Genomic DNA, 70262 nt, shown 5'->3' with positions numbered 1-70262 from the left:
TCGGGGCTGGAATCAAACAAAAAAGGTCGAGATGTCCCTGTCCGCTTCTGAGCGGGGTCGGGCAAGGCCATTGGGGCTCATCTCGGTTTTTCTCCCCTGGCTCTGTTTGACGCAAGGCGGCCTCGAGCCCTTTGTGGGCCGGCCTTTGAACCTCGGTCAGTTGCCGCTCATATTGAATGAGGCGGTTACCGCTTCGTGACACGACACAAAGCGTTGGAATGCCGCGATTTGCATATGCAACGTTTGGATGTATGGATTCAATGTATAACTTAATTGAAACAAAAGCGTGGGGTCAGTAACATTACCCTGGTGGTGTGAGCGACGGAAAGCTCTTACCAAATATGTCAGTGCGGGGTTCGGGTCTGACGTTTGCGACGAGGTCGGTGTAACCTGCATAAGCATTGCCATTTTTCGTTTCTGTCTCCCAGCGGCGATCTGAGCCGTCCGATTGATTTAGGCGACCTGACAGCTTCTCCTCGAAGGAGATTTTGCAAGAGGCCCCCAAACCCTTCTTGGGAAGGCGGGAGCTAAAGCTTGTGGTGCGGGGAACTATGAATTCGATTATGCTGGTGAACAAAAACACCGTAGCTGTCGGGGCATAGGGTCTGGCGGTTCGTCAAGTTGTATTCAAAGTTTTATACCCACACGCCGTGCTTCTGATTTTAGACGTAAGGAGGGGTCGGGTGAAGAGGATGTCTAAACAGGTAGACACCCTCGGTAGCCCCCGAGTGGTGTCCATGCCCCTGCCGTTGCTGGGTCGGAAAGTCGGTAATGAAATTAATGCGCAAAGTAAGAAAACAGAGGTGCTTATCTTTCTACGTCTGTTCGTTCGTCGTTTCGCCTAGGTCATCCGATCGACCCAGGAGGCCCGTTGGGCCCCCCTGGATGGGAGTTCCATCGTCGGGCATTCCATGGTCCTACCTAGGGAAGCGGAGAGTCGCCTGCATGTGGGTGTGCCCTGGTTCTCGCGCCCGGCGTGCGTTAGTGGTGGGCCACTCCCAGGCAACGTCCTATTTGACCAAGTGACATCTCATCGACCAGAACGCGTCCCGTCGATTCCGGCGCGTCCCCTCTGGTTCCCGTTGGCATTGATTTCCCATCTGCATTGAATAAAGGAAGGAAGAGAGTTTTCTGCCCCAACCTTTCGCCTTTCCTTAGCCGCTGCGCCTCTTCCTTAAATAGGGAGGGGGAGGGAAGTTCGCATCCCATTCTCTTGCCTATTCTTGGGCCGCTACCTCTTCTCCTTTCTTTCCACCGAATGCGTTTGTGCGTCGCGGCGGGTCCTAAGTGAGAGAGGGTAATGCTAGGGAGAGAAAAACTCATAGATTTGCTCATGAATCCGGAGCACGATGTCAAGCTGGAGGTCATCTAACATAGATGAGATGGTGCAGGCCGCCTTTGCTGAGAAGGGGCCACTGCTGCCAAAGGAGGAGGGGCACTGGAGGGTGCCAAGTGTCGTCGGCTTTGCCATCGTTCGTTGCGGCCTTCCCTTGGTGGGAGACGCCCTCCACCCAGACACCGTTGTCAGGGTTGTGGCTGATGACGATGGCGTAGTCCCTGGACGCCCTGGGGAGAGCACCATAGTCGTCCATGTGGTGCTCGACATTGCATATGACGGTTCCCTCGAGGATCCCGCGGAGCGGTAGGGCATCACCGATGGAGAGCGTGGCGCGGCGACCGTAGCAGTGCTCGTAGTAGGGCTGGTCAGAAACTGTAATCAAATAAGTTTGTGGGGGAGCCCCTGAGTGAACAGTCTTCTGTATTTATGAATACATTACTCCTTTTGTGATGGGATCACTTTTTAAGCAGTGAATTTGTGCAAAAATGAACAAATTTTCATCTTTTGTTTCAACAAACAGTTTTTCAGCTTCCTCTTTTTTTGTAGAAGAGGTTTCAGTGCCTTTCGACCCTTCCCATGGTTTAGGTCGCAAAAACTAGGAGTGCGGGTGAATCAATTCTTATCACGCTGGTGAGCAAGGAGGTCATAGCCGCTGGGGCGTGGGTTTCCCGTAGTCCTACCAGTTGTACTCAGAATTTGTTCTCGAAATCTTAGCCCTTAGGACTTGTTATGAGAAGAATGGAAAACTTAGAGAATGTTTGCAAAGGTAACACAGGGAGTGTTTGTAAGATAAACGTACTTATATCACTTATATCAGCCCCTGAGTGAGGTCCGACCCCTCGCAATTTGCAGGGGTCGGATGTCACTAAAGATCGAGGATTTCTGAAGACAAAAACTGATAAGGGAAAGTATGTGTTTATTAAGGGAAAAAACGACGTAGCTGCTCAATGTTCCAGGCATTGGTGAAGACCTCATCGTCAATGGTTTTCAACTTGTAGGCGCCTGGGCGGAAGTACTTCTGCGATGACGTATGGCCCCTCCCAGGGTGGGGAGAGCTTGTGGCGGTCCTTGTTGCTCTGCATGAGGTAGAGAACTAGGTCCCCTATGTTGAAGGCTCGGTCCCACACCCGTCGGCTATGGTACCGACGCAGCGCCTGCTGGTATTTGGCCAAACGGAGGAGGGCGATGTCGCGGACTTCGTCTAGTTGGTCCATGGCATCTTTGTGGGATGCCTCGGCTCCCTATTCATCGTATGCTCTGATTCTTGGCGCTCCATAGTCGAGGTCCGTCGAGAGGATGGCCTCGGAACCGTAGACCATGAAGAAAGGTGTGTAGCTGGTGGCCTGGCTGGGAGTTGTCCTCAGGCTCTAGAGCACCGCAGGGAGCTTAGCGACCTAGCTTGTGCCGAACCTGTTCAACCGATTGAAGATCCTAGGCTTAAGGCCCTGTAGGAGCATGCTGTTTGTGTGCTCGACCTGTCTGTTCGTTCGGGGGTGCGCGATGGTAGCCCAATCGACTCAGATGTGTTGTTCATCGCAGAATCAAATGAATTTCTTGCCGGTGAACTACGTGTCGTTATCTATGATGATGGAGTTTGGTACTCCAAAGCAATGGATGTTGTCGAGGAAGAACAACACAGCTTGCTCAGACTTGATCGCGGAGATCGGCCGAGCTTCGATCCATTTTGTGAACTTGTCCACGGTGACAAGCAAGTGGGTGTAGCCCTCGGGCGCCTTTTTGAGAGGCCCAACCAGGTCAAGCCCCCAGACCATGAAGGGCCATGTGATGGGGATCATCTAGAGTGCCTGGGCTAGGAGGTGTGTCTGCCGAGCGTAGTACTGACACCCTTCGCAGGTGCGTATGATTTGCTCGGCGTCGGCTACTGAAGTGGGCCAGTAGAAGCCCTGTCGGAATGCATTCCCAACCAAGGTTCTTGGCGCGGCATGGTGGCCGCAGACCCCACCATGGATGCCGCTCAGCAGAAGTTTTCCCTGTTCGATGGGGATACAGAGCTGCAAGATCCCAGTGTGGTTCCGCTTGTAGAGTTCACCCTCCACAAGAACGAAGGATTTGGCACGATGTGCGAGCCGTCGACCTCCGTCTTGTCCATCGGCAGCATGTGGGGGAGGACGTAGTCGAGGTAGAGTGTTCTCCAGTCGTCCAGAGGGTCGGGTTCTGTCGCTGGATCCTCTTCAAGCTCCATGACACTAGGGCCGAGCGGAGCCGTTGGTTGGTCAGCCCCCGAGGCTGGATCAGATGGGCCATCGTTGGCCCGCTCTGACCCTTCGTAGCGCACCAAGGGTTTGTGTTGGTCGCTGGCGAAGACGCCCGTTGGCACCGGTTCTTGTCCGGATGCCGCCTTCGCAAGTGCGTCGGCCGCCTCGTTGAGGCGCCTTAGGATGTGATTGAGTTCGAGGCCATCGAACTTGTCTTCTAGTTGTTGGACTTCTTGGCAATATGCAGCCATCTTGGCGTCGTGGCAGCTTGACTCGTTCATGACTTGGTTAACGATCAGCTGAGAGTCACCCCGAATGTCGAGGCATCAGATGCCCAACTCGATGGTAATGCATAGGCCATTGACGAGTGCTTCATATTCGACCACATTATTTGATGAGGGGAAATGGAGCCAAACCATGTACCTCATGCGGACCCCGAGGGGTGATACAAAGACCAGCCCTGCGCTGGCACCCTTTTTCATCAAGGATCCATAGAAGTACATCGTCCAGTACTCTTGATCGACGACCGCTAGTGGTGTCTAGACCTTGGTCCATTCGGCGATGAAGTCAGCCAATACCTAGGATTTGATCGCCGTTCAGGAGGCATATGTGATGCCTTGATCCATCCGCTTGAGTGCCCACTTTGCAGTTCTTCCCATGGCGTCCTGGCTCTGGACAACCTCGCTGAGGGGGAATGACGTCACAACCGTCACGGGATGTGACTCGAAGTAGTGGCGCAACTTCCTCTTGGTGATGAGGACGGTGTAAAGGAGCTTTTGGATTTGGGAGTAGTGGGTTTTGGAGTCAGATAGTACCTCGCTGATGAAGTACACAGGGCGCTGGACCTTGAGGGCGTGCCCCTCTTCCTCCTGCTCTACCACCAGGGCGGCGCTGACCACTTGCGTGGTGGCCGCTATGTATAGTAGGAGGGATTCTCTATCGCTCAGAGGAACTAGGATTGGGGGCCTTGCTAGAAGTAGTTTGACCATGTCAAGCGCCTCCTAGGCCTCAGATGTCCACTCGAAGCGGTCGGCTTTCTTCAGGAGCCGATAAAGAGGGAGTCCTCATTCGTCGAGGCGTGAGATGAATCGGTTGAGGGCGGCGAGGCACCCTATGATTCACTGAACCCCCTTTATGTTCTGAATCGGGCTCATCCTTATGATGGCTGAGATTTTCTCTGGGTTGTCTTCGATGCCACGCTCGGAGATGATGAAGCCGAGCAACATACCCCTCGGGACCCCAAAAATACATTTCTCGAGATTGAGTTTGATACCATTCGCCCAGAGTTTCGCAAAGGTTTGGTCAAGATTGGCAATGAGGTGGTCAGCCCATTTGGACTTAACTATGATGTCATCGAAGCACCCAACGGTCCACCCGATGAGGTCCCCGAAGCATCTGAGCATAGATCGTTGGTACGTTGCCCCAGCATTCTTTAGATCGAACGACATCGAAATGTAGCAGAACGATCCGAAGGGGGTGATGAAAGACGTCGCGAGTTGGTCGTCTTTTTCATCGCGATTTGATGGTAGTCGGAGTACGCATCAAGGAAGCAGAGGGTTTCGCACCCTAAGGTAGAGTCGACTATTTGGTCTATGCGTGGCAAAGGAAACGGATCCTTTGGGCACGCCTTGTTGAGGCCCATATAGTCAACACATCCTCCATTTCCCGCTCTTCTTTCATACAAGGATGGGATTGGCTAACCACTCTAGGTGGTGTACTTCCCTAATGAATCTGGTGGCCGACAGTTTTGCTATCTCCTCACCGATGGCCCTACGCTTTTCCTCGTCGAAGCAGCGCAGGCGTTGCTTCACCGGCTTGGAGCGTGGATGCATTTTCAAGGTATGCTCGGCGATCTCCCTCGGAATGCCTGGCATATCCGAGGGTTTCCACGTAAAGATGTCTTTGTTGTCGCGGAGGAAGTCGACGAGCGCGCTTTCCTATTCAGAGGAGAGCGTTGTACCAATGCGTACTATTTTACCCTCAGAGCTGCTGGGATCTATGAGGACCTCCTTGGAGCCCTCTGCCGATTCGAACGACCCGGTCGACTTCTTTGCATCGGGTGCTCCTTCGGCGACCTCCTCCTTGAGGGCGGTGAGTTCCCCGGATGCGACAATTGCCATGGCGTGGCCACAGCACTCGACCTCGCACTTGTAGGCACGCTAGAAGGAGGTGCCAACGGTGATGACCCCGTGGGGGCCTGGCATCTTTAGCTTGAGGTACGTGTAGTTGGGGATGACCATGAACTTCGCGTAGCATTGATATCCCAGGATGGCGTGGAAAGTTTCAAGGAACCCAACCACCTCGAAGGTGAGGGTCTCAGTCCTGTAATTGAACTGATCCCCAAAGGTAATGGGCAGATCGATCTGTTCGAGTGGCATGGCCTGCTTCCCGGGCATGACGCCGTGGAAAGGCGCTCGGATTGGGCAGAGGTGCATTCGGTCGACACCCATCACGTTGAGCGTCTTTGCGTACATGATGTTGAGGCCACTGCCTCCGTCCATCAAGACTTTGGTGAGGCACTTTGGGCCGACGATCGGGTCGACCACAAGCGGATACCTTCTCGGGTGCGGGACGGTGTCCGGATGGTTGGTCCGATCGAAGGTTATGGCGAACTCCGACCACTGGAGAAAGGGAGGTGTGGCCGGTTGGGCCATGTAGACTTGGCGGCGTGCGACCTTCTGACGATGTTTGGAGTCATAGGCCATTGATCCCCTGAAGATCATGAGGCAGCCGTCTGACGTTGGAAAGCCATCGTCCTTCTCCTCGGCGTCGTCCGTAGCGAGGGCAGGTTCCTTCCCCTGCTCCCTTTGTTGGAGCCTCCGGACAAGAACTTCCGCATGAGGCTACAGTCCTTGAGCGGATGCTTTACGGAAAAGGTGTGGTTCGGGCACGGCCCCTCGAGCATTTTTTTTGAAGTGGCTCGGAGCGCCCTCCGCAGGCTTCCGACCACCCTTGCGGTCAGCAGCAGCCATGAGCGGGTCCTCGTGCCATTGCTTCTTATTTTTTCTTTTAGCGGAACGATTGAAGGTGCCTTTGCCGGCATCCTCGTCCTGCCTTGCCTTGCCCTCGAGGTGATCAAAGATCGCTTCGACCGCCTCCTCTCCTGAGGCGTGGCTGGTGGTGATGTCCAGGAGCTCCTTGGTGGTCCGTGGGCTCTTGCATCCCAGCTTATGAACCAAGGACTCGCAGGTCATCCTGGATAGGAAGGCTCCTATCACGTCGGTGTCGACGACGTTAGGGAGCTCGTTGCACTGTCGGGAGAAGCGCCGGATGTAACCACGGAGGGTCTCACCGGCCTTCTGGTTGCAGTTCTTGAGGTCCCATGGGTTCCCAGGGCATTTGTATGTGCCCTAAAAGTTTCCCACAAAGATCTTCAGATCCACCCAACTCTGGATTGTGTTGGACGGCAGGTGTTCCAACCATGCCCGAGCCGAATCGGCCAAGAACAGTGGAAGGTTGCGGATAATGAAGTCGTCATTATCCGCACCACCGGCTTGATAGGCAAGCCGATAGTCTTCAAGCCAAAGCCCGAGGTTTGTCTCCCCAGAGTACTTAGGGATATTAGTAGGTGATCGATACCTTGGCAGGAACGCAGCGTTGAGGATGTACCGGCTGAAGGCCTGAGGCCCTGAGAGGCCGGGGCTCGGGCTCCGGTCCTTGCCGCTGTTGTAGCGTCTGCCATGTCAAGGATGATAGCCACAACGGGCTCCTTCCCTTGGGTCGCTGTAGGTGCGTCTACGGGCGTCGAGGGTGCTGCAGGCATCACGGTTGTGGCCGAGACGTTGATGTACTGGGATTTCAGCGCGCTGCCTGCCACCTTGTGGTGCTTGGTGGACCGATGCATCCCTGGCGGGGCGCACCGAGGGCGTACGCTGGCTGGCGTCGGGCTCGTGTCGCCAAGACAACAAGCTCTCCGCCTGCTGTGCTGCCGCACGCTCAAGTAGCGTGCGAATTTCACGGTGGACCCGACGATCCTCGAGCGTCGCGGCCTCTGGAATGCCATGAAGGAGGGCCATTGCAGCGGTGATGTTCTGGCTTGCCCGAACAAAGTGAGGAAGGGTTTCACCGTTGGCGATGATCCTTCGGTTTACATCGCGGGCCACGGTGTGTGCATGCCCACCATTTCCGTGGTGCCTGATCTCCTCATCGACCTCCACGTACTCCCGAACAAGCTATTGTCTGGCTTTGTCTATTTCCCGCTTTTAGGCTCTCAGCTGCTCCACCCCTATGTGAGGTGGGGCCGCTATCCCCCTCTCAGTTGTGCCACCGAGGTTGCCTACCGGGGTAGTCTCCTCCACGGAGACGCTTTCGACGTGTTCCTCAGAGGTTTCCGCCATGAAACATTCCCGGGAGGCATGATGGCTCCCCCTATCGGAGTCAGAGCCAGAGTCCGACCCCGGCCCCTCTGCGAGGAGGCCATGGAGGGATTCCGTAATGCTTTTGATCATCCCTATGAACTCGTTGTTCATGGGGGACGGGATCGTGCGCTGTGCCACAAGGTGGCTAATGGTCGTCGCGGCGTTGCGGAGACCGAACGGAAGCACCATTGGGGCGCTCCGTGCAGAGTGTTTCGGAGAGAGGGTGAGGCTGCGCAGGTCCTCCCTAGATGGCTGTGGTCCAAGGGAGACGCCGGGCTGGCGCTCAAGTCTCCCATAGTTGAAGTTGACGGAGGGGAGAGACTGGACGGCGGCGTGGGCTAGCGCCAACTCTCCTCCTAGCATGACGATGAAGTCTAGGTCACCGAAATGCACGTGCGCGCCCGGGACCTAGCTGATTGCGTGGTTAGCCATCCGAGGCCTGATTTGGAACGCACAAAGGGCCCTTACTGGCGCGCCAATTGTCGGTGTTTCAAACAAACACTGGCTAGTAAATTTATAATTGTTGCACGTTAGGTCCAGATGGTGCACTAAAGGACACAAGGTTTATACTAGTTCGGGCTGAATGTCCCTACGTCCAGTCTGCTGCTGCTCGTGTTATTAGTACCGAAAAAGGTTCGTAGTAGGGGGTACAAACAGTCGAGAGAGGGAAATGTCCCAAGTCTCTGATGGAATGGTCGAAAGGACTCTAAGAGCTCGGTCGCTGCTTGGCTGTATGAGTGATGTGTTGTGTGTGTTTAACTGATCCGTCAAGCGTCGGTCCCTTTAGTGGGGAGCCCTACCCTCCCTTTTATAGACCAAGGGGGAGCAGGGGTTACAGATGGGAGAAAGAGGAAAATGCTGAAGGTATAGAAGGTCCTTTGAGGGAGTCGGGTCTTCCTTTTTCCCTATGCCTGCCCTGCTTAACACGGCAGCCCGTGTCAGAGGTGGCGTGTTCGTTGATCCTCGCAGGTCATGCCCTGGCCTCATTTAGTAAGTGGGTGTGTCCCATCCTACGCCAACGAACGGCGCGGCGTGCCGGAGAGCCGAGTTGGGACCCCTCGGGGAGTAATAGGTGAAGTGACCATACGTCCATCACTGTAGATGATGTGATTTCTGTCTTGGACCGTAGTGGCTGTCGTATGCCTGTGTTAGTATCCGCGCCCGAGGACTGAAGGCGGCGCCTACTACACTGTGGGACAAAAGTCGGCGCCTACAACACTATTCGGGCACTGTTACGTCGGAAAGGGCTTAAAGAGCCCATCCCATCGTATCCTAACGGTACCTTCCTGCAGGCGTGCAGGGCATGGTCCTCGGCACTGCGTTTGACTTGAATATCCTGTCGTACCATGTGCTTGTCATCATGAAGGAGTAGGGTGCGATCGTCGGGCGAGGCGGAGCCCGCCCTCGGACGTCGGGCGAGGCGGAGCCCACCCTCGGACGTCGGGCGAGGCGGAGCCAGCCCTCAGGGGTCGGGCGAGGCGGAGCCCGCCCTCGGACGTCGGGCGAGGCGGAGGCCAGCCCTCGGGGGTCGGGCGAGGCGGAGCCCGCCCCCGGACATCGGGCGAGGCGGAGCCAGCCCTTAGCTGTCGGGCGAGGCGGAACCAATCTTTCGTCGTTCGGGCAAGAAGCGTAGTAGTGTTCTTGTCTGACTGAAAGCGTCAGCGTTCGATGGTCATTAGTCCCACCTCATTGAGTAGCCCGGTATTAGGTCCCCGACAACTAGTTTGCTTTTTGTCCTGAATAACAACAGCAGGAGATGAACAAAAGTACTAATCGAAATTCTGAATAGGATAATGAAAGGAGATGCTTTCCTTGCAAATGACAGTACGGATGGCTGACTGGGGGTTGAACATGGAACCTCTTGAATTATTGTGTAAAGTGTGATTTGGGAGAATATATGTATATCAGAATAGGTTTTGTGAATGACTAAAGATCATGCACGTATGTGGAGAATCGATTCTCAAAAGGCTATATATATTTAACCCCAATAATACCATCAATCTGTTGTTATGTCCACCAGCCCCTAGCATATAACTAAACATCTAGCCAACTTTAGTACTATAGTTTAGGGGCCAGCTTAGCATCTAGAATGGACAAGCAACACAAATCGTCGATTATATTAGTCAAAGGGCAAAAAAATTACTGACGAAAAAAGAAGCTTCACCTGTCTTCCCTTTTTTTGTCTTTAAGTAATAACCTTACTATCAAACTGTTAATTTGATCATCAATTCACCAAATCTTGTCGATAGTTTTCAATAAGTTACTCATACTTAGCTACTTTGGCTTCATTAGTGAACAATTTATTTTATTCCGTTCTTCCACACTACAGGGCAAAGGTTGGGAAAGATTCCATAATCAAAGCAGATTGCATGACTCAACAAATTCGAAAAATGATAGTTTAACAATGTAATTTTACTATCCAGAAATTTAACTGGATGATTTTGTGTTGTCTTTTAGTGAGCCTGTGACAAAAGGATACCACAGAAGCTAAAAGGCAAGTTTATAGGACGACGATTAGACCTGCTATGTTGTATGGTGCAGAATGTTGGCCTACGAAAAGACGACATGTTCAATAGATAAGTGTCATGGAAATGCGTATGTTGCGTTGGATTTGCAGTCATACAAGAAGGGATCGAGTTTGGAATGATGATATATATGATAGATTAGGGGTAGCACTAATTGAAAAAAACTTATCCAACACCGGTTGAGATGGTTTGGATATATCCAACAGAGACCTCCAGAGACACCGGTGTGTAGTGGAATCCTAAGCCAGGATAGTAACGTGAAGAGAAACAGAGGAAGACCGAAGTTGACTTGGGTAGAGGCAATAAAAGGAGACTTGAAAGGATGGAATATATCCAAAGACTTAGCCTTAGATAGGAGTGCTTGAAAAATAGCTATTCACGTGCCTGAACTTTGATTGCTTCTACTGGGTTTCAACTCTGGCCTACCGCCCAACTTGTTTGGGACTTAAAGACTTTGTTGTTGTTGTTGTTTCAGTGAGCCCCATTGTGTATAAAGCAAACCATCTTCAATTCATAATAAGAGAAATACTAAAGGTTACTGTAACTAAAATTGCTAAAAAAAATTATGGGAGCATGTTGTCTTGTTCAAAAGTTCTATTCTTTAGATAAATGAATATAGATTCATCACGATCTTATTTGTGTTTTGTTAGCCTATTTTCTTGATTTACTTCGTCTTTTGTTCTTATAATTCCTTAGATGATGTAGCACTCTGGTCACAACTGGGAACATCAGAAATTCTCTTAGCCACACGAAGTGTGCATCATTGCTAGATATGCACCTCCACCAGTATATATTTGGCGGAAGAATCAAATTATAAAGAATATGTTCCTCGATCCTCGCACCTATGCCGCATGCAAATTATTAAAGATATTGTCCACGGATAGCTTAAATGATAGTTACTCCGCCAAAATCTGAAGAAAGGAGGGCAAGAATATATAGACAGAGAGAACAAAAAACATTTCTCTTGGATCAGATCATTTCATCAATGTAAATCGTTACTCTCATGTGTAGGAATATCCAGGAAGTCAACTTCTGTTTGTGCTTATTTCAAGTGTTGAAGCAACTTTCATATTTGTATGAAAGATGATAAATTTGACAATATTGTTTTCGTTTAACTGGTTTGGTTGCAGACCATTCTGCAATGTGTTTTAGGCACCATTGCATGCAAAAATCTTTTCGCTGCCGTTGCATGTTCATGTGGTGTTGCCCTGCCTGCTCAATCACAAATTCACAACTGCGCTCAGTTGTAGGCGTAGCCCTGCCTCTAGATTTAAATCTAAGTTATGTTATAATAATGGGCTATACGTGCCAATACAAAAATTGTTTGACATCATCTAGTTATATGAACTACTTAACTGCTTTATGTTTTGTCTAACGCTAAAGAGTGCCTAGCTGAACTGGTTAGGTGGTCTCGGTGGCACTCCTTAGGTCCTGAGTTCGACTCCCCGTGAGAACGAATTTCAGGCTAGGGTTAAAAAAATCCCCTCGTCTGTCCTACGACCAAAGCACAGGTCAAAGGCCTAGCCCAATTCTCACAGGGCAACGGTGCCCCAGTGTCAGAGTGGGGCAGGGATTCAGGGGTTTTCTTGGCCTGTATGAGAAGGTTTTCTCTCTTACAGCAATGCCCGGGGTGGCTTACCCCCTAGGTCAAGAGTTTTTTTTTTGTTTTGTCTAACCACCTACAAAATGTTCACACCACAAATAGTTCCTGACTATATCTCATATGCTGTGGTCAATTACTCCCTCTGTTTCAGAATACTTGGGAACTTTTACTGTACCAACTGAGTTTTTGACCGAGTATATGTTCAATTAATTAAAGAGAGAACAATAGTGATAATAGATTTGTGATCATACCATGTATCAACTTGATCTTGATGTATTGCTATTGAAATTCTGAATCTTCCTCTATCGGGAAAAAAAGATTTGTGATAAAAGGTGTTTTAAAGATATTACTCCCTCTGATCATTAAAAGAAAGACTTATGACAGCTAAATTGCACTACATGCAGTCTATGTAGGCTGTCGTAAACATCTTCTTTTAATGACTGGAGGGAGTATATGCTTTAATTTGCGTATGCATATATCAAAATTTAACTTTAAACAAAAAAGTCAAAGTGGCCAAGTATATGGAAACAGAGTACTATTTGATTTATTTTGTGTAGTTTATATAGCTGTTAATATGTTTTCAGAAGTAAATATCAATATTCCATGGTGTAGATACAAGATGTAACACTGTGAAATCCTGCTTTCTTTAGCATCACTTTCCTCTTGCATATTTTCCTTTCTCGTTTCTGCTTTCATCTCATACTCTTGTTCGATTTGGATAGCTCAGTTAGAAAGGGTAAGATCAAAGCATCTCCGTGCCTCCACAGCAAACCCCGATTCGCAATTATTGAGGTCCCTCCACTATAAAAGGACAGCCAGCCACAAGGAATGAACACAGCCAGCCAGCAAGCAGACAACAAGGACAACACAGCAACTGAAACCCTAGTACCAAGAACAAACAACTACAAGAGACTTTGCAACTTCACAGAGTATGCATCACTTCTTGTTCCTCGTTCTTATGCCCATGCATTAGACTGTCACTGCGACATCTCTATTGATTGTCCATTCTCCTTCAAAATAAAGTATGTCCTTTATGGCTATTAAATCTACAGCTAGTTTGTCTAAAAAAGTCTACTTTCAATTTAAATAAGTTATGTGCAAGTGTGATTTGCTCCTTGTGATGCATGATATATGCAATTTAATTGATTGCTTTACTAATTTCCATCAGATATAGGAATAATTAGTTTTCCCTTGGATGGGCTTTTACTACCTTTTCAGTTGGTACACTAACTTGGAAACATAATCATATCGATTTAAGTGTATGTCCAAATGATTGATTAGGGTGCCCTTTTGCCCAAGCTTAAGCCTATTTTAAGGCAGCTTTTGCTTAATCTCTTTCTCCATGTATGTTGTCTCCCCTTAAAATATTCTCTCTTTTTTAGTTGTTGATTGCATGTCGTACAAGCATCTAACAAAGGCCAAAAAAATCAAAGGGCCTCGAATTCTTGGTCTTCTAGCTAGACCATCGTTGCATAGGTGACTTGTATATTCCTGTGTATAATGATAATATTGCAATACAGCAAGGTTGTTTCTGTAATGTCTGCTCATATATCATACAGATATATGAAGACACGTGTAGTTGCCTTAAGGTTAGGTATACATTTGTTTTGTTATGTTCTGAACTACACAACTTATTGACACATGCATGGTGTGCAGGGCTAGCTGTTGACTGCGAATGAACATTCAGAGGAAGCCTGGAGACTGGAGCTGCAAGAACTGCCAGCACCTCAACTTCAGCCGCCGTGATTACTGTCAGCGTTGCCGTGACCCACACCCTGACTTGCAGTTCGGTGACGGCTATAGCACGGGTGGTGTTCTGACCTCCCTGGACATCCGCCCAGGTGACTGGTACTGCAGCTGCGGCTACCACAACTTTGCCAGCCGCAGCAGCTGCTTCAAGTGCGGCACCATCGTCAGGGACTTCCCAGCGGGACAAGGTGCAGCCGGTGGTGAGGGTGACTTTGCTCGCGGACGCGACAGCGCCGCAGTTCGTGCTGGGTGGAAAGCTGGCGACTGGATCTGCACAAGGTGATCAAACTATTTCTACTCAATTTCAGTAAGGTGAAGGAATGCCTTCGTATGCATGGCAAGAAACAGTGGCATGCATGTGTGTTTTATGCTGAATGCTGATTAAACAGCAGCTGTTCATAGAAGTTGATCTTATGGGTTTGTTTGGAAATTGTCTTGACGCAGACGTTAATATACTGTGTTTCTCTACTTTGGCCAGGCCTGGTTGCAACGTGCACAACTTTGCTAGTAGGATGGAGTGCTATAGGTGCAATGGACCAAGGGAGGCAGGTATATGTCTTCGCCAGTATACAACTAAGATTTCAAATTTGTGTCATTTTTATGTGTGTATTCAGTTAAGTTTGCATGCAATGATCAGTCTAGAAAAGCACAATAAAATCTAACAACAATGATTAATCTATTAGATGCTATCTATCTAATCAATCAATCCTGATGCCTGCTGAAGTGTCTTTTTGATCTTTCATTATTCTTTCAAAACGTTGATGCATCTTTTCACTTCGAAGAGACCTTTTAATCTGCTCTGCCGATGCTCTGCGTCCTCAAAAACGGAATTGTTCTGCTGTGTAGCAGGCACCGGGAAGTAAGAGGCGACCGAGGTGATACCAAGACCGTGAGATGTGACGAGCTGGCCGAGCATGGGAACCAACTGCTGTCACACACTCACCATCAGGCATCCAGGAAGGATGAGTCTACTACGTACACAAGTATATTGTTGATTGCCAAGCGTAGTACCGCTGCTGGGGTTGCGTGGGTGGAGAAGTACCCAAGCGCAACAACCGTTAAGTGTGTGTTTTTCTTTTTGCTCTTTTTTGAGGTTGTGTGGATTCAGTGACTGCTGAATTGTACGGCTTGATGATGTACTTGCATTGTGTGTTGGTCTTAAACAGCATATATAATTACCTAATAAGTGTTTGCTTATCTATGCTCTGCAGATGCATGTGTCTCCTTGTATTTGTCAATGTTTTCCTGGTGTTGAAACATGTGTGTTACTGAAGCTATTTGAAGCTGTATAGTTTACTAGTGTGGTTCATGGCATGGTCAGTCTGTTCATCTCAAGCTTAACGTATTCGTCAACCTTTTATAGTCAAGATGACACTTAAAGTCTTAAACCAATCGTCCCGTGATTTAATATTTCTTGGCTGGGAAAAAGAAAGCAAGAGGAATGATGATTGGGGAGTTGGGTCTATAACACGACTGTAGATACAACAATGGTTTGCATTGGGACTTTGCCAGTTTGGGGTTGTGGACAAGGTGCCGCTATAGATACAAGAGGAGCACCCCCGTTTGAACATGGTCTCTTTTAAACCAAAAAAAAAAACTTCAAATGGGCCCACTCATTTAGGGTGTGTTTGGTTCGGTGGCCAGACAGATTTGCCTCCTAGACAACGTTCCGAGACCATCGGATATCGATCTTTTTCCCGGTAGACAACTGGTTGGCCGCGAACCGGACAAACTTTTATTGTTCACATGTTCATATGAGATTATGGGGTTTAGCATAATCGCCAACCACAATAGTATTACAAAGTCCGGGACGAGGCATTCCAGATCAGAATTGACCTTGGTACAAGAGTGATTACAATGAAGGATCATAAGCTCAGTAAAAGATGAACACGATCTATTTATATTGTTCCTTCAAGGAGATGGAACGAGATGAGATTCTCAGAAAGAAGAACATGTTCCATTTTAGTAATGCATCTTAAGACGATCAGTATAAATAGGGTTGGGCATTCAGTCCTCTTGGGTTATTTAGTTCGGTCTTCGAGAAATTTGGGTTTCGGAAAACGAGAACCAAAATTTTACAAGAAAAAAGAAACAAATCCAAAAAACTTAGATAATTCGGTTCGATCCATTCAGTCCACTGAGTTGACCGAACAATTTCTAGCATATTTTTTTGACGTACTCTTCAAACATGTAAATAAGTGTTTTTGTCATTTCTTTCCAAATATTTTCTACTTTTTCACATCACCAAACACCTATAAAGATAACAACTTTTGTGTAGTTTATTTAAAAGTTTATACCTTGGATCAAGAACAACAAATACAAAAAGGAACACATTAGTCTGCTTGGGTTATTCGGGTTTTAGAGGCCAAAGACCAACCCTAACCCATACCACAAATTAGAATAAGATCAGGACCGTACCCGAAAACCATAATTTGAGTTGGGTTTAGTTTTCGGTTCTCATTTTGGAAATATCCACCCCTAAGTATAAACTTGTTTCATTGTATATTATTATATTTTTATCTAGCATCTATATAGTATTTACACAAACAAAGCATGCTCTATAATCTAATTGCATTGCGAGGATGGGACTAATTATAAATTTTCAGTTTGATTCCTCCACTTTATATCTTTAATTTAGGACATGAATCCTACTGGGTTTGAATTGCGAAACGATCTTCCATAATGTTTCCGCTCTTATATTTGGAAACGAAGCTACTAGAACGTGGAACGACGTCGTGGGTGGGCTACGCGGCCTACATAGTAGTAGTACTCCACGTAACTAGGCCATTGTTTACTCCAACGGCGCGGTTGGGTTCCAGGTACTGGGCCAAGAATTGATGGTGATTTTCAATTGAGCTCGGCCGAATGCAGAACTGGATCTGATACTTTTCAGTCCAATGGCACCAGATGGACGTGGATCTCTCGGACAGCTGAAAGAAGAGCCCACCTGAAACTCAGAATTTCAGACCCGGACTGAATCGGTCAGTGTGTGAAACGAATCAAATATCGCGGGATTTAATTTGACTTCCTCTTGCAACCAAACAATTATTTGGAAATTCTAGTCCCCTAGTCCATCGTATTTTCCCACTATCATTTCTTTGGCAACCAATAGGTAATTGGTAGTTTGGTATCGCCCGAGAGTGGAGAGCAATGCAAAGTAAACTTTGCCACGACACATGTCCTCTTGCCGTGCACACTTGGATGTGTATTATCTCTCTCGTGCTATGTCTATACACGCATCTCAATGAATATCCACTAATGCATACCAGGAGAACACGTGCCCTTAATAAGGGCAAAAAAAAACTGCTTCCTTATTCCTGGCTATGCCCCCTTGCATCGGAGGCCACGAGCCCGCGAGCCCACGATTCATTCCATCCAAGGAAATTCGGGCTTTTCCAATCCAGATGGGCCCTATTTTCATCTAGAAAGGGATAAAATATAGATGGCTAAATGCGTGACCCAACCCGGCATGGCTTGGGCCTGTTGAGGCACAACCCGATAAGGGGTCAGTCTGGTATGACCGTACGACTCTATTGGCAGATCGTGCCGGGCTGTGCGTGCCCCTGGGCTATGCACTCGGCCCAGACACAACCTTTACAAGGGTTTAACCGGGCCGGGCTGACCTGAAGGCCTAACAGGCCTAACTCGTCGTGTCGCTTGCTGGCATCAGCACATGCGCTATCGTCGTGTTGTGTCGCTAGCGAGGTCGGTGTTGCTCAACCCGCGCCTCTGCACCCGTCGGAGAGGGAAGGGGAAGTTGTTAGGGGCGAAGCGAGTCGCGGCCATTGGGGGTGAAAGGAAGCTGCAACCGTCGAGGAGGGGAGGAAGTCGCGACCGTCAGGGGAGAAGGGAGGCGCGCCCGTTGGGGAGGGAAGCCGCAACCACACGCTCTTGATAAAAGGTGAGGGAAGCTGCGATGGCCCCTCGGACAGAGAGGGGAGATCGCGAGAGGTGGGGGTGAATATGGTTTGAGAGAATAGTAGTTGGGGAGATTTATATAAGTGGGGTTTAGTCGGGCCGGGTGAAAGGTCCCAATGGCTAGATGGGGTGAATAGCCTATTAAAATTTCTACAACAACACTTAACAAACCAGTTAGACAATTATGAGGCGAAGCAAGTGTTGCGCTAGCCTACTAAAAAGCAAGCCACCTACCACAATTCTAGTTTATATAGTTTCTATCCACACAATAGCTATGACACTACACTAAGTTAGTGTGCTCTCAAAAGCTAACTAAAGAGCCACACTAACCAAACTAACAAGCTCTCACAACTAGCTACACTAAAGAGCTTAACAACTAATTTGCGGAAAAAGTAATGAGAGTGAGCAATTTGTTTATACCGCCGTGTCGAGGAAGGAGCCAATTAATATCAATGAAGACCAATCACCTCGGAATCAAATAATGAACACAATGATTTTTACCGAGGTTCACTTGCTTGCCGGCAAGCTACTCCTCGTTGTGGCGATTCACTCACTTGGAGGTTCACGAGTTAATTGGCATCACACGCCAAACCCTCAATAGGGTGCCGTACACCCAACACAAGATGAGGATCACACAAGCCACGAGCAATTCACTAGAGTACCTTTTGGCTCTCCGCCGGGGAAAGGTCAAGAACCCCTCACAATCACCACGATCGGAGCCGGAGACAATCACCACCCTCCGCTCGACGATCCTCGCTGCTCCAAGCCGTCTAGGTGTCGGCAACCACCAAGAGTAACAAGCGAACCCCGCAGTGAAACACGAACACTAAGTGCCTCTAGATGCAAACACTCAAGCAATGCACTTGGATTCTCTCCCAATCTCACAAAGATGATGAATCAATGATGGAGATGAGTGGGGGGCTTTGGCTAAGCTCACAAAGTTGCTATATCAATGTAAATGGCCAAGAGAGTGAGCTTGAGCCGCCCATGGGGCTTAAATAGAAGCCCCCACGAAATAGAGCCGTTGTACCCCTTCACTGGGCACAACATGGGGTGACCGGACGCTCCGGTCAAATTGACCGGACGCTGGACCTCAATGTTCGATCACGCGATGCGTGCCACGTGTCCCCTCTCTTCAAATGTTGATCGCCCGATCTCAACGGTCAAGTGACGACCGGACGCAGCAGCTCAAAGTGACCGGACGCTGAACCCCAGCGTCCGGTCATTTCCAGTAAGCATCCAGAGACGACTTTTCACGAACGAACACGTCCGGTCATGCTCGACTGGACACATCCAGCGTCCGGTCACTCGGTGACTCCTCTGTCCACTGCCACATCAGAAGGACCAGACGCACCCTGTCAACGTCCAGTCACTGAGTGACCCAGCGTCCGGTCAGAGACCGACGCTACGCGCCCTCTGTTGCCACTGACCGGACGCGCCGATCCAACCGAGACCAACATCCGGTCACTTACAGTGACCTCCGTCTTTTCTGTCTAGGGTGCCGGTGAAGTTCCTAACCCTTGCTCAAATGTGTCAACCACCAAGTGTGTCACCTTGTGCACATATGTTAGCATATTTTCACAAACATTTTTAAGGATGTTAGCACTCCACTAGATCATAAATGCATATGCAATGAGTTAGAGCATCTAGTGGCACTTTGATAACCGCATTTCGATACGAGTTTCACCCCTCTTAATAGTATGGCTATCAAACCTAAATGTGATCACACTCTCTAAGTGTCTTGATCACCAAAACAAAATAGCTCCTACCATTTATACCTTTGTCTTGAGCCTTTTATTTTTCTCTTTCTTCTTTTCAAGTTCAAGCATTTGATCATCACCATGGCATCACCATCATCATGTCATGATCTTCACTTGCTTCACTACTTGGAATGTGCTACCTATCTTATAATCACTTGATAAACTAGGTTAGCACTTAGGGTTTCATCAATTCACCAAAACTAAACTAGAGCTTTCACCGGGCTCGCACGTCGTGCTGAGGAATGGTCCAGGCATGGTGTCGGTGTTTTGAGTTACCACCAATGAGTAAATTTATATTATTACGCGTCTGGCTCGGATGGTGTGCTTAGAGGACATGAGGTTTATACTGGTTTGGGCAGAAAGTCCCTACGTCCAGTTCGTCGCTGCTGCTCGTGTTACTAGCACCGAAAGTTTATAGTAGGGGTTACAAACGGGCGAGAGAGGGAAAGGATCCTAAGTCTCTGGTGAAAGGAGTGAGTGGGTGCTGAGAGCTCGATCACTGCTTAGCTGTGCGTTCGTGTCGTGCTCTTGTGCGGATCTGTATCGGATCTTGATGAGTCGATCGGTTCACCGTCCCTTTTCAAGGGGCGCCCTGCTTTCGCTTTTATAGGCCAAGAGAAAGCGCGGGTTATAGCGGAGGAAAAGGAGAAGAACGAGAGAGAGGAAGGCCTACAGGATCGCCGGGTCCTTCTTCTCCTTCATGTGGATCCCGCTGACCCTGTAGATATCAACAGGGACGGCTCTACGTCGCAGTCATGTCCATCACTGGCGCCATGCGCAAGCGTCATCCGCCGGTCATGGCGCTCCACTCCGTCCTAGTGGACGTCGTGGTGAATTGACGCGCCTGTCAGTGTTTGTACGAGGGTTAGGTAGAAAAGCACCGGTACGCCCGACGCTGTATTTGATGTGAATCCTCAGGTATGGCCCGCCATGGCCGCGGGTTACATCGGGGCGTGCCGGTCTCTTCCTTGGTGTCAGAGTTTTGACCCAGGCCATACGCTTGGACCTGTAGTGGTTGACGGCGGTATGGGTCTCCGTTGGGCGAGACGGAGCCCGTACCCAAGGGGTCTGGCAAGGCGGAGCCCGTGGCCTCAGGGTCGGGCGAGGCGGAGCCCATGCACCTGGGGATCGGTTGGAGCTGTAGGCGCGCTCTTGACTGCTCGGTTGACCATTAGCTCCTCATCTTCGGATACCCTAGTATTGGTCCTCGACACATGGCCCCTTCCATCTGTCTAGTCCAGCACGGGCACGATGGCCATCGGGCTATGCCGTGCCTGGGCTGGGTCTTGGGCCGTGCTCAGGGCCATTTGGCCATCTATATACGAAAAAATTGACCCATGGCAACAACATCAATTCACTCAACTCAATGTTTGTTCTCAACCACACGATCATGAACAGATGAACGGGATTGCGATGTCTTTGGTTTGCTATCACAGCTCGCAACAACGCGTCACAGCTCTATCTAGATTGAACATCCTATTCCTATATAGCCAATATGACTCAGATACTAATTTGTCACACCTAGTTTTACAAATAAAACCATATACAATATATCTATGTGCCTAGGAAGTCATTTTTTACATATATATACTCACAAATTGTAGATATATCAGAAAACATACTCTACTACATAATGATTAAACAGTCCATTACATTAAGTCCAGTAGTCTTGCTTAAAGGCGTAACGCAACGAAAACGATTATTAAAGGTGGACTTCACTCTAGAGGGACACCGACTAGGGAACTCTTGCACTAGCAGTCCTCGCACTCCTTGGAGAATCTTTTCATAAACTCTAGCATAATACCGGGAGTCTATTGAATTACGGCAAGTGTAAAAACATTATACTTAACATGTGTAGCATAAGATTATGCGATGCTCAAAAGTTTAACACGCGATACTGCGGTTAGTATATTTTAAATAGCTCACATTTTTATATTAACCCTGAGTTACTAATTAAGTGAAAACCATATTGACCCATGCATATGAAAAGTTTAATTAATCAAGATTAAAGACATAACCCCAACAAAAGCAGCAACTGAGCAAAGCAAACCCACATGTTGTGTATACCTGCTCGCGATGGATGCCGCGTGTAAGGCGCCCTGGTCGAACGCTCCCCGACGCAGCCGATGCGGAGATCCTCCAGGTGCGGCGGTGAGCAGGCACATGGCGAGCCTGGCGCGGCCGCGCTCGGGGGACCCGTGCGGCGCGAGCTCGAAGCTGCGGAGCGCGCAGAAGAGCAGGGCCAGGTTCAGGTGGGAGACGCCGACGAAGGCGACCGCCCCGATCTTCCAGGTGAAGGCGGCGGTGAGCGTGGTGGTGAGCAGCCACACGGCGAGAGCTTGTTAGGTACACAGTAATCGGCCGGAGCCGGAGACGAACAGAGATAGGGGATCGCCGGCCAGAGGTCCGGTTACAGAGGAAAGCTTAGAAACGTAACGAGTTATCTGATACAAGTTGGATTATTCCTTTCTTCCTCTCCACTCTCTCTTATCTACTCCTCTTTCTTGGGCTCGCAGCGGATACAGGCCCATTGCGGACCAGACACTCTTCTGCTTCTGGATCGGGCTCGAGTTCCACGTCTAGGCCCAGCTTCACATGTGGACGGGTCCAGGTCCCCTCCCCCTTTGGTACCGGCATGTCCCCATGCCGGGGCTGCAGGAAACTGCTGACGGAGGGCTTGCTCATCTTCCCAGGTGGCGAGCGAGTCGTCGAGGCCGGACCACTTGGTGAGGACCTGGGGAACAGCACTGGTACCGCGGTGCTGAATCCAGCGTTGCAGAATAGGTTCGGGTACTTGCAGAGCATCGTCCATGTCGGGGAGGGTGCCGGAGACGATGTACTTAGTCCACGGTGCCGGCTTCAGGAGGGAGACGTGGAAGACGGGGTGCACCGAAGAAGATGGTGGGAGCTCCAGCTTGTAGGCGACTGATCCCACGCGAGCGGGGATCTTGTAGGGGCCGAAGTACTTGAACGAGAGCTTCTGATGCGCCCGCGGAGCCAACGACGCCCGTACATATGGTTGGAGCTTCAAGTAGACGAGGTCGCCGACATCGAAGGTACGTTCCGAGCGGCGCTTGTCTGCCTGGGTTTTCATCCTTTGTTGGGCTCGATGAAGGTGTTGTCGGACCGAGTCCATCATGGTTGTACGCTCGGACAGCAGGGTCTCCACATCAGAATTTGGAGTAGCAGAGTATTGGGAAATGCCGAAATGTCGAGGGGGTGGCCGTAGAGTGCCTCGAATGGAGTCCGCTGGAGTGAGGAGTGGAAGTTTGTGTTGTACCAATACTCGGCATGCGGAATCCACTTGAGCTATTGGCGAGGGCAGGAATGAACAAAACAGCGGAGAAACGTCTCGAGGCATTGGTTGACCCTCTCCGTTTGCCCGTCCGACTGCGGATGGTAGGCGGAGCTCATGCACAGTTGAGTCTAAGCTAGCCTGAACAGCTTCTGCCAAAATGTGCTGGTGAAGATTCTGTCTCTGTCGGAGACGATGTGTGTTGGCATACCGTGCAGCCGGTAAACAGAGTCGAGGAACAGCTGTGCCACCTGCTGAGCAGTGAACGGCTGAGAAATAGGAATGAAATGAGCGTATTTGCTGAACCTGTCGACGCCCACAAGCAGGCAGTTGGCAACACCAGAACGCAGTAACCCCTCGATCAAATCCATAGATACCATTTGCCATGATTCTGTGGGTACTGGTAGAGGGGACAGCAAACCCGGGTACCGTGCGCGGTCAGGCTTAGCTTGGGCGCAGACAGTACAATTGGTGACGAAAGTTTTGACAACGAGCTTCATTCCACGCCAGGCAAACAGCTTCTTGAGCCTACTGAACGTGACTGGAAAGCCGGAATGACCGTCTAAGGCACTGCTGTGTAAGGCATTGATGACTCTGTGTTGTAACTCCACATTGTTCCCGAGCCAAATGCGCCCACGAAAGCGGATGACACCATCAACCAGAGTAAATGGAGGGTGGCTAGTAGGATCGACGGCCAATTCTTGAAACAGTTTCTGTGCCGCAGGATCTTGATCATAACCATGAATAACTGTTGTCAACCAAGCAGGCTGTGATGTTGACAGTGCATTGAGAGACACCGGAGGGTCAGGGTGCCGAGACAATGCGTCTGCTGCAAGGTTGGATGTGCCAGGCTTGTAGACTATCTTGTATTGGAGACCCACTAGCTTGGTGTAGAGTTTCAACTGCCATAGAGTATGTAGCCGCTGATCGGTAACATGCATAAGGCTACACTGATCAGTGAAGATGACGAATTCTCCATGCTGCAGATATGCCCTCCATTGGCCAACAGCAACTAGAATTGCGAGGTACTCTTTTTCATACGTCGATAAGCCACGAGTGCGCGGGCCCAAAGCCTTGCTAATGAAGGCCAAAGGGTGGCTGTCTTGAAGAAGTACGGCGCCCACTCCAAAGTCACTGGCGTCTGTCTGCAATTGGAACTGCTTGGAGAAATCAAGAAGTGCCAGGACGGGAGCAGAAACCAGAGCCTGCTTGAGAGCTTGAAAAGCTGAGTCATGAGCCAGAGTCCAAATGAAGATAGAGCCCTTCTTGAGGAGGTCAGTGAGAGGCCTTGCGATGATCGCGTAGTTCTGAACAAATAATCTGTAGTAGCCCGTCATGCCCAGGAAGCTTCAGAGTTGTTTGATATCGGCAGGGACTGGCCAGGCTCGTATGGCTTCTATTTTGGAGGGGTCCGTGGCAACGCCTTGCTGGCTGACAACGTGCCCCAAATAAGAGATGCTCTGCTGTGCAAAACGGCATTTGGACAACTTCAGCTGCCATTTATCTCGAGCAAGAAGAGTAAACACCTGTCTCAAGTGACCTAAGTGTTCCTCCAGGGTGCGGCTGTAGACGAGTACATCGTCGAAGAAAACCAATACACATCGGCGAAGCAGGGTGTGCAAGGTTGAGTTCATCACGCCTTGGAAAGTATTTGGGGCGCCAGTCAATCCGAAGGCCATCACTGTGAACTCGAAGTGTCCCCAATGGGTTTGGAAGGCAGTCTTGTATTCTTCACCGGGCGCCAAACGGATTTTATTGAAACCAGCGCGGAGGTCTAGAGTAGTGAACCATGCTGCAGAGGAGAGCTCATCAAGGAGTTCATCAATAATTGGAATAGGGAACTTGCTCTTGACAGTCAAGGCGTTGAGCATGCGATAATCTACGCAGAAGCGCCAGGAACCGTCTTTCTTGCGAACCAACAACACCGAAGAGGAGAAGGCACGGGTGCTTGGTCTGATCAACCCGACTGTAGCATGTCAGAAACTTGTTGCTCAATCTCAGTCTTCAACGCTGGTGTGTAGAGGTATGGTCTCACTGAAACAGGCTGTGCGCCGGCGACCAACGGTATGGTGTGGTCACACGGACGCCGGGGAGGTAACTCCTTGGGGTCAACAAACAGTTCAGCAAACTCATCAAGTAAGGCTTGGAGCACTGGAGGGTGTTTGACTGCGGACATCTGTTCAGAATCTGTTGCAATGTGAAATAACTGAACTACTGAACATGCCGCAGAGTCAGGTACCAGGCCTTGAAGAGCAATTTGAGTAGAACCATAGGGAATAAGCATCCATTTCTGTTCCCAGTGGATTTTCATCGGAGAGAATGCCTGTAGCCTGTCCATTCCAATGATCATATCATAGAACCCAATATCAAGAACCTTCAGAGTAGAATGGAACTTGTGCTGATGAACAGACCACTCTGCCATTGGGATCTCTTGGGAGCAAGCAATCTGACCTCCATTAGCTACTTGCACAAAGACTGGAGATGACAGAGGTTGGATACCTTGAAGTTTCATGGCCACAGAGGTGTTGAGAAAGGAATGGGTGCTGCCTGAATCAACAAAAATGATGATGTCGTTGCCTCCAATCTTCCTAGGTAACTGAAGAGAACGAGCTGACGAGTGGCTGGAAGCTGCAGCTGTCGAGAGCATCATAAATAGTTGAGCTGGTTTGCCACTGTTATCAGGTTCAGAAACTTCCTCTTCTAGAAATTCATCTTGACACAGATTCCATACTTCTTGTAGCGCATGCAACTGAAGCACTGGAGCGCATTTGTGGCCTGGCTGCCATTTCTCAGCGCACCTGATGCACAAGCCACGAGCTCTGCGGTAGGAATGTAGGGACTGAAGCCAGTCGTCCATAGGTGGCTTGGCTGGGTAACGCTTATCTTCAGGTCCTTTCTTGTAGCCGTATACCGCTGCACCACCTGGACGTGGAGGTGGGGGTGGCAGTGGTAGGGGGCCACGAGCAGCTGGAGGCTTGAAAAAGGAGTACCCCTCAGTTTTCTTGATGTCGGTGGACTGCCCGGGTTCAGCTGCAGCCGCCTCTTCCTGCAAAAAGGGCCAGAGTGCAAGCAGTATCCAGGTTTTGTGGACGTTGAACTATAACAATGGCACGTATGTCTGGTCGAAGACCATCAATGAATCTTGTGGTATAGGATAGGTTATCTGGGTTAGGTGTATAAGCAGAGAGGTTCTCAACGAGAGCAATGAACTGGTCGACATACTCTTGCACGGAGGCAGTTTGTTTGATGTTGAAGAGTTGTCTGAGGAGTTCATGCTGATCACGACTGAAACGGTCACGGATCAAGCGACAGAAAGCAATCCAATCGAGGCCATGAAGGGAGGGTTCGATGGACTGCAGCCAACGCTTAGCAGCGCCTGTGAACTGCATCGTAGCGCATTTGATCCAGACCGATTCATCGACAAAGTACATCTCAAAATAATTTTTCGCTTGTGTTATCCAGAACTGGGGATTGTCTCCGTCGAATTTGGGAAATTGCATCTTGGGTAACTGGCCTAGGAAGGGGTTGTGGTGCTGAACGGGAAAATTGGAGTGTGGATTCGGCTGCAGAAGGATGGAAGTGGAATTGGTTGGAAACGAGAACTGGGTTTGGGGTGCGGTAGGATTGGGATTTGGATGCCAATTGGGTGGATGCGGGGGGGGGGGGGGGGGGGGGGGGGGGGGGGGGGGGGGGGCGTGGATGATGCGAATTGAGAGGAACTGGGCGAGGATTTGAGGACGTACCATTGGCCGGGTTTGGAGCAATGGTCGTCACCGAACCATAGCCCCGCTCCCGTGTAATCGATGCGACGCGGTGCCCACTGGGCCAGTCGACCGTGGATCCGCCAGGGCACGCGGCGGCGGCCAACTCGGGACGCGACTGCAGCGGTGGTTGCTGCGGTTGCGTCGACGTAGACTTGGAGAGGCGGCGGAGATCGTAGCGGATGTCGTCGATGTTGCCCTCGACCTCCATGCGCCACGACTGCAGCTCGCTGACGGCTTCCTCCAGCGCCTCCACACGATCGTCGCGCTCGTCCCCGGATCTCGGCCAACAAGATGAGTTCGAGGTCGGCCATGCGCTGCTCCAGATCCAACACGCGCGAGTCGAAGTGAGAGCCCCAGTTGTCGGCGACGACGGCGGCGGTGTACTGGGCGGAGGCGAAACTCTCCAGCGAACCGAGGCGGGCGTCGACGGCTTCCTCGCGCTCCTGGAAGGCGGCGGACGCATCGTCGAAGCGCCGCTACAAGTTCCCCCAGCGCTTGTCGTAGTCCTCCATCCTTTTGAGCATTTCGTCGAACGTCTTGGAGACGACGGGATCCATGGCTCCTCTGGTCCGCTGCAGCCGAGTGAAGTGGGAGTGGGTGGGCGGCGCGGGATCCAGAGCCGACGGGGTGGCGAGGCTCGACTGTCTTTGATACCAGCTGTTAGGTACACAGTAATCGGCCGGAGCCGGAGACGAACAGAGATAGGGGATCGCCGGCCAGAGGTCCGGTTACAGAGGAAACGTAACGAGTTTACCTAGACAAGCCCGCAAGGACTCCAAGAAGGAGACACCGGCCACGTCCCTCAAATTAATTTCGGCCGTTCGATCTATCATCGTGTGCCTGTGATCGCTCGGAGCGGATTCGGCCGAAAGCGGGTTCTTCTTCTCCTCCGTCGCTTCCGTCCGCTTTCCCTATGCTTCTCTCGGTGTCGTGCAGCTTCTGCTCCGGAGCTGAGCCACACAATATATACAGGGCTTCCGATTCTGATCCTTCCGGAAAAAAAAAACCCTCCACCTTATCTGTTCCCTGTCCTCCGCTCCTCCCGCAGGTCGCCACGACGCCGCCGCGGGTGGCGCCGCCGCACGCGCCTCCCTTCCTCTTCCTCTACTCTCTCCTTCCTCTCTCCATCCCCGCGCTCTCTCTTCCTCTCGACGGCCGCAGGGCGACGGCGCCCGCTGCGCCGCACCGGCTACGGCGGGTCCCGCCGTTCCTATTCTGATCCTTCCGGCAAAAAAAACGGCCTTCACCTTATCTCTTCCCCGTCCTCCTCCGCTCCTCCCGCAGGTCGCAACGACGCCGCCGCTGGTGGCGCCCCCGCACGCGCCTCCCTTCCTCTTCCTCTACTCTCTCCTTCCTCTCTCCATCCCCGCGCTCTCTCTTCCTCTTGACGAGCGCAGGGCGACGGCGTCGGCTGCGCCGCACCGGCTACGGCGGGTCCCGCCGCTGCCCGCCGGTGTGGCCGGAGCGCACCCCCCGGCGCTACTTCTGTCGGCAAAACCCTAGGTACGATGCCGGATGGGCCAAACCCTAAACTCCGGCGTGCGCTCTCTCCCCTTCTCCCTCCCCTCCCCTAAATTCCCTCTTCTCACTACGGGGATCTTGCCTCCCCTCTCCTCTTCGCTGCAGCGACCAAGCTCGCCCAGTGTCCATTGTCTCTAGCTGTTATCTTTTGTGCACAACTGATATCCTTCCGTGTACAGTGATTGTAAATTGTTACATTCATGCTATCTACTGAGGCTTGGGGATGGTGCAATGATAATCTTTTTAGGACTGAGACAATGGAGTTCTGCAGTGATGAGTACATAGTTATTTCATTCTTTAGTGAATCTTCAATCTTGTGAAAATGTCATTCTATTAGTTGCACATTTTATCCATTTGTTAGCCAGCATACATCCATTGTCAATGATGTCTTTGCTTCATATAATTCATCGGTTCTTCTATTACTGAGCACAGCCCATTGCCAATGATGTAATTGCGATTGGCCTTGCTAGAAAGGTAATTTACTACTTAGTGAACGTCTGTATCAGGCTTAGTTTCCTCTTTAACTGTCCAAACTATACCTATTATTTATGCATTGTCTTGGTTGATAACATGCATGAACCTAAACTTATGTAATTGTGTGCTGTCGTACTATAACTATCTTGGTTGATAACATGCATGAACCTAAACTTATGCATCCTATTCATAATATTGATCCTAAACTTAGAAGGTGTCTCTTGCACCAAAGTACTCCTAAAATTAGTTGTACTTTCTTTTTGTCATTCATCTTAATACCATTGTTTGAACTCTGTGATCAGCACTTCTTTTATGAGGAGGTCAGTTAGCACAGAAACTCAGGACTGCCATACATGGTTGCTATTTACTGCTTAATGAACAAATGGTATGCCATTTTTATCTTCCACAAATAAATTTGTTACGTTTATGTTCTATTTTATCCATGTAGAGAAAGCGAAAGGTAACAGAAATGATCCCCTTGTGCACCTTGATTACACATTCCATAGGGCCTTCAAGGCAGTGTGAGTAATGGTGCTCCAAGGAAGGGTTCTAGCGGCAAAGGTGGTAGTGGTAGATGTACGCTAACATGGGCTTCTTACAGGAAGTAAGCCAACGAGAGCACATTAGTGGTGTATCTGATTCATGCTAGCAAAACTCTAGATGTTATATTTGAACTATGGTTGCCTGATACATATGCCACCTTCCACACTGCACCTAAGCCTCTGTTGGACACTTTTTGAATTTTGTATTAGAGAGCAGTAAATATTTGTTGTAAAAACATGCTCAGCACATTACTGAATGAGTGCCTATTATGTGTCAAATGTACGGAGTAGTTGGAAAGTGTAGAAGCTTAACATAGTGATGCCAAGCTTGTCGCTTATTGCCGGCAACCTGCTTTCCTTTGACCAAATTATTCTCTTCATAAATATGAATAACGACTCTTTGGTATATTTACATTGCATTGCATCAGTAGCTTAGTTTCAGCAAATGATTTTACCTTCTTATTTGAGCTCTTACTATTTTAGGTTCACTCCATAGTGCCTGATATCCTCATGTAACAATTAGCCAGGCTCTCTGCTAACTCGACATTGCCCCTTTTGGTACAGCAGATGCTACTAAACGACTCGCTATTTACTACAAGGTAACAATTCCCTACTTTCACTGTAATTTGTACACCGAGAAACAGTACTAAACATGCTCTATTTCTTCTTTACCTTTCGGAGCATGATGTCAAAAAAAAATGTCCACGCCAGACACGTTCGAATGCCTGGCAGTAAGCACCAAACCATATTTACTGATTTAGCTTCTGTCTCCTCATTGGTCTTCGATTTGCGAATGTATATCCTTCAATCGTTTAAGCAAAACTAATACTTTTCATTCTGCCTGCACAGTCAGTGTTGTTCTCTTCCTCGAGGTGTCATCTTTCATGATCATGATCAGTCTAATGAAACACATTTCCATAACAAGCCTCGCTTGCTAGCTGGACACCTTTACCAAACTCTGAAAGTTCTTTCCCCCATGGCAAAATGAGTCTCCATATCCACCTGAAACAATCCTGTACTATGCTAATATTATCCTATGAAGGCTCAAAATGACAACCCATCTATAAATAATGTAACTAATGTTACTCAGCTTTTTGTTCCATGTACAATAATATGATGTGCTATAATTCCGGCTTCCTTTTGTGTAATGTAATTGTTGCCTTTGGTTTTCAGGTCATGCTTGCTTATGGCCAGCAAGAGGAAATGAAGAACGGTTATCCAAAGAGGTAATTCTGCCGTGGTTCTATGCAGTTCTAATTTTGTTAAATTTAGTCCATGTTAGCTTAAGTGCCATTCAAATTCCAAATTCCTAGTTAGCGGCCAAATTAGGACCGCAAAATCACATCCTTTTCTGATTGTAGAGGCGATTTTGGGGTCACGTTGCCTAGCTCCCCTACCGTGGTCAACCTTCTGATTGTAAACCGAGATTTGGTTATGATCAGATGATCTTAGCGTCTGCCGTTTGCTATTTTTTCCCCTTCTTGAGCCTGTGATGAAAATTCCATATGCATTGCTCAATGATATGATCTGATGTTCATTCGCTTGTGAGGTACTCGGCATGGGTGTTACTTATATGATGCAATTTCTGAGGGTAAACCAGTTATCACCATGCCTTGAGGCTCCAAGTTGATGAACAAATGATGATGATTGCTATGTTTCTGAGGCCTCTATTCGGGAAGGCCTCCCTGGGTAGCGAGTTGGTACACGTCGCCCCTAAAACTGCGATTGGTCCATGCCAGCGCCGCATCATCTTCGTCTTATCTAATTGGTCCACCTCAGCAAAACAGCTTCCAATACAGGCAGCCATCCCTCTCGCCTTGCTATTTTTTCCTTCTTGAGCCTGTGATGAAAATTACATGTGCATTGCTCAATGATATGATCTAATGTTCGCTCGCTTGTGAGGTACTGGGCAGGAGTGTAATGTTACTGATATCATGCAGTTTCTGAGGGTAAACCAATTAACACCATGCCTTTTTTTGGCCATCAGTTAACACCATGCCTTGAGGCTCCAAGTTGATGAACAAATGATGATTGCTATGTTTCTGAGGCCTCTAAAAATCATGTCTTCGTTTAAAAAAGATTCTTATCTTCTTCACTGTGACAGCATACTTTTCCTGTCGCTGTCATTTTACATATTTGTTGTCAGCAAATGTTCTCCCTCTACAAACAGTGCAAGCTACGCATTCAGTAAGTCGCAATTGTATTTGCACATCCAAAATGATTCAATATTTAGGGGAACGAAATTTGGGGGTGTTTGCTGCAGATTTGCCTCTCTTTTTTTTTTTTGGCTATATCATCTGCTGCATGCAAGCCTTAGTTTTTGAGAAGTCCCGTTTACAACCTTATCTGCGTACGCTAGGATTTGTGTTGTCATATATTTATTTCCTTATTTTATGATGCCAAAACATAAATTATGCAAAAAAAATGTTGTTATATATTCATCTGCATACGGTAGGGTTTGTATTGTTATGCATAAAAAAATTATGCTGAATATAAATAGAAACTCTACCAGGCTAGCACAAGTTCCATGTGTTCCAAAAGATCGGTGCTTGTGTACCAACCTGCTACAATTTTTATGTATATTTAGCCTAGATAAATATCGAACGTAATTTATGATTGCATCGTTTGCTTCAGTTACGCTTTGGCCTAGAAATTTCATAGTTGTTGGTGAGTTGAGTGCGAAACAAAGTAAAATTCCCACGCCCAGTTTTATGCTACGCAGGAAAAATTTCCATGTCCAGTTTTATGGTCTACAACTAATCTTCGGTGTTCATTGCTACTTTCATGTCCAACTGCTACTTTCAGGTCCTCCCCATGCCATGTAGTCTCTGTTCCTTGCTACTTTCATGTTCAATTGTTTGCGTCCTGTTACCTGGTTTGGTTCTAAGATCTTGTCTCCTTTTTCTCTCCCTTGATTTTGCATTAAACCCTTCCTTCTCTCTGATTTTATTTTACAATTCCGCTTCCAATTTCCCTACAGATGCCCAAAGTGTGAAGGCACAACCACACTAAAAGACGATTCCCACGGGCGCGCGAATGTGCGCGCCACCATACTAGTTATCTGATACAAGTTGGATTATTCCTTTCTTCCTCTCCACTCTCTCTTATCTACTACTCCTTAGCCCGTGTTCAGTTCCCATCCAAAATCCAAAAAGTGCTATAGTACCTATCACATCGAATTTTGTGATACTTGCATGAAGCATTAAATATAGACGAAAAAAAACTAATTGTACAGTTTGGTTGGAAATTGCGAGACGAACGTTTTGAGCCTAATTAGTCCATGACGAAACACTAATTGCTAAATAAAAACGAAAATGCTACAGTAGCCCAAATTCCATGCTTCGTCCAACTAGACACGCAGTTAGGCTCGCAGCGGATACAGGCCCATTGCGGACCAGACACTCTTGTGCTTCTGGATCGGGCTCGAGTTCCACGTCTCGGCCCAGCTTCACATGTGGACGGGTACAGGTGAGGGACGGTGACAGAGCTCGAAGCTGCGGAGCGCGCAGAAGAGCAGCGCCAGGTTCAGGTGGGAGACGCCGACGAAGGCGACCGCCGCGATCTTGCAGGTGAAGGCATCGGTGAGCGTGGTGGTGAGCAGCCACACGGCGAGCCTGGCGCGGCCGCGCGGGGGGGACCCGTGCGGGGCGAGCTCGAAGCGGCGGAGCGCGCAGAAGTGCAGCGCCAGGTTCAGGTGGGAGACGCCGACGAAGGCGACCGCCGCGATCTTGCAGGTAAAGGCATCGGTGAGCGTGGTGGTGAGCAGCCACACGGCGAGTCTGGCGCGGCCGCGCGCGGGGGACCCGTGCGGGGCGAGCTCGAAGCGGCGGAGCGCGCAGAAGTGCAGCGCCAGGTTCAGGTGGGAGACGCCGTCGAAGGCGACCGCGCCGCGTCACCATATCAGGTACCTCGGCGGGCAGGTTCAGCGCCTGTTCAGGATCAAGTACCTGTTCAGGAGTTCGACGTGAACGGCGACGGCTTCGGTCTGGACGCCATGGCCCTCTCCATGGCGGCCGCGGACCATCTCGACACGAAGGCTTCCAGTGACAACACCACTGCAGCAGGCGTGCGCTCATCATCGGTGTCAGCCGACCCGTTCGTGCTTGTCTCGGAGGCCATCGTGCACAGAGTCTGGCGCGAGAACTGCGACGAGGCGTTCAAGCTCGTCGTGGACAAGCTCCGTCAGCCTCGCCGCCACTTCTACATCGCGCTCGACATCGAGTTCGTGGCTGGCGCCTCCACGAACGTTCGCTTCAGGCCGATCTGCTGGAACACCTGGTACGATCACTTGCGCACCTTTGTCAACGGAGGCGAAATGCTCCAGGTGGGCCTCGCGCTTGCATTCGACCTCGACCTCGACCACCAACGACATAGAGAAGCTCAAGCCCCATCGTCCGTGATAGCACTGGAGATCAACCTCAGGTTCGACGTGGACGCGCGTGAGTACAATGATGCGTCGATCACCTTCCTGGCAGTTCAAGGGCACCGTCTCACAGAACACAGAGACCGTGGAGTCACTATGGAGCAGTTTCTCAACGGCCTCCTTCGGCATCTCCCGTTCGGTGACGATTTCGTCATCTGGGTGCCTTTCCACGGGGACCGTGACTTCGGCTTCCTCCTCCTGCTGCTGCAGCAGCAAGGCCGCGGCGTTCTGCCACCGGACCGCGCAGCCTTCATGCGCCAGGTGCGTCAGCAGTTTCCGGTCTTCTATGATGTGCGTGTCCTCGGTCAGTTGGAGAAGGAAGGGTTCACCGGCAGCCTCACGGCCCTGGCTGCGCATCTAGGCGTTCGCCGTATCGGCGGCGAGCATCACGCCGGCTCCGACGCGTTGCTTACGCTGTCGTGCTTCAAGGAGATTCACCGCCGCAATAAACACGAGCTGCATCGACTGCATTCTCGACAGTGCTTGATGTCAGGAATGGAAGAGCTCGACATGGGCATCAAGTGTGCACGCCACATTGATGATGCCACTGTCACCACAGTTGAGGTGCGAGGGCATAATTTCAACAAAGAGGCACGGCTAATCGATGAAGTGGTGACAAGCAATTTCAAGATCGTCGGAGCCGATGTGCAGCTTCTTCCGTTGGGCTGTGGCATCCCCTTTTATGCAGCTGATCCGCAGCAAGATTATGACCTCATGAAGAGCAGCTTGAAAGGCATCAACGAATTCCATGTCACGGTCGCGTTCATGAACGCCGAAGGGATGCTAGCGTATGGCCGTGTGTGGAAATTCCACCTCAGCTCCAGAGCTGATCCTGCAGTTGCAGGAGGCAACAGCGCCTACGTGCGTCCGGGACAATTGGCTTGGCTCATGGCATCATGTGGTGCTACACACAACCCCAATGTAGCTTGGGTGACATACCAGGGATCACTTGGGATCGCCTGCCTGATCAAGTCATTTCTAGCAGCCGACGACCTTCCCAGCGACTGGTGTTCTTACATCAAGCATCAAAGAGGAGTTTTTCCTGGTCTATACGATGTCAGATTGATTGCCCAGGGATGCCCTGATATTGCTAAAGCACCCCTTGGGGTTGGGGATGTTGCTGGCGCCCCAGGCTCTTTTTGTTTTGAGATGCTACAAGAGACTGGCAGAGAGTCCCTGTTTTCCACACATTGCAGAGGCTGTCCGGGGGCAGCTTATGGCGAGTCAGAGTTGTTTCTGGTACTGACTGACAGCTCGCTGATGGAAGATCGATGGTATTTTAGTGGTACTTTGCACTAAACTTTTAGCAAAACTTTCGTGGTAAAAAAAACAAAAAAAGAAACTTATAGCGAGTGTTGTTATGTTTGCCAATATTGTTGATGTAGGGAGGAATCTAAATCCTGCTGTGGTTGTATCTTGTATAATTATTACAGCACTTTGATTGTTTTTGGGTTCACATGTTGTCAGCATATTTGATTGTCTATCAGAATTAGGAGACAACATGCAGCCTATTTAATTTTTTTTCAGTTTGCAAACATTATGTATCTGCCAAACGCATGCATAATAGTGTTTCTTGTGTTAAAAAAAAGAGTCTGTCTATCCAACAACCATGTGTTTTATGCAGTTTCAACACATGAATTTTTTTTTACACCATAGAATTAAAGATCCAACAACCTCCATCCTCCTTCTACCTTCAGCCTTCTTCTACCTCCAGACAATCACAAATCACAAGATCACAGATCAACATATCAAAAGAAATAATTTTTTTTTCTATGCAAGGACAAGAAGACAAATCATGTCCAGGGTACTGACTAATGATAATAATACACCAGACCGGATTGCCGACACATCAGCCGAGCTGCCCAAGTCAGAATGTCAGATGCGGAGATCACGCCAAGCCAACAACGCTGATGGAACGGAGCGGCGCCGCTAGCTGCAGACATGAAGGCGGGGCCAGATCGATCAATCAGCGTACGAAGGAGGTACAGTGCCATGCCATGTACAGTACGTATGTGTATATCAGTATATGCGCTTTGGAGATAGTTTAAAAGAGAGAGGGAGAGAGAGAGAAAATCCATGTGTTTTTTATGCTAAAACACACGTGTGTTGTATTGCATTTCTGAAGAAAAAAAATAGTGTTTCTAAAACAGGACGTACGTGGATTCAGATTAGCAGCTGAACCGTGCATATGCACACACTCCCCATTCAGACTTTCAGACCAATGTTTTTCAGGAGCCCCTGCCTCTTGCACATTCTAAATTGTATCCTTCCCATCCCACAATTGCGTTGTTAGAACATACAGTCATCTCAAATGAGCCATAGAACCTTTTGATCTGTCCAATTTCCTCATGGCACGCACATCGCCCTCAAATGCAGTCAGAGATATCTGATACCAACAATCTTCAGCAAAGTGGGCTTCTGCCATTGCTCTGCATCTTACATGTACAGTCCTGTCTAAGTTCTTGAGATCCTCCAGCATTTTCGTATACTCAAGTCGAATTGTAGATGATGGTAGCAGATTCAAGGACATCTGTGTCATCAATTTTCTGGTGGAAAAATTCGGATATTGTCCAGAAGGATTAGCTCTTTCAGTTTCAATGTGACAGTCAAAAGTTGACCGTGATTCCATGAATCATCAGTCAGATGCAGGCATGCAGCTCAAGAGCTTGCCAGACATGTCCACTTTTGAATTCAAGCGGACACGGGGTACATTTTTCGGCCTGTCAGGAGGTCGACCGTCGGCCCACGAACGGGGGCGTGAGAAACGGCCTTTCTATTCCAGTTTCAGTTCTAAATGGGCTGTTAATTCCGTCGGCCCATGGGTGTGTAGCCACAACCCACAACCTGTCGTCCTGGCCCCACATGGCATCGACACACGCCGTCTCCGTCCAGTGATCCAAAATTCCAATCCAACTCTGCCTGCACCAACACCAACCCCCTGCGGCCTTGCCGGGAAGGAAACGGCAGTGGAGCCGGCAGCTGTAGCTACCCTGAAGCCCCGCGCCCCCGCCACCGCCATGGCAATCCACCTCCGCGCCCACGCCTTCGCGGCCAACCCGCTGCGTGGAGTTTCCACCGCCACCACCGCCGTGTCCCCCTCCGCGGCCGCCGAGGCTCTCCGCTCCGTTCTCGACCCCAGCTCCGCCGCCAATCCCCAGCCGTACCTCTCCAAGATCCTCCCTTTCCGCCGGGGCCGCCCGCTCGCGCGCTCCACGGACCCTCCTCCCGCGTCCGCCGCCTCCGCGGCGCCGATCTGGTGCCTCGCGTGGCTCCCGCCGTCCCTCGTCCCCGGGCTCGCCCCGGACGCCTTCGTCTTCCTGGGCGCGCACGTCGAGGGCGGCGGCAAGGAGGCCGCCGCGTACTGGGCGGTCGACGTCAGCGAGGGCGAGGGAGCGACGGTTGGCGGGCCGGCGGACGGGGATGGGCCGTCGGCGTTTGTTGACTTGAGGACGCTCATGGTCGCCACGGACTGGAGCGACAAGGATGCCATGGGGGAGCTCGCCATCGCAGGACATGTATGCAAGATTCTTACTTCTTCGGTTCTTGTTTAACCATTCTTGTAATTTAGCGCTGTATCTTTGACCGATGACTCGAAGAAGATGCTCGATCTGATTTCTGAATTTCGAGCAGGCTCGAGCACTGCTCGAATGGCACAGCACGGCAAAATTTTGTGGAGCTTGTGGAGCAAAGGCTGTTCCTACTGAAGCCGGAAGGCGTAAGCAGTGCAGCAACGAGTCCTGCAAGAAGAGGATATACCCTCGAATTGATCCGGTATGATTTGTGCCCTCTTCCTCAGTGGGCCCTCTTTTCTGCAGTGTGGGTACACTTTGTGCTACCTGAGTACCTGTCACCATTCTTATCCTGTAGGATACAAACTGACATTAAGGTGTACACCCTTTTCTTCTGCACGTGGTATTGCAGGTTGTGATCATGTTGGTCATTGATAAAGAAAATGATCGGGCGCTCTTAAGTCGCCAGTCAAGATTTGTGCCTCGAATGTGGAGTTGTCTTGCTGGTTTCATAGAGGTGCACATAACTGCTTAACATTCTTATTAATGTTGCTATTATTCAGTGTTTCATTGAAATCTCTATTATTGTCACTTTTTTTCTTAAACTGACTTTGGATGTGAACTCTAAAAAAAACTGACTTTGGATGTGGTTAGATGGAAGGAGACACAAACATCAATAGTAAATTTCAGTTGTCCATGTTTCCAGAAACAAACAGATTTTCATCTTAAAAATGCAATTATTTACTGATAAGTAGTTCAAATAATGAATGCAGCATACTAGAATGTCCTGGTTAGATAAGCTCATAACAAGTTTACACTGCCATATTAATTTTTAACTGCAAGGGACAATAACCCTTCCGGCATAAAACAACTGAACTCTACATAGTACATACATGAGAACTGAGTGTCTGACCTACCACACATAATGACTGATTTTTAAATATGCAACGTTTCTCCTACAAAAATTGTTTCACTTGATCTTAACTAAGTAGCTAGTATTGGGTTCAAAAGGTTGGTCTGATTTTGAAAATGAACAGCATCCCTTCTGTAACCATGGAATTAGTGATTTTCCTATGTACAATGATTCCTTTTCTGAAACTAAAAGAGAGATTTTTCCTGTTAAATATCACCGGAAGCTTATGCTCAATGTAAGCTAGTGTGTTGTCTGTATTATAGCTAACAAGATCATTGTCTTCTTTATAAAGTATTAACATTATTAGAAGCTTATAGTGCATCTGTTATGTTTGTAGCCAGGAGAAAGCCTGGAAGAGGCAGTGAGACGAGAAACATGGGAGGAAACTGGTATTGAAGTTGGACAAGTCGTTTATCACAGTTCTCAACCATGGCCTGGTAATGGTCTTGTCATTGTTTTCTGAGGAAAAACGGTAGTGGAAATACTACTGGAAGATTAGAACTGTACTTTCATTTCTGTACTTATTTTTATGTCCAAAATATAGTAGTATTCACACAGTGATTTAAGTGCTTTTGTTAACATTTGCAAACCAAGTATTCTGCACTTAAAACTGTCTTCTTGTACTGTATCAGTTGGGCCAAATACTATGCCCTGCCAACTAATGATGGGCTTCTTTGCTTATGCTAAATCATTGGAGATAAAAGTGGACAAGCAGGAGCTTGAAGGTAATTTTTGACACTTCATCAGAAATCGATTGCTTTTTCTTTCTTTTGACTTGCATTTTATTAACTTCTCTTCCTGTTCCTACATTACTTGTTTTTTCTGTCCTTTATCCTATTTTGTGGTGAGTCTTGCTATTATAATTTTCTTCCTCTGCTACGACATAGTATGCTGATGTATGAGTATACTACAACCCTTTGACGACATTCTTAAGTTTTTATCTGAGCTGGTTGATGCATGAAACTTGATATTTTACATTAGATTTTGTGCAGGTTATACACTCCAGAAATGGGGCTTAATTTACTGATCCTTTTTAGAGAATGGATGACTAGAAAGGTTTCAATATCTATCTCAAATGCCATTCTTTTATCATGCATGTAGATGCCCAATGGCACAGCCGTGAAGACATCAAGAAAGCGTTGACGTTTGCTGAATACGAGAAAGCTCAGAGAACAAATGCTGCCAAGGTCAATCAGATTTGCAAGGGTGCTGAGAAAGGGCAGAGCCTCTCTGATGACTTTAAAGTTGAAAGTGGTGAGCCTGCTCCAATGTTCGTCCCAGGACCCTTCGCCATTGCTCATCACCTTATCTCGGCATGGGCTTTCGAGGGAGCACCAAAGCTGCCTAGTTCCTTCTCAAATCTATAAGCCTGGACGGCTGGACCCTAGTGTTCAGACACATCAGATGGCAGGAACTGGATCCCTGGGTTGGAGGCTCATGGATTATCTGTGTTGTTGTGAGTGTAATTCTGATACTATTCATTGCCGGTTGTAATAAAAATCAATAGAGTACTAGGTACAGAAGATTTGCCGGAGGATTTGGCATCAACGGATATGTATATCCATTTTTTTTTTTTTTACATTTTATCCTTTTTGTATCACACGTAACATTGCAAAGATACAATGATATACAACACAAATTGTACTCGTGCATTTATACATGTATTCAGATAACTGGATTCAATACCAGAATCTTTCCTCTCTTTTTTTCACACGTGGTTTGTTACAGTTGTTAATGGGTAATTTGCTGCTCTTGTTTCCCAGATCAACTCGCCACTTAACTTCACAAATTCACTATAGAAGTGGCACTATATGGATGTAGAATTAGTGAATAACCGGCGATGGTAGCAAACACGAACACCACATCCATTGCCTGAGCCGGCGCCAGCCACGTCGCCTTTCAAGTTGAATCTTCAGAGATTGATTGATTTGTTGCAACAAGTAATCTGCCCAGAATCTCTTGGACTAAATATTGGTCTCGTGTCTGGTTGCAACAAGCAAGCACTAAACTACTAATAATACCTTGATTTGCCTACTCTAGTGCACAAGCACAGGAGGCAGTCTGCATCAGCCTCAAACTAGTCAGCAAAACCTGTAGAATAGTAGTATCATGTGCACAAACTAGTCAGCATACCAATCGTTTTGCAGATAGCAACAGCTGAGTGGTACTCCTGTCTCTGTGTTGCCCTGCCCACTGCGTGCCCTGTTCAAGCTATGGCTCATGTGGTCCAAACTACAAACAAGGACGAGATGGTCGCAGACTCTCATTGGTCGACATCGGACCTCTGATCCGGCTAGTCAACCATGACTGCTACAAGTCACCTACTATACCACACTTCCACAGCTGCAACACGATAAAATCACTTGTCCTTCACTGCGAGTGCGAGCAAGCAGCTCTGGTAGTCTGGTCGACTGATCACTGATCAGATCAGCCATGGCGGTTGGCGTCGTCGCCGTCGAGGGCGGCCAGGACCGCCGCTATGGCGGAAGGATCACCGCCTTCGTCGTGCTGTCCTGCATGACCGCCGGCATGGACGGTGTCATCTTCGGCTACGACATCGGGATCGCAGGTAAAAAAATGGATGCCGCCATGAGTAACAAGTAGCAGTAAGGTCCCAAGTCCCACAGTGACTGACGTGTGAACAACGGCACTCGCTCGCGCATGCAGGCGGCGTGTCGTCGATGGAGCCGTTCCTGCGCAAGGTCTTCACGGACGTGTACCGCCGGATGCGCGGCGACACGCGGGTGAGCAACTACTGCAAGTTTGACAGCCAGCTGCTGACGGCGTTCACGTCTTCGCTGTACGTGGCGGGCCTGGTGACCACGTTCCTGGCGTCGCGGGTCACGGCGGGGCGCGGCCGCAGGGAGTCCATGGTCCTGGGCGGCGCGGCGTTCCTTGCGGGCGCGGCCGTGGGCGGCGCGTCCGTGAACATCTACATGGTGATCCTGGGGCGGGTGCTCCTGGGCGTCGGGCTGGGCTTCGCCAACCAGGCCGTGCCGCTGTACCTGTCGGAGATGGCCCTGGCCCGGCTCCGCGGCGCGTTCAGCAACGGGTTCCAGCTCAGCATCGGGGTCGGCGCGCTGGCGGCGAACGTGATCAACTTCGGCACAGAGAAGATCAGCGGCGGGTGGGGGTGGCGCGTGTCGCTGGTGCTCGCCGCGGTCCCCGCGGGCCTCCTCACCCTCGGCGCACTGTTCCTCCCTGAGACGCCGAGCAGTCTGGTGCAGCAGGGCAGGGACCGCCGAGACGTGGCGCGGCTGCTGCAGAAGGTCCGCGGCGCCGGCGTCGACGTGGGCGACGAGCTGGACGACATCGTCGCCGCGGCTGCGGCGGCGGGGGAGGCCGGGGCCGGAGGGGACGGCCTGCGTCGGCTCCTTGTGGAGCGGCGGTACCTGCCGCAGCTGGTGATGGCGGTGGCGATCCCTTTCTTCCAGCAGGTGACGGGGATCAACGCGATCGCGTTCTACGCGCCGGTGCTGCTGCGCACCATCGGCATGGGCGAGAGCGCGTCGCTGCTGTCGGCGGTGGTGACGGGCGTCGTGGGCGTGGGCTCCACCTTCGCGTCCATGCTCGCCGTGGACCGCTTCGGGCGCCGCACGCTGTTCCTGGCCGGCGGCGCGCAGATGCAGGCGTCGCAGGTGCTGATCGGCGCCATCATGGCAGCGGAGCTGCGGGACAGCGGCGGCATGGGGAAGGCGTGGGCCGGGGTGCTCATCCTGCTCATCGCCGTGTACGTGGCCGGGTTCGGCTGGTCCTGGGGCCCGCTCGGGTGGCTGGTCCCCAGCGAGATCTTCCCGCTGGAGGTGCGCGCCGCCGGGCAGAGCGTCACGGTGGCCGTGAGCTTCGCGTTCACCGTGTTCGTGGCGCAGGCGTTCCTCTCCATGCTGTGCCACATGAAGGCCGGCATCTTCTTCTTCTTCGCCGCGTGGCTTGCTGTCATGACCGCGTTCGTGTATCTCCCGCTGCCGGAGACGAAGGGGGTGCCCATCGAGCAGGTGGCCCGGGTGTGGCGCGCGCACTGGTTCTGGAGCAGGGTCGTCGGCCCCGACCCCGATGCCGACGAGGTGCGCGCGGGCGGGAAACTCTAGCGGGGAAGCATATGATGCGCGCCTATTTGTGGCAGGGAGGGCTCTCTGAATTCGAAAATGAAGGAAGGCCAAACAAGATAGCCGGCCTCCGGGACTTTTAAAGAAAACTAGGTAGCATGGTTATAGGACAACTAAACTTTTTTTACTAAAAATATATGGATTGTACGATAAAATAATAGTATTATAAAATTAAATACCGACGTTGAAGTAATATTTAATTCAAAAAACAAAATTTGTGAAATTAACACAGTCATGGAGAGCGCGGCGTCGCAAGTTCACAAACTCTATTGTATAGACTTTTTCGTGATATGGCTAAGATAATATTTTATATCGGCAGAAAGAATTCTCCGATATCCATTTCTTTTATGGGCCAATAAATCCATGAATAAGTTCCGTTGCATCTCCATATAATCATGTACACACAGGTTCGAGTATATATGTAAATATTAGTGCATGTCACATGGATAATACTGCGTGTCTTAAAAAATCTCTCATAAAATTTTAAAACAAAGTATGTTATACTCACCGTATAAATATGTGTGGCTTTAGGACTATTCCACACAAACATATATTGTTGAATGAGGTATCCACTTGAGTGTCTGTTCCAAGATGTTGAATTAGGTGTTGTAATTCTTAATTTCGACACGTTTTTTATATTAAGGCAACCAATGGTGACACTTTTTTTAGTGGTGCATAATTTTATGGTGCACCTCTTGACAATCTGAGTAGGACAAGTTAGCACTGCAAAAGCTCAGAAAAGCTGCTGAGAAGACCAAGGTTGAGTTTTCCTCCACTATGCATACTAAAACCTATGGCCCTGTTCGCATGCCCTTAAATCCGGCTTGATCCGCTTCTTTTTTCATCCGGAACAGTGTTTTCCTCTCACAAATTCCTTCAGATTCATTCAGATTCCTCCAGATTCCTCTAAGCGAGGAATCTGAACAAATCTGGAGGAATTTGTGAGAGAAAAATACTATTCCGGATGAAAAAAGAAGTGGGTTCCCGTTTATCATTGTTGATGCTTTTGATGCAAAGCAGTTCAATATTACCATGATCAGATATAAGTTTGAGTCTCTTGTGAGCAATCTCATAGAGATACTCTCATTCTTTATGTGATCTGCCTTAAGGATATTGGCATGACGATGGACCCATATTGGAATGTCGCACCAAAAAGTGTCTACGTTTTGTCCACGATTTATTTCCCATGAATACATGCGGGTACTATGATAACACTAACTATACCAAATGAAAGATTAGAAAGAATTTACATTGCCTCTAGAAGAATTTATTTAATAAGTTCTTTGGACTCTACAGGTAGTTTTGAAATATCTGTTTGCATGTCTTACCTCGTATTTAATTCAAAATTTTATAGTTTAATTAGAATATTTAGGTGATTGTATATATATAATATTCAATACAAGAATAATCTATGCATGATTTTTTTGACAGATTTCTGCAGTGTAAAGACATCTTCTTTTTTTATGCATGCCCGTGCTAACGCTACGATAAAAACAAAAGGACAATATATCAATTAAAAAATAAAAACAAAACTCATGCTCAAAGATAAAGAGATAAATTATGGATGCTTGAATTTTGTCATCTATTATCTAACGGCGTGCCTATAAAATAGACTGAACAAACAATTAAACATAGATAGAAAACTAAATCAATGAAAGGATCATTGCAAGACATCAATCATCTCATAGCTTCGGACAATATCACAAAGCTACTAAAAACTATAACCGTGCCCTCACCTCAAACATTGTCCAGATAAATGCATTACAATGAAAGAAATAAATATTGGTGATTTCTTACTGCCAATATAAAACATTATCTTAGCCGCGTCACGGAAAGGTCTATAAAGTAGAGTTTGTGACCTTCGATGGCGCGTACTCCGTGACTGTGTTAAATTCATAAACTTTGCTTTTTGAATTAAATGTCACTCTAACGTTGGTATTTAATTTTTACAGTATTGTTATCTTATCATACGATCCATGTGTTTTTAGTATAAATTATTAGTTATCTCGTAGCAACGCACGAACACGCTACCTAGTATAAATATAAAGAATGAAAAAGACGACAAGAAAGATTGGCATTAGGCCAACTCCTTTTAATTCTTTATAAACACATTTGAAAGTTGACATGTAGGCTGTGGGCATCAAATCAAAATAACAAAAAGAACATGGATTCGACCATAAGTAGCATTTGTCCTCTTTTTTTGAAAAAAAAGTACTGCAGAGTTACAGGATTGTCAATCTTATCAGCACCATCAATTTTTGGCAATTGTAGAACTCAACCAAGACACCTATTGAAGTGCTACATCCCTAACTCGCAATCCAATTAAGAGTAAGTTCTCGCAAGGCTAGCTCCCCGGCCATTATTAAACTGCATGAAGGGCTCCGAAATGAAGACCGCTATTTGAAAAAAGAGTAAGTGATTATTGTTTCCTTTCATGCATGATTATTGTTTTCTTTCATGCATGATTATTGTTTCCTTTCATGCATGATTATTGTTTCCTTTCATGCATGTGGTCTCAGGCACTGTTCGCCTAAACGGTCGTTTAGCCCGTTTAAACACCGTGTAAACGCTACACGGTGGTCCGCCGTTTCCGTTTAATCACCCGTTTACCCCGTTTAATTGGCCGTTTAGCCCGTTTAATGGAACGTTTTGCCCGAATAATGGCTAAACGGTAGGTGACCGACTGTTTACCGTTTAGCATTTAGGAAAACACTGGTCTCAGGTGATCAATTTGTTTTCTTCAAAGCAGGTGGGGATCGCAGGGATAACAATTTCTTTTTCTATCGTGCGGGGTATCGCACGGGGTGGGCAGACGGACGAACCAAAACAAATGTCGTACCAAAAAATGTCTATGCTTTGTTCTTTTTAGTTGTAAGAGATTAGACGAAATTCGGTCAAGTTTTGTAAGGGAATCTATCTAGCCAACAACTGTTTATTTTAGCTCATCCCAAGGATCATATTTTTGTCCATACACTTACGTTATCTTATAGCTATATTTACGATAATTTTTTCAATGTAATTTATTAGATAGATTGATCTAACTTGGGAATAACACAAATACATACCAAATTTTTCAAAAAAAATACAAATTATTTCTATAAATTTTAGACACCGAAGAAATATGTCAAATTGTTTGCAAATGTCATCAAATTGGTCACAAATAACAAATTATGTTAAAATTTCAGAAAAAAATACAAATTATCCCTTGCCTTCTTCCCTGGTCAGCCGCGCCCACACCCAATGGTTGTCTGGAGACGAAGCAACGGCGGTGGTGCAGCTTGGGGGCCGTGGCCGGCCAGCCTGGTGGCAGCGGCGACGGAGGAAGCTGGCCTAGGAGTGGTCTAGGGAGGCGGCGACATAGATAGCAGCCTGGGAGGCTGGTCACGGACGTACGGGGGCGGCGCTGTGCCGGGGTCCAGCGACGGACGGACGGCCTGGGAGCCGACAGCGGAGGGAGGCGGTGCCAGGGGCCAGCGGCGGAACACACGGGAGCCAAAGAGAGAGACGGCCGAGGTACAAGCGGAGGGAGCGCGAGCGGCGGCGGCGGAGAGAGCACCAGCGAACAGAGCCTCTGATCCAGTCGTCCAGAACGACATCTGTCTAATCTAAGGGCCAAAAATCCGGTTGATACCTGCTCCCAAAACAACCGGATGTAGGCTAGCAATTCTGTTATTCATTCATCTGAAATTTGCAGGATCACAAATATGCGTGCCTGATGCCTGGCCGAAAGCCTCCGCCCGATCTGCAGGTGCAGCCGTGCAGGTCCCGATCTCGCCTCTGGTTCAGTCCCGTACTGGTAATCGCCGGCAAAGCAAGCGGGTATAAGAGGCACGCTGCCCGAGCCATGTTGCCAGGCGTGGTAGCGCGCGCGGGCAAAGGAGTTGGTGAGCGGCCTGGGCTTGCGAGTTTGGGCCTGGGCAAAGTGCACAGCCTTCAGGTGCTGACTGGCTCCATGGGCCGATCTTCTGGCATTAGGGGAATGTAGCCTGAGTTGGGCTTTTCTCATCCCCTCTGTGGATGGATAAGCTTTCTCCCTGGGCTTTCCACACGGAGGGCCCTCCGTGGCCCCGTTCGCTTCGCCGAAAAAACTAAACAAAAATACTGTTTTGGTTAATTTGTAGTGAGAGAAAAATACTATTCTGACTAAAAAAATAAGCTAAAAAGTATGGATTATAAGACAAGTGAACAAGACCTGTATGCGTTGCTTCGGCTCACCCGTTTGGGCCCCCTTGTCAACTCTTTTTTTTTCCAGATTTGCTAAAGAAAAAAGTCCACATTACCTCCCTCAATTTTCGTTTTTCCTCCCTGAACTCTAAAACTGGGCAAAACACATCCCTCAACTTTTAAAACCGTCAATCTTACCTCTCTGGCCCTATTATAAATAAATATAGGTTTATGCTTGTTAAATATAAATAAATCTATAACTAAGCTATACATGATCCAATGAGTATGAAATTTTTACTATATTTCAATCATACAATAATTAGTCCACCATACAAATTTCATCATAATTGGACCATAGAAACTGCAGCCATGAATTATTCCAATTAATTACAAAAAAAACATAGATCTAAAGTCACAACAAAAACTTTATATTAAAGCATACCATATTATATATTTACTGTGTAGATCGACTCATGTGGAGTCCAACAAAATTAGATTTTTCATTTTATGATTTTTCTGTGATTTACAATGGTTTTTTAAAGATTTAACCGAAATAAATAAAAAAGAAAAAAAGAAAACCGTCTTTAAAACTGTTTATAACCGGGCCAGGGAGGTAAGATGAACGGTTTTGAAAGTTGAGTGCGGTGTTTTGTCCGGTTTTAAAGTTCAGGGAGGAAAAATGTACTTTCGCGAAAGTTGAGAGAGGTAATGTGGACTTTTTCCTTTGCTAAATAACATCCGGTTGTTTTGCTGGTTGTGGGCAACCGATTTTCACGCCGTTGTTTTGCTGGTCGTGGGCAACCGATTTTCACATCGTTCGATCTGGATCTGACACAGATCCGTGCGCACATCCGACTGCAAGGCCGTCAGCATGTTTGCTTGCTCGTAAACGATCGTAAATTTCCAGCCGGAAACAGTGTTTTTCTCTCACACCAAACCAGCCAGCAGTAAATAATCCACGATCGTTTACGGCCTCCCGAACAGGCTGCCGTGTCATTCCTGCTGGTCCCTGTCGGGGTCCTGGGCACCTGGTTGCTGCCGCGGAAGGTCAAGCATATCTTGACGCCGCCGCTGCTCCCAACCGGCGACGGCGGCGAGCTAGGGCCCTCGTGTTGCGGGGCGTCGGCCTTCTCGAGAACGTGTCAAGGGTGTCCGGGAACCACACGACGGTCTCCTCGTGGGTGAGGCCGCTAGCGCCCGAGCGGTCGCGGTCGGAGGGCGGCGTGGGCCTGTGGTGCGCCTGGGGCTGCGCGACGACGCTCCAATTGTGCCACAGCAGCTCGATGGGGTCAGCGGACGCCAATGGAGGGAGCTCGATGAACAATTTGTAATATTTTTCTGAAATTTGTGAATAATTTGACATATTTCTCTGGTATTTGCAATCCATAGAAATAATTTGTAATTTTTTTGTAAAAAATCTGGTATATATTTATTTGAGATCTGCAATTCAAAGAAGTAGAAGTTTTGTTATCCTCAAATTACATCACTTTGTTCAATAAATTTCACTAAAGAAATTATTATAAATATAGTAACAAGATAGTGTAAATATAACTATAAGACTGTAAATGTATGTGCAAAAATCTAGTTGTTAGGAGGAGCTAAAACAACTAGTTGTTGGCTAGACATATCCTTTTTTTTTACATATTTTTGAGAAACTCTAGCGCGGGCTCTGCGTGCAATGAGCCGAACCATATGATATGTGGCAGAGAACTCTGAACTTGAAAATGGGAAAAACTTAATTTATTCTCTTTCCTCAATCTCAATCTAGATTTGCGTGACAAAAAAGATGGTACTAGCGAAATTGGAATGCCCCCGAAAGGCGGAATGCTCTGGAAACCAATTCACTTGAGTGAGACAGAGGAGAATGGAATTTCGTGTGTAGGGGTGAAATCCGTAGATCTATGAAGGAACACCAAAAACGAGGCTGAACAAACAAACTAGCCGCCTCTGCGACTTTAAAGAAAACAGACAATATTCAGATAAATTTGGCTCTACCTGCAATGGATCGAACCATATGATATGTGGCAGAGGACTCGAATTCCAAAATGGGAGGAAGGCTAAACAAACAAATTAGCCGGCCTCCAGGACTTTAAAGAAAACCGACGATATTCAGATAAATTTTGTATGCCTTCGTTCATGTGAAATTTGCAGGATCGTAATCATCATGCTGCCCCCAAGCTACAAAATGTCTGACCGCAGCCCATGCATGTAACCGGCCGGAGGTCTGTTCCCAAACGCTTATAAGAGTATATATATGTTACATCATTACTTATATCGAATTCACGGTCTTGACTAGACAAATTCTAGGATTATTCACATGGGATCAATTTCGATCGTAAGAAAAACGACATAGGATTCTCATTCTTATACATTCAATTATTACCGTAGAGTCCTTTGGTTCGTAGGTATCACGTGTAGAAAAAAAAAACATATTTCACAGAAAAACTAAAAAACAAACATCCATTCAAACACAATTGTTTTCTCTTTCATGTGTTTTTTTTTTGTTGTTCATCCAAACACATAGTCTTAAAAAATATATGCATTTTACATTTATTTGTTTTGCATATGTATTCTTACTCTATTTCTCATTCCTACTTTTTCAATCTTGCCTTTTTCATGATCGTAGGGGAGCAGGGAGCGGGGCGATTATACAACGATAACCGTTCTTATTTTTTAAGAAGTAATATGATAATAGTATAGTAATACATATGACTATGTTCACAAAAGTATACGTTAACCATATTTGATAAATATTCTATAGAAAAAAAACGGTAGTCAAAGTTGTACTATGAGGACCCTATCAGTCCAAGACATCAAGATATATTTTTTTTGAACTAAGCATTTTATTACTCATCAAGGCAGCTAGCCCTTCGTATTGCTATGAAGCCTGGACGGCCGCAAACCCCTCTATATTTCTCTAGCTCCGCCCCTGCTTGGAGCTGGTTCCCTAGGTCCCTCATGGACCCGGTGGCCTCCCCCAGCTTCTTCACGGCAGCGGCCTCGTCAAACGAGCAAGGCTCCGGGCAATTACACTCGCAGGGGCCGATCGGCCCATAGTTGTTGATGACTGTGTCGTAGAGGTACCCCTTCAGCTGCTTCAGCGCTTCTTCGTCCGCCTTCGCGGCGGTGGCTTTGGACGTGGTCTCATCGACGACCTTGGCGTACTCCGTGATGCAGGAATCGCTCTTGAGCTTCTCGGCGGCGAGCTGGGGCCCGACGATTATCGCTTTCGTCTCAGCCAAGCTCTTGGCCAAGTTTGATAGCCTGACGCTGCACCTCTTGTGCATCATCGTCTTGCTGCATCCCGGATATACCTCGATCGGCTTGGCGGCGGTCGGCGGCGGCGGAGCTGACACACGGGCAGAGTCGGCGACGGCCATGGAGCTGATGACGATGGTGACGAGGAGGAGGCCGGCGACGGGACTGAGCAGCTGAGAGCGAGCGCTACGAGAGAAGCCATCGATGGTTTGATCGTATGATGCTCGCTTCGATGAACTATTTGGTGGGCCGGTATAAATATATAACACAAATTTCCTGCACCGGATCGATCGACCGAGTGGCAGACCTTCGCCGTGGATGGTCGATCGACTCCCTCCATTCACTTTTTTTTTTCGAATTACACAGGTACAGACGTAGATGCTCAACACGTACGTACACTCATCCCTATAAACACATGCACGCAACGTGAATGATCGATCGACTTCCTCCATTCACTTTTTTTTTGAATTACAAAAGTACAGACGCAGACGCTCAACATGCATGCACACTCACCCCTATGAAAACATGCATGCAAACCCTACCCCTATGAGCACCTCCGAAAGGCTGTGCCGACACATCTCGAAATTGATGAAGTCACCACAGGCGCCTCGCTGTCGACGGGAACGTCGCCTACCACTGAAAGCAACACCGTTAAATCCTGGAATAAATCCAAGAAAATACGAACACCCGTACCAAGTTGAGGACTTGAACCCATGTGGGTAGATTCCACCACAAAGGAACCTAACCAACTGAGATAGGCTCAGTTCACGACTCCCTCCATTCACTCGCTCTCTATCTTTCCTATATTTAAACAACAGAAACAATGGCTGAAATGAGCGGCTATTATAGAGAGCTACTTTCTAAAAATTATCCTAACTTAGGCATTCTTTTGTAGAGCTCCTGCCTGCCCTGGTGGTACTTTAGCGGGAGCAGGCGGGGGAGCCAAGAAACAACGGGCTCCACCAACTCTGTGAAAGGAGAGAGAAAAAGTGTTTCGATGGACAATGTGTGAACGGTATATGAAAAGTGTGCGTATCTGAGAAGCTCGAGCTGGTGGGAGCTCTACCAAAAGGGTTTAGAGTGCTGATCTAGAGACGCTCGCATACACACCACAGTCCATAAGAAGTCGCGCCTCTTCTAGCCTTCATGCAAAAGTGTTGCATGCGCCGAGGGCCCAGTTCCTTTGCGTGCCACCGCCACCCCTGGAAAGGGTTGTACAAAAAAAGCCCTTTTTTGCTAAAAAATACGTGCTCACGACCATCCCGTGGGTATTGTGAGGCTGACTCTTTCAAGCTTAGGGTTCTCACTCTTTTTCAGTTGATGAATAAAATAAATGAACAGATACGATGGCTCGAAATTTTTTTTGTCCGGTTTCTTCTAACCAACCCTGGCCCCACAAGAGGCATGGGCCAGGCCAAGTGTATATATATACACCCTGTTCGTTTGAGCTTGTTTGGCTGATAAGTCATGGCTGAAAGTATTGTTGGGTGATTTGGTGTGAGAGAAAAATATTATTCGTTGGCTGAAAAAGTACGGCTTATTAGTCAAACAAGCCCCAACGAACAGGGTGATACTATGTGGCACGACAGTCGGCAGAGGTTGCATTTCAGAGGTACATAATGAATCACTAAAGGACAAATATTTAGGCATGCCATCAGAGATCATCGTTAAATGGAGCTTTCAAATATTTAAAGGATCGCGTCTGGGATAGAGTATAGGAATGGATGGATCAATGCAAATTTTTATGTAATAGGGCCAGAATTGATGCGATAGCTTAGTATCGCATCAATTTCGTGTTTGATGCGAACCAATGCAGTAGCTCTAGATGCAATAGCCTTGTCACATCGGTTTGTTGTGACCGATGCGAGAGTTTGCTATTGCATCGGCCATCAGTTGTCTCTTAAATCAAAATAAAGAGATGCAAAAGGGTTATTACATCAAAATTGTTTTGATGCGAGGTCGCTATTGCATCGGCCATGGATATCTCTTGCATCAAGATAGAAAGATGCAAAAAGGTTATTGCATCAAAATCATGTAGATGTAATTCATCTAATAAATTTGATGCAATAAGAATTTCTATTGCAACGGCTAACGTTCGGTGCAATAGACCATATTGCATCGACATTAGGTTCGGTGCAATAAAACATTTTGCATCAACATTACATTTGGTGCAATACAACCTTTTTGCATCAACATTACGTTCGGTGCACTACAACCTTTTTATCAACATTACGTTTGGTGCAATTCAAACTTTATGCATCGACATTAGATTCGATGCAACATAAACTACTGTATCAATATTAGAGTCACTGCTACTTTATATTGCATCCGTTTTTATTTGATGAATAACAAAGATTTACGGCACAGAAATTCACAAAACTACAAAATCCAATGGCATAAAAGGGCAATGATATTAATAACTTTGATCATCCACGTTCAATAGTTTGTACAATATAATGAAGTCAAAGGGCTTCCTATTTCAAAAAAAGTAATTGCAAAGTTGGAACTGCATAATAGACCACTAACTTATAGAATTAAACAAATATAGATGACTCTTAGCCCAAATCAGCAAAGGATCTTTGTCATTGTGGAATCTTTGATTCAATTCATCTTGCCAAGAGTCTCTCAAGGTTCATCTTCCTGCTCAATGGAAAAATTCCAGATGACATATGCATCAGTAATATATGATGGATCAAAGACTAGGCATCACATAATCTTCCAAATGACTGCATTAACAGAAACACTTGCAAAGTAGGCATCACAGAATAAGGTATTGCTGAATCTTCCAAATAACAGAAACACGGACTAGGCATCTCAAGTATGACACAGTATCATTTGCAAACTGATAAAAAAAGGACGTACCCAGTGCCGAGAGCTCCCGCTCTGTGCGGGGTCTAGGGAATGGTGTCAGTGGCAAGCCTTACTCTCGCCTGTGCAATGCGAGGAGACCACAACTCGAACCCGGAACCTTCCGATCACAGGCGGTAAGACTCTACCGCTTGCACCAGGCCCGCTCTTCATCATTTGCAAACTAATGTCAGAAATAAATAGTGCAGGCTTAGCAAACATAATTTTGCATACTATTAAATTTGAGTGGCAAAGGTCAAATGCGGCAGCAAGCTGCAGACACAGAAATCAACCAAAAAAAATCAGTGCATGTGGAGTAATCATTTCAGTTAATCTAGCAAGCTGCGGACACAGAAATCTAGTCTTTCAATTAATTGTTATCACTAGTTTCTAAACTATGCTGGAACTTCATCCAGACTACCAGTCATTGTTTGGTTTTGCACTTCTAATCACATATACAGTTGCTAAAACATACATTGCGTATATGTTACCAAAATCAGGCTCCAGAAAAAGAACTATGCCTCATGCAGTTCTATAATGGACATGTGAAAGCCAATAATGCTTTGTCCGGAGGGATAGTGCAAAATAAATCTCAGGTGAGATTTAGCAATTCCCTTGTTTGAAATGCAGCCCACATCTCCAGCCACATCTTAGAAAAATTAAACAAATGTCAAGGCTTGGCACAATATTTCATTTATGTCCGAATCAACTGAGGACTCTGATAAGAATTCTGAACCTATTGCACTCTGACAAGGAAAAACATAAAGAGGGAAGAGCTTTGACGGAACGACCTACAATGATCCGGCTGAGGAAGAGATGCTCGTGAAGCCACCGCCAGATGCTGCAGCCATGGAAGAAGCAGATGCAGCTTGTTGGCTCGGTTGCTCTCTACTGCAATTTCATCAGCCTCTGCTGCAATTTCAGAAATGAGATGTCTCCATTCAACATTCAAGCAACAATGATTGACAGGAATAAGCAGAATAATATGCATGCATGAAACAGGATAAAATTTACTATATTGACTTGATGTAACTGAACGGGCTCTGCATATAACATTCAACATGACTAGTATGTGCAAACATGATAGAATTTCAGTAGCATATAGCTCTTTCGAAACAACATATTTCAGCTTGCTGTTTTGTTGTTGTTTCCTTTTATCAACAACATATTTCAGTAGCATATAGCTCTTTCCAAACAACATATTTCAGCTTGCTGTTTTGTTGTTGTTTCCTTTTATCACCAACAGCAACATCATCCTCTTGAGATGCACCAGCACCGCCTTGAGCTGCAGCTGCTTGAGATCCACTTGTGCTAGGGGTTGACATTGCTCTTGCTCCCTTGTTTTGAAAATGCAGTCACTGAAATACAATGCAAATATAATGATCAGCCTACAGACCTGAAATACCAATACAGCCTACAAATAAATATCTATTCCCAGCTATCTAGTACATGCAAACAAGATCAAGTGCTCAGGGTACCTAGCTATCTATTCCCCAACTCTGGAAACTCCCAAACCCAAACTGAGCAACTGAAGGTTACACTTCTCACAGTAAAAGTGTGTGCCTTCAACAGAAGGCGCTAGAAAATATGGTCTAGGGAAGTCTTTCAACCTTTGGAGTACCTACCGTATATAAGAATAAAAAGATCACTACGTGCAGGTGAAAAAGGAAAAGAGGATTCCATGTACTGTGAGAAGAAGCTGTAGCACCAAATGTTTCTTTGGTGCACATACAGGACACGTTTGATAAACCTCACCAGTCACCAGTAGCCGAGTTTTGCACCTATGAGAAATAAATCATTTTTTGGTTATTCAAAAGTAATATTGACAAGAAAAAAAAAACCAATTATTGGTGCCACAATCTAGAGTCAAGCATGCCATGAATTCACCAAAACTAACTAGACGGTAAAAACAATTTCTAACTAGTCACTTTGTAAAACTCATGCTGTATGAATCTCATCCCAAGTATCAGGAATACTTTCTAAACCCTGTAGGGCCATAATGCCATTCTATAATTCTTAGAGCTGAATAGCTTGCCATAGAAAACTGGAGACGTTTTCATTATCTCAGAGCTGAGTTACTAACCGTTTCATAACTAGAAGAATTCCTAGTGCATTGATGTGGGGAATCTGAGACAATAATTATATCAACGGACCCTACAAATGAAGCAAAGGTACAAATAGTGGAAGTATCAGGATATTTAATTAGGGGCATGGAAGTAGGAGTTAGGGGTCTGTTGGGAAAATTAGAGGGAATAGGTTGGGAAATTTGGTACAGATCTTTACCCCTTACATTTCAATGTAAATTATGATAGAAGTAACATAGAAGGTAGACTCAGCTCTTGTAAACTATTTAAAGAAAAATACCTAGTTTGCTAACGAAAGAACAAATGAATAAGTGTAAGAGCCCGGCAGGGAGGGGCCCTAGGGGGTGGCGGTTAGGGTTGGAGAGGGAGCTGTGGGCGGCGGCGCTAGGGCAAGAGAGAGAGAGAGGGTCGGCGCAGGAGGGAGGGAGAGGGGAAGGAGAGATAAGCCTTGAGGCAATCATTTCTTGATTCCAATGATTACATAGCCCCTCTACTTATAATCCTGGGTAGTCTTGCACCTTAAGTAATCTAATAAGGGAAGTCCTTATAGACATGGACTCCTTCCTATCTTAGCTAATCCTATTCCTATTGGGGATCCTCCGGATATGGATAGTGGAGCGACGGGGATCTGCCCTTGCTTGTGCGCGCCTCCCCTAGGTGGCGCTGCTGCTGTGGGCCTAGGGCCCTCATCCGGCGTATGACAATAAGATACACCAGTGAAATTTTATATCAATCATCATATATGCCTCGATTAAGAGGTGAACTCTTGTAGGCATCAATATGGCCTTAAGTACACAATTTACCACATCTCATTTGCTTAGTGCTACTAGAAATTGCATACTACCACTAACACTAACAATGTTCAGTATTGTTCAGTGCTGTGAAATCTGAATCGGAGCAAACATAATCAGTATTCCCTACATATTTTCTAGTACTAAAAGGCCATATGAAATAAATTGCTACTAAATATTAGAGACCAAATATTACTATTACAATGTTTTAGGAACAAAGTAATGCTGCTATCCTCTCACAACATTTAATCTCTTTTAGTTGCACTTGCACACCGTAACAAGATGATGGAACAAGGATAGAATAAAATCATTGATGTATTACTTAGCAAACTTATATATTACTTAGTAAACTATATATTTTTATAATTACTTAGCAAACTAATTATGTATTGCATAGCAAACTTGAACCGATGTTTTTGAGGTTTGCCAGCTTAGTTGTCGGTGAGATATAAGAAGGCGTGGGGCAGCGCGACAGGGTGGCCGGGTGGGTCGCTTAGAGCTTGTTTGGATGACACCTTAGGAGCGTTTTTGCCTGGCTTTCACCTTGCCTGCCCTCCGTTTGGATTGAGCCCTGATGAGGTTCCTGGACCAGGCAAGCTGCGCCTGGTGCTGCATCCAGCTTGCCTGGGCTAATGGCACTGTTTAATGGACAACTTAGTTAATCTTTTTTATTTGAAAAAATAATCTGTCACTACTAGTCTATTATTAAATATGTGGTAAACATGCAATAATAGTGTGCAAGTATAGTTAACTTTTTATTAAATTATTCTTTAGTTAATTAAGAAAAATAACATCAATCTAAATCATCAAGTTTCTTAATCAACCTATATAAGTTTATGTTAATCTCACGTCATAGATATTTTAATACGCCTCCACGTTATGCATATCCTCTCATTACTATTCTTGGGCACAAACCTCATACCAAACAATATTTTTCAAACTTGGCTGGTCAGGCCAAAATTACTAACTTTTCATGCAACTCTTAGGCAACATTTTTTTCTAGACAACTCTCCAGGCTTTCATCCAAACAGACCCATAAAGTTGGGTGGTGACTCTATCTTGTGCGTCCTTTTCATGGGCCTTTGAATCATATGTGACCCAACAATATTTTTTAGCATCTTGCAACGTATTTTTGATGCAATAATAACCATGCATCACATCGAATCACTGCTAAGCCGATGCAATCGAAGTCATCTATTGCATCAGAGTCTATCACTATCAATCTGTTGCAACAGTATTTTCTAATTGCATCCATATTCTAAACCGGTGCAATACCTCCTACATATGTATAAAAAATCAATACTAACACAACAAAATTTGTCCGATGCAATAACTTCTACCTATTGCATCTCTTGTACAAAATCGATGCGATAGACCATACCTATTGCATCGACATAAATTACTGTAGCATCTAATTTCATCTCGATGCAATAGTGAGCACCTATTGCATCAGATTTGCAAAATTGATGCCATAGCAGCCACCTATTGCATCAGATTTACGTTTGATGCAAGGCGAAGCGATGCGATAGGGTCAAAAATTAGTAGTGTCAAATCTGTAGCTCAAGCTATTCCAATCTTCTCCATCTCTTGCTTCAAATTGCCCGCGGTTTATGCCAACACATAGATGGCCAGTTGCGGAAGTTTTGGTAGGGCTGCAAGGATGGGAAGCGGAAGACATGTTGAGTGGCGTGGGATGACATGACTCAATCAAAGTGCCTCGGCGGGCTTGGTTTTCGAGACATGGACTTATTCAACCTTGCACTCTTAGCGAAACAAGCATGGATGATCTTGCAAGATGGAAGCTCGCTGAGTGTCAGGATGTTAAAATCGGTTTACTTTCTTGATATAGGGATTTCCTAGTGGCCGAGATTGGACCATCGCCCTCTCGCATTTGGCGTTCAATTCTTGATGGACGGGAGGTGTTGAAGGAGGGTCTGATAAGGCGGATCAGTACGGGCGAAACACTAGCATCTGGAATTCTTTACCCACCTCATCGGGTTTGAGAAGGCCGGTGCCCAGCAGCAGGGCTAACCCACCTCAGTTGGTCAGTGAGCTCATAGACTCAACGTCGTTTGTTGGGATCGTGTGAAGCTAAGGAATTCTTTACGCCGTCGGATGTGAATGTGATATCGAGTACCCCACTCAGTACAAGGCGTCAACAAGACTTCTGGGCTTGGAACTTTGAGAAGCGTGGTGTCTTCTCGGTCCGTTCGGCATATAGAATGCTTGCACATCGTAAATCTCTAGCCGGATCGGCGGGGTCTCATGTTGTCCAGAAAATTAGAGCTAGATCAAGTGAATTTAGATTTGTTGAGTTTGTCCATGAAGGGAGGTAATCAAAGGTGGATGCTCATAATCTTGTTATAGGAGTTGTTCTATGTTTAATTAGAGAGACATGTTTGGTTTGTATCTCTGCCTGATGACGTTTGTACTTCCTATGAAGGTCAATAAAAGGTTTTATTCTTTAAAAAAAATCTCTACTATGATGTGATTCAGGGCGGCAGAATGAATAATCAACAATTAGGTCTCCATCACAAGGCCGTCAGCAGCATGTAATCTGAGAACGAAGGTACAATAATTGAGGTGACAATTAGCTATCTATCTATTATATATATATCCACTCTCCTCGACGACCAGATAAGGATAGAGTGACGCCCCTGCCGATAGAGAGCACACGTGGCTATCTTGTCCTGTCTCCGATCCCTGTCGATCGGTCTGAAATACGAAATCGACCGAGAGCAGCATGCAGCTTCCCGTTCCATCGCGGAAGAGAGCAACAGCTGAGCATCGTCGTCGGCACTGTGCAGAGCCCAGGACCTGTGACTCTGTGAGGGACACCTGGACAAGATTGTTCTGAATTATTGGGCGATCTCTTCTGCCAGGAAGCCTGGCTGATGCCTACGTCTACCTGTCCACGTTGGCCAATTATAAACGGTGAGCCAGCTCGCGCTCTCTACATACGCATGTCTCCATGTGGCCTGCATGCGGCACGAGCTCATTAGTTGGTCCAACGCACGTCCTTGGGTCTGTTCGTTTCAGCTTATACGGTCGAGGATTATAAGATGCAACAGTATTTCTCTTTCACATTAAATCAGCCAACAGTACTTCTGACTTATAATTCACGATCGTTTCGGCCGAAACGAGCAGACTTGTCTCGGCTACCGCACTGTCACGACACTTAAAAAAAAACTGTGACGGGATGCACGCTTGCGGCTTGCCCCGTCCTCTTGCACCAGAAAACCCCCCTACCAAATACACCTACTCTCCCCGTTCCAATGTTTTTAGTTTGTCAAATCAAAGCTTTCAACTTTGACAAGTTTCTGGGAAAAAAATATTAAGAGACCCTACCAAATAAACGAACTATTTGGACATATTTCATGATATACCCCTCAGTTTTAAATTACAAGCCAATCTAGATTTTTTTTTAGTAGGACATAATAAAACTATATATCTAAAAAAATCCAGAATGACTTATAATTTGGTAGTAGTAGCTAATGAAACTAATTTTAGGTTGTACGTGTTGGTGCATACTTTTTATAAACTTTGCCATGTTTAGAAAAGTTTGTCTTAAAACAAAACTGAAATAACTCACATTGTATAACGGAAAACATGATAGGCATGGTAGAGCACATTCTTGATGATAGCCTCACCGGCACACCACTCACCTCCCAACACCATCAGCTCCACCTCGCCCACATCTTCGCAGCATCGTTTTTATATATGCTACCATTGTTCTCTTTGCATGACGTCCACTTACCATTTTGGCTATAAGGTCCATTGACAGTCTCTCACCACTTAGGGCATGTTTGGCACAACTCACAACAATTTTATGAGCTGTTGTATTTACCGAACACTCATTTCTAAAACAGCTTCGCCCATAAAGCTGTTTTCCCCCTCTCACAAAGACATGAGTTAGGATGAAGCTGAAAAAAATAGCTTATCCCAGCTCTCTCCCTCATTTCTCTCTCTCATCCATGCATGAAGCTGCTGGTGAAGCTATTTTGCCAAATAGTTTTTCCAAAACAGCTCAGCTCCACTAGTGTCATGCCACATATGTTGCAAGCGTATATTTCAAGTGTTTTAGGGGTTTCATATGCATTTGCAAATGTTTCATATGGATGTTGCAAAAGTAGATCGGGATGTTGCATATGTTGCAAGCGTCTGTTCCAAATGTTTCATCTGTTTTTCAGACGTATGTTGCAAATGTGTTTATTTAGATGTTGCATATGTTTCACACATATGTTGTATGTGTTTTATCTGGATGTTGCATATGCTTTTGCAATGGCTTTTCATGTGATTTTGCAAGTGTTTGAGCCGCATGTTTCAAGTGTTTCATCTAACTTCAGACATATGTTGTAAATATTTTATTTGAATGTTTCAAAAGAGATCGGGTGTTGCTGCTAGGGACCCATCTGTTGCAGCAGGTGTCCGAGCAGGGAAGTAGAGGGGTGTGAGCGGTCTCCATGTGAGGTTAGGAGGTGCGGACGACGTTCGGACGGGGCTCGGGCCCCCATGTGGGCACAGACTTCACGATGCGTGCGTTCGTTCGGACATTCGGACGCTAGCATTGCCGTAAAAGACGTAGACTTTAAAAGAGAAAACCTATAAAACGAAATTGATACCGTAGATGCGTGCCAACGCCCAATGATGAGTGACACTTGTACGTCCATAGGGCCGGCCATGTGTAAAGATGTCAATGGGGCCCCGTTCCCCGATTCCCCATGGGGAATTCACCCATTAGAGGACGGGGATGGTACAAATCTTCTCCCCATGGGGAATTAAATGGGGAAAAAAGCATCCCCATCAGGTATGACGGGGACGGGGATGGTATGCATGCTCCCGTCCCCGTTCCCCGCGGGGACCCGAAATGTTTAAGGCCCAATTCCATGTGCACTAAGGAGGCTCCTGCTTAAGCTAGCTGGGCCGGCCTGACAGCCTCCTCCCCCGTTCGAGCAATGGCCCGTCCTGACAGCTTCCTCCCCCGTTCGAGCAATGGGCCGGATGCGACGGGAGGCCCAATAAAAAACACGTTGCGTTTTGTGGAGAACTGGAGATGCGGCAAAGCTTTAGTACCACATCGGCTACAGAGCGCGGAGCGCGGAGGGAGGGAGCTATAAAATAAGGGGCACCCCAGCCAAAACAAAGCAAAATTGTGTTCTCTGGACCGTTGGTTTCCATTTCGGACTAATGGGCCAGCATGGGCCTATGTTTCTGCAGCTGCTACTGGCCTTCAACAAAGCTAGTACTTCAAGTGGTGAGTTGATGCGGGGATGGGGATCCCCACGGGGATTAAATCCCCAAGCGGGGACGGGGATGGGGAAGAAGTGCTCCCCGTGAGCCTTCGTGAGGATGGGGACGGGGACAGGGGAAATTTGCCCCCGCGGGTGACGGGGATGGGGCAGTAACCCCCGATGGAGAATTCCCCGTTGACATCTCGAGCCATGTGTGGTGTGGCATGGCGGCCACCGGTGAAAGGGTCGAGATGGCGGACTAGAGGGGGGCTGAATAGTCTTTTCTAAAACTTAATCGCGTCGGCTAACCGATACAAATGCGGAATTAAAACTATCGGTCTAGCCAAGACTATACCCCACTATATAAGTTCACTAGCACCTTGCAAAGATAACAATTATGCAACAAAGGTGCCGGGCTAGTTAGAGCTCTCCTAAATAATTCTAGGAGCAAGGTCACACAAACCTATGCCACTAGTATTTTAAAGCAACAAGAGAGCTCCTACACATGCTAGTAAGCAAAAGCACAAAACTAACAAAGCTCACTAGCAATGCTCAATAACAAGGCAACCAATGCCTAATTAGAGAGCGCAAATACTTAGCTATACAAACTAAGCAATGTGACTAACAAGGTTACTAAAATCAAATTAGCCACGCAAGGGAGCTACTTCTATGCTACACAAGCAAGAAGGTAATTAGCAAGCTACACAAGCTATCTAATTACAAGAGCAACTACACAAGCTTAACATGTGCAAAAGTAATTGCAAGCTTGTGTAATGGGGATGCAAACCAACAGGAAGAACAAGGTTGACACGATGATTTTTCTCCCGAGGTTCACGTGTTTGCCAACACGCTAGTCCCCGTTGTGTCGACCACTCACTTGGTGGTTCGGCGGCTAATTAGCATCACCCGCTAAGCCCGCACGTCGGGCGCCGCAAGAACCTACCCCTTGAGTGAGAGTAGCTCAATGACACGCTTTACTAGAGTTGCTCTTCGTGGCTCCCACGGGGCGAGCACAATGCCCCTCACAAGCACTTCTTTGGAGCGCCGCACAAGCTTCTTGCGCGCTTCGACAGAGACCACCGGCTTGCAACTCGATCACCTAGTGCCACTCGATGCAACCTCACGATGCAATCGCACTAGAATCGCTCACTCACATAATCGAATGATTACTATCAAGTATATGTGAGATGGAGGGCTCCTAAGCACTCTTAAGCATGGACACAAAGTCCCCCAAGGTGCTCTCACCCAGCCATGGCCGAAGGCCACTTCTATTTATAGCCCCAAGGGCTAAACTAGTCGTTACCCCTTCACTGGGTAAAAATCGGGCCGACCGGACGCTCCGGTCGCCCACAGACGGCCACATGTCCCGATTCCAACGGTCACTTGACCTGACCGGACGCAGCAGCTTCAACTGACCGGACGCAGAATCCTCAGCGTCCGGTCGTTTCCAGTAAGCTCCCCGAGGCGTATTTCTTCGACCGGACGCGTCCGGTCCACCTTGACCGGACACAGACCAGCGTCCGGTGCAATACCCTCGGTACTGTGCCGACCGACCAGCTCGACCGGACGCATGCTGCCAGCGTCCGGTGCTTTTAGACCCAGCGTCCGGTCAGTTGACCGACGCCAGCGTCTTCGCGACCAATTCGTTTTCACTTCTAACTTCTTCACCCTTGCTTCAATGTGCCAACCACAAGAATTTGCATCCGGCGCATCTCAACCCTGCAAACACCACCTCCTTTGTAAATGTGCCAACACCACCAAATGTACACCACCATGTGTATGTGTGTTAGCTTTCCACAATCATTTCCCAAAGGATGTTAGCCACTCATCTTGCCACGCCACTCGATCCTAGCGACGATGCAAAGTTAGATCACTCGAGTGGCACTAGATGACCGATATACAAACAAGTTTGCCCCTCTTGATAGTACGGCCATCTATTCTAAACCCGGTCATAAACTTCTCTACACATATATGACCGGTAAAATAAAATGCCCTAGGTTATACCTTTGCCTTGCGCATTCCATTCCACCTCCTCCAATGTCGATGCAACACATGCACCAACACGATCAACAATGATATGATCCACTTCATATCATCACATGATCATATTGGTTCATCGATCTTGACTTTACTTGCTCTTCACCGTTGCTATCGTCCATCGGCGCCAAGTCTTGCTCAAGCTTCACCGCCACGCGGTCCATCACTCCAAAGCCTTCGACTTGCCCTTCACGCTTGCAACCGGTCCATCAAGGCAAGTCTTGTCTTGATCTTCTCCACCTTGATCACATAACTCAATGTCATGTCTCATGTGTAATAAGCTCCTTCATCATCACATGTGTGAGCTTTGCAACATCTCCCAGCCATTTTCATCTCCATGACCTATGTTGCTCATACACATGTACCTGTGGACTAATCACATGTGTATCTCACATAAACACAATTAGTCCACCTAAGTTGTCACTTAATTACCAAAACCAAACGAGGACCTTTCAACCGGCCAGCGTGCCCGACGGATCCATCCAATCCAGTTCAGGGACACGGGCAGGTAGCACATCGCCGCAACCGCAACCTCTTCCGCGCCGCGAGGAGGAGCAGCAGCAGCATACTATTATATCTCCTCTACTAGATGAGTGCCGGTACGTTGCAACGATTGTAAAATAAATTAAATTAGATGTTTGTTAGCTAAGTCAAAATCAAGAATATATCAATTTAATTTTTCACATGTATTATACCATGATAATGTTTAGAAACATATTTATTATTGTAATGAATCTGAAATAAAAGCTAGGCTTGGAGCTCGTTGTCTTAAAGTTACGACAAATATTAGTTGCCTCAAAGGCTGGAAATTTATTGCTAGGTGTCGAATTGAATTTAGCTATGCTCTGCCTTGCCCAAAATATGTATACTCGAACTTACAACATCCTAGCCCGCATGAGGCATGGCAACAATTTATTTTTTGGGGAAAAAATATTTGTTGTCAATACGCAACACGAAGGACGATGAACGAGATTTGGATCACGATCATGATCATTACGTGGTGATATTCCAATAAATTTCTTTCTCTTCGCATAATTCTCTTTTCGTTTTATTTTATTTTATTTATTTGCCTTCCAGTGTATCCATGCGGTGATTATTTATCTGCCGGTGATTCTGTGAGTTTTATTTTATTTTATTTACTTGTCTTCCAGTGTCTCCCTGCGGTGATTATTTGCCCGTCGGATAAAGATCATACGAGTGTTTTAGTCTTGTTGCCTAGATGTTGAGGATCCGTACGTTTTAGTTGACGTGGGTGGGGTGGGCTAGTAGGCTACTCCCGGCTGGGTTGGGTCCGGCCGCCGCGCCAATCATCACGCTCGCCGTCATCATGCCCACAGCAGCGGCGGCGACTCCAATCTCCCTCTCCTTTTAACAACCCATGTTTCCTGGGAGGACGGGCGCGCGCGTTCCCGTGGGGGAGAAGCGATCGATCGACCGACCCGCCGGCCGGCAGTCGGGACGGGAGCCTCCGCCCTCCGGTGATGCTGATCCTGGAGCTGGGCATCTGGGTGCTGCCCTTCACGTTGCTGCTGGCGCCGGCGCGCCGGATGGTGCGCCTCGTCGACGAGCTGCAGCGGATCTTCCTCGCCGTCGCCTGCCGCCGGGCGCCGCCGCCTACGCTCGGGCGGCTCTGGAGCCGCCTCGACCGCCTCAACTCCGCCACCGTCATGCCCTGATCAGTATCGCTCCGCTCTTCCTCGCTTCGTGTATATGGATATGGTCTGCCCTGCCGCGTTGTTTTTCCTTGAACAAAAAAGGGCGCTCTTTTGCTGTAAATTTCACTTCTTGCTGTCTGTACAGACTCCGATTTTTTTTCTTTCTGCTTTTCTGCGATCCATATAAATCTTTGTAATTAGGTCCAAAGAAGAGGCTGCCAAATGCTTATTAGCAGCCATATGATCAGTTCATCAGGTTAATGGATCCTCCTCTGCTGTACAGAGCGAAAGAGGTTATGAAAAAAAAAACTCCTTTTTTCACTCAGGTTGTGCTGCTGATCTGTAATTTCAAATTTGGTGCCGCATTTTTGTTGAATGCGTGACGTAATGTTCGAAATCTCTGGGTGCGGGTGATTTCCAACTGAACAGGGGAGTTTCTATCAGAATTCATCTGCGCTGACAACTGTACTGAGCACGTTTGTGGATTGTTACTGCTAAAACTTGAAGATGAATGCCATGTCAAAGGATCTGTTTCCTGGTACTCTCTGTACATGTTATCTCCCGACCATCTTAGCATCTCTTCAATCTTTTCCCTGCAATGGAGATTCAGAAGTAAGAGTCTCTCGCTACAACAACCAAATAAAAAACAGAGTATTATTGAAACGCTGATGGCAGGATCCACGATCATCCACTTGCAGCGCAAGGGCTATAACTGCCTTGAACAGTGCTTTGGATATCAAGATTGTCCCGACAATAACGCATTGCATCTTCCCTTTTTTAGGCGAGATTCAAGGATAATAATGCATTGGCTACCTGCAAAAAATTCCCTCTTTTTCTTGACAAAACTGGATTTCAGAAGAAGAAAAAACAAGCCATCGGCACTGAAGCCCAGAAATCCAATTTTCAACTGCACCGTTGGTCCTTTTTGAACTATGCTCCGTATACGGTTTGTGAAGATCCCAATGCAAGAAACACAACATGGTGGCTAGGCTAGCGCAGTGGTTGGGCACATGTGTTCCGCTGAATGCACGAACTGACGGTAGGTGTCTGGATTAGAGCCAAATATATATATTTTTTAATGTAATTAGAGCCAAATATTCAGCAATCAGCGAAACACCTTTTGCTGTTGTTTGGTCTGGTTGGTGTGGAGCCAAAGTGGACAGAGAGGTTTGCTACCCCCTTTTGCTGGCGAACTCGTTGGGACGTTGGTTCATCTTACTTGAAAGACAAGCTGGAATGTCCATCCATCATCCAAAATCTCCAATGATTTAACGGGAGACAACATGATTAAAGTCTTGAGCTAGATATGGTGCTTGAAAACTAGAGAGTCTATGCATTTACTAAAGTGGCCATGCCTGAAGAATTTGTAATAGTTTAGCACGACCTTTTATTTTTTTATTGTGTTTGATGCAGTACACTATTCACAGTGCACTCCATGCAATATCCAGTTTAGGCCCTGCTTAGAATGCAGGAATAAAAAATATAGGAATGAGAATAAACACAGGAATATAAAAAAAGTAGAGGTTCGAAACAGAGAATTGAAAAATATAGGAATTTTTTTTGGTAAAGAGTGTTTCGAACGGAGGAACCGAAAGTTTCAGTCGGAACATTAATACCACTTCGACGTGAGAAATGGGGCACGGTCATGATATTTTTTCTATTATAATAATCAACAAAATAAGCCTTAAACCAATGATCCCATGCACCTGGACAACAGCAGTACCACCTCTTTTGTTTATCTCCTCTCTGCTCTTTTTGCCTCGGTCTTATGCGAAACCGGATCTCAGGCTGGATGTATTTTTTCCTACGTTTTGCGAGGGGGGCAGAACCTTTTCTTTGGAATTGGGACGAGCTTTCCTCCATTCCAAACACTACGTGACGTTAGCAAAACACACGAACCGGTTTCCTCCAAAGTTCCTGTGAAAATACTCCATTCCAGACAGGGCCTTAGTTGCTATTACTGTTTATCCCATTTGGTTTCAGGCCCGTCCAAAATGCACATTAGGCCAGCGAGGCCAAAGCCTATAGCTGGATTGGGCCGACCCGTAGCCTTGCAAATTGTACACTAAATCTTTGGAAGAATTTTGTTTCAAGGATGGCCCAAAATGCACAATAGACCAGGCAGACAAAGCCTATAGCTGAATTGAGTCGGCCCGTAGACTTGCAAGTTATACACTAACGGGTTGTTCGGCTAATGGTTTTTGTGGCTGATAAGTCGGGTAATGCTATTTTGTTGTGAGAGAAAATACTATGCCATGGCTGATAGGTTCAATCGAATAGAGCCTAAATCTTTAAAGAAAAGATATTAAGGTCACATTTATGATTACTCAACATATATTGTATAGATATAAAATTTCATAAATACTTAAAAAAAGAGTTGATGAGAGGGGTTACAAGCGAACTAGAACAACCCGCGAAGTGGATCCAATGTGGGAATCCAAGGGGGAAAGCAAACCCACGCGGTGGGTCCAACACGGGAAACCCTAGGGAGAAGGCTTGTCCATCCACTGAGAGGATAAGAGAAGCCTAACTTGAGCCACATCTTTGCCGATACATATCGGGCCAGCCCATCGGAAGCGAGCTCCCTAGGCCGAAGTAGCCTCTTTATGTGCCCATAAGCAACAGCTCTGCCCTTGCCCCTGGGCCGAAGCCTGGGCATGGAGCGGGGGCTTCCAGTTGCCCCCTTTTGTGCCCATGAGCAACTGGAAGCCCCCGCTCCGTGCCCAGGCTCAAACTTGCAGCCCAGCCCCGAAAGGGCGTTGTCGCTCACCAACTCCTTTGCCCTCCTATAGCCGGAGTGTCAGGCAGCGTAGTGTTTGATCCAGCGAGTAAAGATGTCGTATAGGATATTTGGATATTAATAAAAATAAATAAATTACAGAATTCATCAGTAATCCGTGAGACAAAATTATTTAGCTAAATTAATCCGTCACTAGCACATGTAGCTCCACATTGTCAAATCATGGACTAATTAGGCTTAAAAAATGCGTCTCGCAAAACAGTCTTAATCTATACATTTAATTTCGTAAATAGACTATATTTAATACTCCATATATATATCCAACAACTAAAGTTTACTAAACAAGAGGCGCAAGCTGCGTGCCTGCATTATGGAAAGCTGCGGATTAGGCGCGGCTTTCGGTCACGCATGCGGCCCTGTTCACTTGCAGTACTTTCTTTCGGTCATGGTTTTTAGCAAAGCGATCGGGCCAATGCATCTTTGGCTTTCTTCGATCGTCGTGAATGGCAAGACTTGGATCTATCGTCGTGATTCTGATGCCCCGGCCAAGCGCTGGTACCGTAATTAGCAAAGATATTGACTGGACATGGTCACAAGTCAAAGAAACATCAATTGCCTCTGTATGTTTTTTTTTTCTTATTACTTCTTGTACATTAAAAAAAACAAGGGTTAATTTTTATGGTAGGCATTTGAACGCACATTCAGCAGATGTTAAGACTAGAGAGGATGACATGGTGATGTTGGGTAAGACAATAGGCCATTGCATGCGTGACGACGACCTAGTTAAACCAGCCAACTATGGGGTGTGAAAATTCAATATTGATGTCATAGTGAATCGATATGCCCTATGATTAATCCACTTGTCTTCTTTTCCTCCTTTTGTAAAGACGAGTACATGTACTAGCAAAGGCAAATATAGTGTAGAATTTGCTCTAATGTTAGTTAAGTCCTCAATATTTCATCAAACACTTGGAAGGTTGAAACTGTACCGTGTAAACTTGGCCGTGGCTACATCATACTTAGGAACACCAGCAATCCAGCGGCGATCAGGTATAGACAAATTTATTTATACCTTACCTAGACGACATCGGTAAGAATTTGAATATGGATAATGGATACCCACCAATAGATATTACAACTACTACAGAAAAACTTAACCGGGGCGTTTTGTTTTGGAGCTCGGAGGCAGGCGAGCTCCATTATTTAGTGGCCGGTAGCCTGCCCAGCAACCACCTCGATTAATCATTAACGGAGGCTGGCAACCTAACGTGACCGCCTCGGTTAACACAACAGCCTTGGTAAATCACTAACCGAGGCAGGCATTCTAACGCAACCGCCTCGGTAAATCTGGCCCAGCTCACTAGCCCACACCAACCCACTACCATCTTCAATATATAAACTGAAAGCATCTAGGCCCCTAGTTGGATTTCGGTGATTAATGTCAATACAAGATTACTATGACTAACGTGTGTTTTGCAGAGGCAATTAAGTTAGGTCATGGTAATGGAGATCGATTGGGCAATCAAGGTTGTCATGCCCCTACAATGGAAATCGTTTCGGTTCTCAAAGGATGGACGACAAGGTTAAGGATGACTAGTTCTAAGTGTCAATTGGAGTTGGAGAGACACTTAGAGTAGTTTAGGACTTTGTTTTTCCTTTGGCTGTACTATGAAGGGGGGTATGAACGGGTAGCTTGACCTAGTTGAGTCTAGTGAGTTAGGTGTGGTGCACACTTGTTAAAACTAGCTCTAGGTAGCTCCTATGAATGCCTAAGATCCTTTGGAGCAAACTTCATTCACATATGTTCGAAAGTTGGAAGTGAATGGAGTGTCAAACACTGACCGGACGCTGGCTCCGGTGCGACCGGACACTGGCCGCAGGGTTCGGTCAGTTCATTTGACTGAGGTGATTAAGTCTAGGGTGACCGGACGCTGGAAGGTCGTGTGATCGGACGCTGAAGGCCAGCGTCCGGTCGACTCCAGTAAGGGTCCAGACTTGAGAAAGTGCGACCGGACGCGTCCGGTCAATACTGACCGGACCCTGAGGGTTCAGCGTCCGGTCGAGTCCAGTAAGGTTCCAGTAAGGGTTTTATGCGACCGGACGCGTCCGGTCAGTGCTGACCGGACCCTGCCAGCGTCCGGTCGACTCTTTACTACTGGTTCGCGGGTTGAACTGACTGGAGCGTCCGGTCATCACGACCGGAGCGTCCGGTCATCCCGCAGAAGCTCATAACGGTTCGTTTTTCAGGCTGCCTTATAAATAGAAGCTCCACTCGTGAGTGGAGCAACTTTTGCTCATTCCAACAGCTGAGAAACACGTTTGTGAGTGCAAAAAGAGCAAGGTCCTAGTGAGGTGTTTGTGATTTGAGAATCCAAGAGAGTAGCCTCACTAGCAAATCAAGAGTAGCAAAGTGTGCATCCATCTTCTCATTAGGCTTCGCGTGGTCAAGTGAGAGTTCGTGCTTGTTACTCTTGGTGATCGCCATCACCTAGACGGCTTGGTGGTGATTGGGAGTTCGGTGTTCACCCGGCGGAGCTTGTGGGTGACCCAACTCAAGTTGTGAGCGGCTTTGGGTGATTCGCCGCGACGGAGTGTCGAAGAATCAACCCGTAGAGAGCACTTGATCCTTGCACGGATCAAGGGGGAGCTACACCCTTGCGCGGGTGCTCCAACGAGGACTAGTGGGGAGTGGCGACTCTCCGATACCTCGGCAAAATATCGCCGCGTTCTTTTCTCTCTCTATTTACTTTGAGCACTTACTTTGAGTATTTACTTTGAGCAATTCAATACTTGCTTGACATCCATAGAATTGCTTGCTAGAGTAAGTTTGGAACATAGGTTGCGAGGTTGTTGTGCATTAGTTTGATATAAACATTTTTCTAGGCACAAAGGGTTAATTGGGCTATCCGTAGGATTTGATTATTGCAAGAGAATTTAGAATTAGCCCAATTCACCCCCCTCTTGGGCATCTTGATCCTTTCATAAACGAAATTAGAAACCCTAAACACTCCACTCGCCCTCCTCTCCTCACTCCACTCTCCAGAGCGACGGCGCCCCACCCTCTCCAGAGCGACAGCGCGCCTCCCTCTCCCCCAACGAGGGGCACACGGGATTGCCTCCTCTCCCTCCCCACCCCTCCCTCTCTCCCACTTGACCGCGTCCCTCCCTCTCCCCCAGAGATGACGGGATGACCTCCCTGTGGTGTGCGGAGCCCGGATCCTCCTCCAACGACGGTGGCGTGTGGGGAGGCCGGCTCCTCCAACGGCGGTGGCGCGTGAGGAGCCCGGCTCCTCCTCCAACAGTGGGGCGGCGCACAGAGCCCAGCTCCTCCTCCAACAGCGGTGGCGCGTGGGGAGGCCAGATCCGGCTCAGCTCCCTCTTCTCCCTCCCCGAGCGACGCGGATCCGGCAGCGGCGACGCGTGGGGAGGCCGGATCCAGC

At 47.5% G+C, this 70262-nt stretch overlaps 5 protein-coding genes and 1 long non-coding RNA gene across 9 annotated transcripts; 5 read left to right on the top strand and 1 right to left on the bottom strand.

Annotated features, from left to right (window-relative positions):
- Nucleotides 1-12848: 12848 nt before the first annotated feature.
- On the top strand, nt 12849-14989 carry LOC136528298 (RNA-binding protein involved in heterochromatin assembly dri1-like). 3 transcript variants are annotated; one of them, XM_066521245.1, is made up of 4 exons: nt 12849-12970; nt 13698-14069; nt 14269-14339; nt 14640-14989. In XM_066521245.1, the coding sequence occupies exons 2-4, from the start codon at nt 13717-13719 to the stop codon at nt 14651-14653; spliced, it is 438 nt and encodes a 145-aa protein (XP_066377342.1). In that variant the 5' UTR covers nt 12849-12970; nt 13698-13716; the 3' UTR covers nt 14654-14989. The 3 variants fall into 3 exon arrangements, with proteins under 3 accessions (XP_066377342.1, XP_066377340.1, XP_066377341.1); XM_066521243.1 differs by having other exon boundaries at nt 14637-14989; XM_066521244.1 differs by having other exon boundaries at nt 12930-13063; nt 14637-14989.
- A 9731-nt stretch (nt 14990-24720) lies between these two features.
- On the bottom strand, nt 24721-26735 carry LOC136525567 (uncharacterized). The gene is made up of 2 exons (XM_066518509.1): nt 26538-26735; nt 24721-25809 (listed from the first exon to the last, which is right to left on the bottom strand). Exons 1-2 carry the CDS (start codon nt 26733-26735, stop codon nt 24721-24723), a joined length of 1287 nt encoding a protein of 428 aa, XP_066374606.1.
- Nucleotides 26736-28442: 1707 nt separating this feature from the next.
- Nucleotides 28443-30460, top strand: LOC136525144 (uncharacterized). Of its 2 annotated transcripts, XR_010776437.1 has the most exons (5): nt 28443-28522; nt 28825-28907; nt 29029-29126; nt 29548-29663; nt 30238-30460. It is a non-coding gene; the product is annotated as an uncharacterized lncRNA (long non-coding RNA). The 2 variants fall into 2 exon arrangements; XR_010776436.1 differs by lacking the exons at nt 29548-29663; nt 30238-30460 and having other exon boundaries at nt 29029-29538.
- Nucleotides 30461-33070: 2610 nt separating this feature from the next.
- On the top strand, nt 33071-34786 carry LOC136525566 (uncharacterized). Its single transcript, XM_066518508.1, has one exon. It carries the CDS (start codon nt 33071-33073, stop codon nt 34784-34786), a length of 1716 nt encoding a protein of 571 aa, XP_066374605.1.
- Nucleotides 34787-36392: 1606 nt separating this feature from the next.
- LOC136527763 (nudix hydrolase 19, chloroplastic-like) lies at nt 36393-39556 on the top strand. Its single transcript, XM_066520604.1, has 6 exons — nt 36393-37002; nt 37118-37258; nt 37409-37513; nt 38247-38346; nt 38542-38634; nt 39011-39556. The coding sequence occupies exons 1-6, from the start codon at nt 36505-36507 to the stop codon at nt 39274-39276; spliced, it is 1203 nt and encodes a 400-aa protein (XP_066376701.1). The 5' UTR covers nt 36393-36504; the 3' UTR covers nt 39277-39556.
- A 119-nt stretch (nt 39557-39675) lies between these two features.
- Nucleotides 39676-42360, top strand: LOC136527761 (hexose carrier protein HEX6-like). The gene is made up of 2 exons (XM_066520603.1): nt 39676-40478; nt 40577-42360. The coding sequence occupies exons 1-2, from the start codon at nt 40343-40345 to the stop codon at nt 41995-41997; spliced, it is 1557 nt and encodes a 518-aa protein (XP_066376700.1). The 5' UTR covers nt 39676-40342; the 3' UTR covers nt 41998-42360.
- The last annotated feature ends 27902 nt before the right edge of the window (nt 42361-70262 follow it).

Source organism: Miscanthus floridulus, chromosome 19, assembly GCF_019320115.1.
Source record: "Miscanthus floridulus cultivar M001 chromosome 19, ASM1932011v1, whole genome shotgun sequence".
Lineage (NCBI taxonomy): Eukaryota > Viridiplantae > Streptophyta > Magnoliopsida > Poales > Poaceae > Miscanthus > Miscanthus floridulus.
This window is presented reverse-complemented; position numbering and strand designations above follow the sequence as displayed.

What these genes read in the sequence shown, in the direction of transcription:
- LOC136528298 (XM_066521243.1), top strand. Translation starts at nt 13,717, where the DNA reads ATGAACATTCAGAGGAAGCCTGGAGACTGGAGCTGCAAGAACTGCCAG. An exon ending in GGCGACTGGATCTGCACAAG is followed by an intron (nt 14,070 to 14,268) that starts GTGATCAAACTA and finishes TACTTTGGCCAG; the next exon opens with GCCTGGTTGCAACGTGCACA.
- LOC136525566 (XM_066518508.1), top strand. Translation starts at nt 33,071, where the DNA reads ATGGCGGCCGCGGACCATCTCGACACGAAGGCTTCCAGTGACAACACC.
- LOC136525567 (XM_066518509.1), bottom strand. Translation starts at nt 26,735, where the DNA reads ATGGAGGTCGAGGGCAACATCGACGACATCCGCTACGATCTCCGCCGC. An exon ending in GGGAGCGGGGCTATGGTTCG is followed by an intron (nt 25,810 to 26,537) that starts GTGACGACCATT and finishes CCCTTTTTGCAG; the next exon opens with GAAGAGGCGGCTGCAGCTGA.
- LOC136527761 (XM_066520603.1), top strand. Translation starts at nt 40,343, where the DNA reads ATGGCGGTTGGCGTCGTCGCCGTCGAGGGCGGCCAGGACCGCCGCTAT. An exon ending in CTACGACATCGGGATCGCAG is followed by an intron (nt 40,479 to 40,576) that starts GTAAAAAAATGG and finishes TCGCGCATGCAG; the next exon opens with GCGGCGTGTCGTCGATGGAG.
- LOC136527763 (XM_066520604.1), top strand. Translation starts at nt 36,505, where the DNA reads ATGGCAATCCACCTCCGCGCCCACGCCTTCGCGGCCAACCCGCTGCGT. An exon ending in GTCTTGCTGGTTTCATAGAG is followed by an intron (nt 37,514 to 38,246) that starts GTGCACATAACT and finishes TTATGTTTGTAG; the next exon opens with CCAGGAGAAAGCCTGGAAGA. An exon ending in CAGTTCTCAACCATGGCCTG is followed by an intron (nt 38,347 to 38,541) that starts GTAATGGTCTTG and finishes GTACTGTATCAG; the next exon opens with TTGGGCCAAATACTATGCCC.